At 38.7% G+C, this 72089-nt stretch overlaps 1 protein-coding gene across 2 annotated transcripts; it reads right to left on the reverse strand.

Moving 5' to 3' along the window:
• Positions 1–12987: 12987 nt before the first annotated feature.
• LOC131532305 (EMILIN-3) lies at positions 12988–30306 on the reverse strand. Of its 2 annotated transcripts, XM_058763832.1 has the most exons (5): positions 29786–30306; positions 19397–19519; positions 18598–18881; positions 15217–15749; positions 12988–14737 (listed from the first exon to the last, which is right to left on the reverse strand). In XM_058763832.1, exons 1-5 carry the CDS (start codon positions 29944–29946, stop codon positions 13454–13456), a joined length of 2385 nt encoding a protein of 794 aa, XP_058619815.1. In that variant the 5' UTR covers positions 29947–30306; the 3' UTR covers positions 12988–13453. The 2 variants fall into 2 exon arrangements, with proteins under 2 accessions (XP_058619815.1, XP_058619816.1); XM_058763833.1 differs by lacking the exons at positions 19397–19519; positions 29786–30306 and adding an exon at positions 19051–19111.
• Positions 30307–72089: the final 41783 nt, after the last annotated feature.

Consider the following 72089-nt stretch of genomic DNA (forward strand, 5'->3'; position numbering starts at 1 on the left):
AGCACATTTTGCAATTATCTTCTGTAAATTCCCCTTCTCCATTATCAAATACATCTGTTTGATGTTTGTAAGTGTGCAGTACATATGTTTGAGAGCGTCCTACTATACATTAAATATTTGCAACCAATGTCACAGGATATTCATTAAAAAAACAACGAGGTGTTTGAGGTTGGAAAGTATGAGGGCTTGGTTTTTGAAGCAGTGAGAATGCAGTTACATGTTTTTTTCCTTCTTCTTCTGAACAGCAGCTCACTGACTTGTGCCAGTGAAATGTGTTAAGAAGGGACTGTAAATAGCTAACATTTTAACTTGAAATTATGCTGAATTTTTCACACACAGTGTCATCATCCAGTCCCATCTGCCTTTTAATCAGATGCTACACTGAAACAGAGAAATCCTTTGAGTCATTCCCTAAAAATAACGCTCCCCATTTTAACAGCATCCAGTACTCATCTGCTTCTTTTCAACAGACAGCTGCAGAGACTCAAAGAGCTGCAGAAATACAAAGCTCATGATTGTGTCAAACAGTTTTCACTCAGCATGAATTAGTTTGAATGACAGCTCTGAATGGACCTCTTCAGTTGTGCATGAATAAGGAAATGAAACAGCGGTTATATAGCTTCATGGGATGTGGATGTGTGTACACATTTATTTATAATTACTATTTAAAAACACTGTCAGTCGATTAAAATTTCGGTAACACTTTATTCTGATGGTCCCTTTTGAACATTCTGTTGACACTAAGTAATGTTGCAACTACATGTCAACAAACTCTCATAAGAGTATTAGTAGACTGCCTGCTTCATATCTACTAACTCCTTATTGTGTTGGTCTCCCAACAGATATTCTACTGACTATAAGTAACTTTGGAAGAACGTGTCAACTTAATCAAACCCTAACCCTACCAGTCAACTAATACACTACTAACACTCTAATGAGAGTCAGTAGAAATGTAGGTGCAACATTACTTACAGTCAATAGAATGTGTTAAAGGGACCATCAAAATAAAGTGAAACCAAAATTTGTAATCTAATTAATTACATGTGTCGATTAATTAATGTAAATAATTAATAAATTATATATAATCAATAAATTTGACTGTGAAAATACACACACAAGATTATTTTAAGCTATTTTTGTGTTGAATGAGAAAGTATCAAATAGACATTACAAATTGTAGAGTTATAAAGAAATATTTTATTTGATTCAACATAAAATTTATTAAGCTAAACAAACATTTAGGCTACAACAGCCTAATGTAAACTATGGCACATAAAAGATAATTTGAGAAACATCGCAGAATTTTTTGTTCATGCATATAGACTCACAATTGCGAGTTATGAAGTCAGAATTACGATTTATAATAAAAACTAACTAAAGATAAAAACTCGCAATTGTGACTTTTTTTCTCAGAATTGTGAGATATAAACTCTCAATTGCGAGTTAAAGTCCAATTTTGAGGGGGACTGATATGTTCTCGCAATTCGAGTTTGTATCACGAAATTATGAGAAATAAAGTCAGAATTGTGAGACAAAAAGTCGCAATTATCTTTTTAATTTTTTTATTCAGTGGCGGAAATGGGCTTCCATACTTTTTTGTTTGTTTGTTTGTTTGTTTTGTTAGTTTGTTTTGTTTTTTATGAAATGATACTCTAAAGAAGAAACTAAAACTACCAGCAGGTGGCGGTAGATGTCTTCATTCGATTCATTCAAACGGCTAAAAACCTGTAAACGGCTCTCTTTATGAATGGTCCTTTGAATCGTTGATTCACACGATTCGTTCAAAACGTGGATTCATTCAGAAACTAAACACCTCTATGTTGCTCGGAAACACACAACAGTTCTGCTGTGGCTTTAAAGGTAATTTGTTCTCTGCAAAACAGAGCAAAAACATATTTAAAATATAACACAATATCAACTTATTATTTAATGAACTGCTGTATAAAATCACGTTTAAACTCGTGATATTCGGGACAAAACCAGCACTCGTGTAATTCTCACGCTGCTCGTGTGACATCGTATGATATAAACATGAGACAAAAACTCATACAGGGGCATTTTTTATCTTGAATTTTAGGGCATAACTGCATTTATGGAGTTGTTGCCCTGCATCATATTTGTCAGTAGTCAACTATATGAAATGTAAGATGATGTAAAGGCGTTAACTGAGTTCAAATATTTTAATCACGTTATTTTTCATAACTAATTAATCAAGTTAACGCGTTAAACGGACAGCCCTAATTTAAATATAATTGATATCAATTATAACCATTAAATATTAAAAATAAATAAATAATTGTTGCAATCAAAGTTATTCACCTGACCTGTAAGACATTCTGCTGCCATGATCAAAAACTGAAAACCATCAGCATCAATAAACTTTTATAAAAAGTTTATTACGTAATATAGCCTACATATTGATTCTGAGGACACAAGTTGCATCAGCAGAAAAATAAAATATTATTTGCTTGAAACATTAATGTAAAAAATTATTCAACCCCAAAAAGTTTAATTTTGTAGAGAACTTTTTATTTAATTTTTTATAACAGTCAGACCCCTGAATGAATCATCAGCCAATCAGTAGAGACATTGTCAGAAATTTGATAAAATGAAAATTAAAACTTCTTAAACTAATACAACAGATTTAAATATAAAAAATAACCAATAGACTAACCAAAACTGAATAAGAACATTTAAAATGTAATATTGTTAAACTTTTTTCTCGAAACACTTTAAATAAATTATGACCATATTTTAAAGCTTTATATTCAGCATCTACATTTTGTTCCTCTCATCGTTTTTCTCTCCAGATTCAGCTTTGTGTCTCGCCTTCCTTTCCAATGTATCTTTCCTTTTGTGAAGCATCAGGTGGCGAGTGAGGGTCTGAAACCATGTGCAGATTATTTATTTATTTGTTTTTATTTATTTATTTTATTTTTATTTTTTAAACAAAAATAATAATCCAGTAGTCCAAATCAGGCAATGGTGATACACTAGACAAGCAGTCAATGAGGCAAACAAAATACAGGGGCAGTCCGACATTGAAATTAGGCTGAGAGAACAATCACCTCAGATTTCAGGTGAGTGGGACCTCTGGTTGTAGAGTTGAGAAATGGCAGATGATGTGACAGAACACTCTTCTTTAGGAGTGTCTCCTGATGCTTCAGAGACTCACACGACTACTCGCTCTCGTTTTCTAAGTGCTGGTTTGAGAGTGTGTTTTTGATGAAAATCAGATATCGGAGAGGGGTTCAAAATGTCAGTTCCCTGACCAAGAATGCCTCTTCACCATCAAGTATGATGGGTTGAGTGGTGGATTGTTGGATGACTCCTCGCCTCTCCCCTGAGAGTCTGGTTTCAAAAGGAAATATGAAAAATGAGAGAGATATGATAATAAGCAGGCAGTTTGAGCTTGGAGGCTGATATCACAGCATGCAACAGAAAAGGGGTCATCCCAGTGGAAGAGTTGACTGTCCAGTTGACTGGGGATGGTAGCCCCTCAAGGTCAAGGTGTAAGGCACACCTTGATGGAGATACAAATTAGGTTCCTCAATCAGAAAAAATTTCCTCCAGGATGCCAAGTTCTCAGCAATTTCCATAGTAGTAGATAGTTTCAGGAGGGGAATAAAGTGACAAGGAACTCAGTTCTAGGAACTAGCCACCAGGGTCGTTCCTGCTGAACCAATTTCCCCCTTGGGGCGTTTCGCTGGTTGCATTCACACCGGCAGCAGGAACTCTGAAGCAGCCAATGGCGATGTCTTTATTAGCGGCATATACAAACATCAACAATCAGTGAATGGAGGACGCCATGATCGGAGCTGTGTTGTGTGTCCTGGGTTTTGTGATAACGGAGATGGAATGTAAACGCACAGTTTACGCGTTTGAACGATTGAAAGAGCATGAAAATCTAACTAAATCTCCTATGACAACTTGAAGTGTATCATCAAGGCTGAGAAAAGAACACAATGCTGCAGGCAGCAGGTAAATGCCGTTATATCTCTGTTTTCCATGTTCGTGGAGTAAATATTTTTACATGGCTTTTTAAAAATGTCGGGTAGCCAGTGTTTCATATCCGTTTGGCCAATCAGCGTACACTTACATCACTAGTAGTTGAGGTAGAACATCGAGGTAGAAGTCCAGCAGGAGGTAATCTTGAGCTGGGAGCAGACAAGAGCAGCACCTAACATAACTGAAGATGTCTGAGGACAAAGATGACCACCAAAATCAATTCCGTACCAGAGCTATGGTGCGAAAAATTCACGGGTGACCTGAACTGGGTGTGGAATGGATCCATTGAATCAGTTGACTCCGTAAGTCCAGGGGAATGTATACATTATTGGTGAGGCATCCCTCAGGTTCATAAATTCCCATGTTATGGGAGCTAGGATTATGGAAGGTGATATGATGGGTGGGCTGTCAGGCAGCTGGGACAGGGCATCAGCCTTGATGCTCTTGCAGCCAGGCCCGAAAGGAAGATTGAACTTGAAACATGAGAAGAGCAAGGCCCATCGTGCCTGATGTGAATTCAGTGCCTTGGGACTCAGGATATACCTAAGGTTTCTGTGATCAGGTAACACCAATAAAGAGTATTTAGAAAGGGTATTGCATTCAGAGAGGGTCAGTTTGTGAGAAAAGAACACACAAGGGGAAAAGTTTGTGAGCAGGTTCTTGGTGTTGGGCCAGAATGGCACTAATTTCACTCTCAATTTCAATCCTCGATGCTTGCCACACACCAACAACAACTAGACCGGCTTACTTCACTAACTGAAGAAATGGTAAGGGCCTTGCAAGGCCTCCATCTACAAGCACCCGAAGCTCAAGCTCCGCCTCTGAGCCCACCGTCTCAAGCTCTAGCTTCATCTACATTCACCGCCAGTCCTCGTTTGGCGTTTCCAGAGAAATTCGATGGCTCACCCATGAAGTGTAAGGGTTTTCTACTCCAATGTTCTATGTTTGTTAACCAACAACCCATGCTGTATCCCACAGACGATAGTCGCATCGCATTTGTCTGTTCGCTCCTCACTGGAAGAGCTTCTTCCTTCCTTCTCTGCCTTTATCCTGCGGTTTAAGGAGGTTTTCGAACATCCCGCTGGTGGAAAGGAGGCGGGTGAGCAGCTGTTATCTCTACACCAAGGAAGAGGATCGGCGGCTGATTATGCTCTCTCCTTCCGTACACTCGCAGCTCAAACAGGTTGGCCGGATGACCCCTCAGACTACACTTTCGCAGAGGTTTGAGTCCGGAGCTACAGTCTGAACTAGCCTGTCGGGATGAGGGGAGATCCCTGGATCAATTCATTGAGCTGGCCATTCGGATTGATAACCTTCTTCGCTCTCGTCGTCAGACTCGTTTCTCCTCGGCTCCAGTCGGCACCACATTACCACCACCTGACACCGAACCCATGCAGATTGGTTTCACTCATCTCAGCGGAGAGGAGAGAGGAAGACGCATTCGGTCCGAATCCTGCCGTCAGAATTGCCTCAACATTACTCCAGTCAGAAAGAAGGCGCACCCCCCTATCTCACAACTCCCTGCCGAATACCACGAATTCGCCGAAGCCTTCAGTAAGATCAAAGCTTCGCAGCTACCTCCGCACAGAACAGACGATTGTGTCATTGATCTCCAACCAGGCTCCCATCCTCCCAAAGGAAAAGTCTTCCCTTTATCACAACCAGAAGCAGAGGCTATGAAATTATATATAGAAGAGGAACTCTCTAAAGGTTTCATCAGACCATCCACATCACCTGCCTCTGCTGGGTTCTTCTTCATCAAGAAGGATGGAGGACTTCGTCCCTGCATCGATTAACGAGGTCTCAACGACATAACCATCAAATTTTGCTATCCCTTACCTCTAGTCCCTGCAGCTCTGGAACAGCTCCGAAAAGCAAGGTATTTCACCAAACTAGATCTGCGATGTGCTTACAATCTCATTTGTATCCGTGAGGGCGACTAGTGGAAAACTGCCTTCTCCACCACAACTGGGCACTACGAATATCTTGTTATGCCGTTCGGGCTTGCCAACAGTCCTTCAGTGTTCCAATCCTTCATCAACGATGTGTTCAGAGACATGTTAAATCACTGGGTAATCGTCTATATTGAGGACATCTTGATTTACTCGGAGTCATACAAAGATCATGTTAAACACGTTCGGGCAGTCTTACAACGTCTCATCAACCATCAGCTATACGCCAAAGCCGAAAAGTGTGAGTTTCACCAAGACTCAGTGTCCTTCCTGGGTTATGTGATTAGTTCTGGAGGGGTAGCCATGGACGACAAGAAGATTCGAGCAGTGGTCAACTGGCCTCAACCTGCCACTTTAAAGGAACTACAACGCTTTTTGGGGTTTGCCAACTTCTACCGGAGATTCATTCGCAACTTCAGCACCGTAGCGGCTCCCATGACTTTGATGACTAAGAAGGGTAGTCAGCGCCTCACTTGGTCTCCAGCAGCCCGTTTGGCCTTCCAAACCCTCAAAGACAGGTTTACAACTGCACCCATCTTGTACCATCCTGATCCTGAACAAGAATTCATAGTGGAGGTGGATGCATCCAGCACAGGCATTGGAGCGGTCCTTTCTCAACGTCAAGGTAATCCACCGAAACTACATCCCTGTGCCTTCTACTCTCGCAAGGTTACCCCCACCGAACAAAATTACGATGTGGGCAACCAGGAACTTCTCGCCATGAAGGCCGCTCTTGAGGAGTGGCGTCACTGGCTTGAGGGAGCCAAACACTCCTTTACTGTCCTCACTGATCACCGCAATCTGGAGTACCTGAAATCGGCCAAAAGACTCAATCACAGACAGGCAAGATGGTCACTTTTCTTCACCAGATTCAACTTCAGAATAACCTACCGTCCGGGCTCTCAAAATACTAAGGCAGACGCTCTCTCTCGACTCTACGAATCCTCCACATTGACTCCCAACCAAGAATTCATCATTCCGTCAACCATCATTCTCGCACCCATCCAATGGGATATCATGACCGAGATAACCAACGCTCACATCACTGAACCACCACCAGCTGAGACCCCACCTAATCTCACATATGTGCCTCAAGCTTTGCGACAAAGAGTCCTCCATCTAGTTCACTCAACTCCTAGCTCCCAGCCACACTGCAAGCGGAGACAATCGCCTACATAGGAGGCTGTTCTACGTGCTCCATGACCAAATCATCTCATCAACTGCCCGCTGGTCTACTCCAACCATTACCTATCCCACAACGCCCTTGGTCACACATAGCCATTGACTTTGTAACAGATTTACCAGCCTCGCAGGGTCACACTGCCATCCTCACGGTTATCGATCGCTTTTCCAAGGCCTGCCGCCTAATCCCTCTACCCAAACTACCCACAGCCTTCGAAACCGCCGAGGCGCTTTGTAACTACGTGTTCAGGTTTTACGGTCTTCCTGAGGATGTGATCTCTGATCGGGGTCCACAATTCACCTCTCGAGTCTGGACCGCATTCTGCCAAAAACTCAACATCAATGTCAGTCTTACCTCCGGACACCTCTTACCTCTCACATCCTCAAGCCAACGGCCAGGTGGAACGTCTCGATCAAGAGCTCATTCGATTCCTCCGATCATACTGCCATCAAAATCAGTCCAACTGGAGCCGTTATCTATTCTGGGACGAGTATGCTCAAAATTCACTCTGCAAACCTGCCACTGGTATCACCCCTTTCCAATGTGTCTTGGGTTTCCAACCCCCACTGTTCCCATGGTCTGGAGAACCCTCAGAACTCCCTGCCGTTGACTCATGGCTGCAAAGAAGCGAGGAGACATGGAATGAGGCTCATACTCACCTCCAAAGGGCAGTGCGTCGAACAAGGGAACAAGCCAATCGTCATCGGCGCACGAATCCCAACTATCAGCCGGGTCAGTGGGTCTGGTTATCCACTCGGGATCTTCGTCTCCGATTACCCTGCAAGAAGCTCAGTTCCAGGTACGTGGGTCCATTCAAAATTCTTAGACAAATAACTCCTGTTTCATTCTGTTTGGCTCTACCTGCCCATTATCGTATCTCACCCACTTTTCATGTTTCCTTGCTCAAGCCCGCTGGTGGTTCGAGAGGAGCGGAGGACCAGGAGGAGGCTGGTGACCAGAGGGTCCCTCCCATCACCATAGACGGCGAGGAGGCGTACCAAGTTCGGGAGCTTTTGGACTCTCGTCGCCGGGGAAGAATAATTCAGTACCTTGTGGACTGGGAGGGGTACGGCCCGGAGGAACGGTCCTGGGTCAATACAGAGGATATTCTGGATCCCTCTCTTACCACAGACTTTCATCGTGACCACCCGGATAGGCTGGCCCCGAGACCCCGTGGAAGACCCCAGCGTCGTTTGCCTCTTCGCGTCAGGAGCCGCTCACAGGGGAGGGGCTCTGTCACAAATTCAGCCTCTGTGGCTCCCTCCAGTCACCACCAGAGGGAACTATCACCAGAGTATTAACCGATTCATTAAGACTTCATTTCCCACGTACCCCGTGCCAGAGACTGATCACCTGCACAGGTGTTCCTCATTGCTTGGTCTATTTAAACTGTGCTTACTAAATTGGACCTTGCTCTCCTTGCGAAGTCTTGTTTTGCTATGCAGTCATTTCTGAGCATTTTCCCTGTGTGTGCTTACCTGTTGATGACCTGGATTGTTTACCCGTTTCCGAAGGATTGCTGCCTGCCTCTTCTGACTCTGCCTGCCTTGCTGAGTATCTCTATTGTCTGTTTGCCGCCTGCCCTGACCCTCAGCCCGAACTCTGTTTCTGATTCTGCCCTGCCTCTGCTATATCTGACACCAGTTACTGATTTATGCCTGTCTGACTTCTCTTGTGTTTCAATAAAACTGCACATGGATCCTAACGCCACTGCCTCCTCATTACAAGTACGGTACGGTACACAATTATGTCTGTTTCCACTGTCACAATTTGTGAATGGTACCAAAATAGTGAACCGTACCCTACCACTTTCAAAAGGGTGGAGCTAAACTCACTGCAGAACGTTGATTGGTTGCCTAGAATCATCACTTTTGCATCATACAAGGGGATAAAGCTTCTCCTTCACTCGTTCCACTCTACTGTCCATGAGTGTTTGGCTTATTTACATCAGAGTGCGCAAACACAAAAAAAATATAACAGTGTATTTTATATTTTCACACAGACAATAGCCATTTCTCAATATGCGTTCTGTTCTTGTGGACTTGTGAAACATCATTGCCCAAAAACCCGCGTAATTTTCAAAATATTACTGTTATTCTGTCATGAAATGTAGTTTTAAAAGTTTTTCAGGTGAGAATGTAGTTGTTTTAAAACTCAAATCTGTGGTTTATTTATAAAGAGAGCTCCTATCTGGAAAATTTGCTATGCCAATTTCAGAGCTCCATGCGATAACCAGGCGCTCAGTGCTCATGTATCCACCTAGAGCAGCATTAGCTCAGCTAGTCCTTCTGACATTTCTGGATCTGATGTCTCTGTAGCGATTAAACATGAGATATAATTCATTTTGGGTATATTCGTGGTCTCATGAATCTATCATTTGTTCCTGGTCATATAGTTTTGGCTGAGCACAAAGTTATGTTTAACTTTATATATTTATTTTGAACTTTACCGTAGTACAGCGCTGACTTTGTAGCATACGTTTGACTGATTTGTTTGCCTTCTGTCTTTATTTCTTCTTATATAAGCTTCTTATACTTTGTACTTATACTTTTATAATGGCTGTTATTGTTCATTAAAACTGACATAAAAAGAGGCAGAGTTGTGCTTATTGTTACGCTTTATCGTCGATCGCTACTTTCCAGCATACACCACGCCTATCAAGTGTAAGGGTACTGTTGGCGATGGAAACGCAAGCTGGATCAGGATGTTCGGTCCCGAACCGTACCGTACTGTACAGTACTGACCCGTACCGCTCAGTGGAAACGAGCCATATGTAAGGACAGCTTTATTCCTTTATGTCATATACACATAAAATTATACATCTACATGGCCTACGAGGACACAATTAACTCAAGGGAATTAAAAGGGAACAAATTAGGAAATCTATATTTCAATCAAATAAGATTAAGGATAATCTGCATTTAGGTATTATTAATATCTTTGTTGTAGTTTATATTCCACAACTGAACACACAATACTGTATATCCAGAGAGTCTGAATTAATGTTGGATTGTGTCTTCAGTACAAAAAAAGGACATAAATAACCAAATAGAAATGACTGGGAATTAGGTTATGATCACTGCTTGTACAATGGATAAATACAGATTTAAAGATGGATTTGGTGAATCAAAGCAACGAGATATGATGAGATCAATCATGCAAGTAGCTTTGGATGAGATCAGATTAATGTATATGAGTGTATGATCTCAATGAAATGAGAGCTTTTAATGTCAAAAGTGTGCTCGTATTTGTTCTATGTCCTCTTATCCCACACATACATGCACTCTCCTGTTGAGAGATATACATAAGCTCAAGCAAAAATGCACACAATTCTCAAACAAATATTTACACACTCATCTGTCACACACTTGTCCTGTTTGCTCTGCTGCTGTTATGTGGCCTTGTAATAATAGTGGTTTGTATTATGGAGCAGCTCAGGGACATCCTGTGTCTCTCTCTGAGGCCAAAGCACTACACACAATGCCCTCATCAAATATAAAAAGCCTGTTTGTCTACATTTGTGTTAGTACATACACAAAGCAGTGATGAAGATAAAAACCTGAAGATAAACATATGTTACAGGGTTACCACAAAGTGTAGGGGGAAAAGGGTCAAACAAATGCTTGTTTTTGGATTAGCATACAAAATTGTACTAAGAAAAAAAAAAAAAAAAAGGGTTGTGATATTGCCAGTCCTCTGTCGTGTGTGTCATGTGTTCCTGCCTCTTGTTTCCATATTTGGTCATGTTTCTGTCCTTGTTCAGTATGTCTTGTCCAGCTGTGTTTTAGTCATTATCAGTAATTATCATATGTATTTAGTTCATGCCTGTTCAGTTAGTTTTCGTCTGGTCTACTCGTTACTCGCCGGTGTTCCTGTCAATGTCAACCTTGCCCTGCCTTGTTTGGATTTATTAAAGACTGTATTTTGAGTTATCCTCGTCTCCTCGTTCCTCCCTGCTGTGTGCACCGTGACAGATATGGATCTAATACAAAAAATAGCCTTTAATGATAAAACATGTTAATACAACAAACAAAATATTTCTCTGGAATTCTCTGTGTTGACCACTTTTGACAACCAAACTGTCCTTGTCACCGTTTAGTTCTGCCCTAGGACTATTCTATTGCATTGTTTCTTTCTTCATTTCCTAAATTCAATTCCTGTATTTAGTTCCTGTTTCCTCTGTTACCTTACTTTGTCAAGTGGCTGCATCCAAAATCTGAAAAGTGTTGCCTGCGCAAGCAGCATAGGGAGGTAGGAAGGCAATGTCCAAATCCATTGATTTGTGAAGACAGGATGTATGTGTCAGTCCTCTGTCGTGTGTTCCTGCCTCTTATTTCCTTATTTGGTCATGTTCCTTTCCTGAAGTGTGATTATTAGTTAAGTCTTGTCCAGCTGTGTTTTAGTCATATTCAGTGATTGTTATGTGTATTTAGTTCCTGCCTGTTTAGTTAGTTTTCGTCTGGTCAACTCGTTATTCCCCGGTGTCCCTGTCTGTGTTAACCTTGCCTTGTCTTGCCCTGATGTCGTCATTAAAGACTATTATTTTGAAGTTTATCCTCGTCTCCGTGTTCCTCGTTCCTCCCCGTTGTGTGCACCGTGACAGTATGCTTAATATCCCACAATTCTGTGCATTCCATTCTGTATATTACTCATATTATTAACATATTGGCTGTTTATTAGTGCTTATAAAACACATATTCTTCATGAGCATATTCTACATCGCAAATCCTACCCAACACCTAAACTTAACTACCTTACTAACTATTAATAAGAAGCAAATTAGGAGTTTATTGAGGCAAAAGTCATAGCTAATAGTGAGAATTGGAATTTAAAAAGTGTGACCAAAAAATAAATAACGATGGCATCTGAAAATTACAACTGGCTGTCAATTTATGCATAAATATTTTGTTTGTTTGTTATTTTTACTAAATTTTTCCAGTTTTGATGTCATTTCTAATGAGAAATTGGTTCTGTAGTAATTAAATATTTGCTTAGCTCTCTCTATTTTGTCATAAATCATTAAAATATGCTGCCTAGAAGTCAGTACGAAATCAGGGTAACACTTTATTTTAAGGTCTCTTAACTAGTTGCTAATTAGCATGCATATTAATAGAATATTAGCCATTTATTAGTAGTAATTAAGCACATATTAATGCCTTATTCTACATGACCTTATTCTACATCCCTAATCCTACGCAATACCTGAACTTAACAACTACCTTACTAACTATTAATAAGCAGCAAATTAGGAATTTATTGAGGGAAAAGTCATAGTTAATAGTGAATAAGTGTTCCCTATTCTAAAGGGTTACCGAAATCAGTTTTGGGAACCTTCATACACAAACGCTGCCTGCAAAGACAGTGCCTGATAGGACAGCAGGAAAACAGCTCAGCTGCCAAAGCCTTCGAATGCAGCCAGTATGTTTTAATTTTTTTCTATGGTTACTGATTATGTTCCTCACCTGTCTCTTGTTTAGTTCCCCATTTACCGTTGTATATTACCCTGTATTTGTAGCTTGAGTTTGTCGGTTATTGTTGATGTTGTCATGTTTGTCTTAGTTTAGAAAGCTGTTGCTCTCTTTTGTTTCTCCTGTGCCTTTGTGGCTATTTTCGTTTTATTTTATTAAACTCCTGCTAAAATGATCCCTATCTCTGCTCTCCTTCATCGCCGCCGCACCATGATAGTGCTAGTGTCATGTTTCAAATGCACAGTGGTTTTCAAGCCTGTCCTGGAGCAGGTTATCGAAAAACACCATATATGGTACATTAATGGTACTTCCCTAAATGATGCAAAATCCTAACAGAATATAAAGGAAATACTTGACAAACTTTCACACAGCCCACTTTTATTAATGAAAAATTATAATCTTCTTAGAAAACATTTTAATAATGCGAAATATATATTTTTTTAAAGAAACTATTTCACACACATCGAAACTTTTATAAAAATGTGTAGCTTCATTCCTGTTATAAAACAATAATTAAAACAGTAATAAAATCAGGAGATGACTCGGATGCTGAGATGAGAAGGTAGTGAACAGTACTTGCCATTAGAAACCCGTAGCAGCTTAGTAGTGTCATAACATTCGCTTTCTTGTTTTTTTGCATGTTTGTTACTTCATTTAACAAATCGTCAAAAACGTTTAATAATGCAGTCACACTTTCTTCATATAAGTTAACAAAACTCAGTTAAAATCGATATAAAGGCTTAAAACGAGGAAATAGGAGACAAAATGCCCTGTTGAGGGAACAAAAATATTGCAAATTTGTACATCCTCAGGCCTATTGTGATTTCTCTGTATAGTTACCACTACTGACCGTCACCCTGCTGTCTCGCGGGGTCCGTTTTGCTCATGCAGTCTTTAAGACCGTCCTTCAGTTCAACCAGCTGCTCAGAATGGCTCACTAGTGTCCCGTTGACCTGCGCCAGGAAGCTGTCCGAATGTCTCTCCAGCTCACCGCGGATTCTCTCGAGGTCATCGGCTAGCTCCCCCAGGCCGCCACACTGTCCTTCGACCTGCGTGATTCGACTTTCCACCCCCATCACTTCTTGCTGCATTCCCTGCGTTGTGCTGCGACAGCCCTGCAGCTCCCCGGCTAACCTCCGCCGCAAGCTCTGGAGCTCCGCCTTCAACTGAATTAGCCTCCGCTCCCCGGATCCAAGCATAGTTGCCTGTCGCTCCACCAGATCCGAGATGCCCTGTACCTGCGTGACCAGCCGGTTTTCCCGCTCTTGCCAGGTGGAATTCACCTGGCCGACTTCTCGAGCGAACAGGCTGACCGAATCGCGCAGCCCTTTCAAGGTACGGTTGACAGAGTTGACGTTGATCTTCAGGAGTGTGATTTCACCCTGGATGGAGCCTTCTATGTCCTCCTGGGATAGCTGTGATAGGATACCCTGCAAGGTTCTGTTGAGACGGTCCAGTTTGTTTGAATGCACATTCAGGTGGTCCAGCATCTTCTTTTCTGTTTGCTTACAGTCCTCCACCTCAGTCTGGATGAGGGCCGTCTCTGGGCCAGAGGCGGGGGAGCAGGCAGAGGTGCAGAGGAGCTCAAGGACGGACATCTGCTTCTGCATCCCATCTAAGTCAGCCTCCACCCTCCTCCGGATGCTGTCGATCTCCGTCTCCAACGCCGGCACCACTTGCCCCTCTAGCAGCGCCGGTGCCGTGGCATTGCTCAACTCCTCAACTGCCACAAACAAACGTCGCTCCAGTGTCTTTAGCTTATCGTCTAACAAAGTGTTAAACCCATCCAGCGAGCCAAACTCGTCTCGGTGTTCAGAGGTGTTAATTTTACCCTCCATGTCCACCAGCCGGGTCTCCAGTAGGGTCTCGATGTGGAGCGTCTGGTCAGTCAGGTCCACTTGCAGCTGTCTTTGGAACGCGGTCAGGCCTGTGATCGAGTCCTCCAGCTGGAACATCCTCTGGGTCAGGCTGTTTATCTCGCCGCAGCAGCTCTCGGTCACCGTCAGACCCTGGATCTGTGCCTGAAGTTCACCCAGCTCTTTCCTCAAGCCCGTCTCACGGCCGTCCAGCGAGAGTTGGATCTGTTCTTGACCTGTTAGGTGCTCTTTGTGACACTGCTGCTGAACCTAGGGACAGAACACAGGAAACCTTATTTTAACAACTGGAAGGATTAGGTGAAGCAGTTTTGTATCATAGATAACGGTATACAGAACAAAGTAACAGAACACAGACATAACATCTCCATCTCCACATTTCCATAATGACCAGCGCAATCCACCAAGAGCAGCGCAAATTACCGCCTGCTTTAAGACATGCTTTTTTTGGGCGTTAAAAAGTGGCGCAAATACCAGTGAATTGACGAGCGCAAATCTTATTAAAAAAATCTTAATATTATTTTTTAAATAGCATTTATTAGAAATGACTTATCTGTGCCCTTGTAATCTTAAATCAAGAAGCTCTTCTTGAGCTTAGATAAATGTCAAAATAGGAAAGAAAAGTCAGTAGCCATTTCTGGTTCATGCTGACTTGAATTAGAACAAATACAATTGACATTACTCACAATGTTCCAACTAGTTCTTGACGTAAAATTCAGTGATCATCTCACCTGACCGATTCTCTCATCACAGTGGCTCTCCAGACCCGTCAGTCTCCTCTCAAAGCCATCGAGGACTTCCTCTCTCACCCCGGCCAATCTGGAGTCCAGAAATTCCTCTAGATGTCTCTGATCTGCAGGGACAGGTCTCCCTGTGGCCGTGTCTATCAGCTTCTTCAGCTGGCCATCGTGTCCAATCACCATCCCACGGATCTCGTCCAACATGTCGCTCTTGGTCCTCAGCTCATCTTTGACCTCCATCACCCTTCCCACCAGCTCTCCAAACCCAGGCAGGCTCTCCTCGCCGTCTAAGCCATTCGGCATGCCCTCTGGGATCACCCCGAAGCCTACAGAGGTGTCCAGCAGCCGAGGGACGCCACCGAGCAAAGTGGTCAGCATCTTCTTGGTGTCCTCACGAAGAGAGACTCGCAGACGTTCCTCCATGCCAGTCACCAAGCCATTCAGGGTGTCCAGATCTTGAGAGAGTTTGCGAAGGTTTTCTTCAATGCGGTCTAAACGTTCACCAGAGACTCCCGCCTTCGGACCTTAGAGGTAGAGGTGAGTAAAAGATAACTTTTACAACTACATTTAGGAAGTTAGAAAGGCATTCAGGGCTTCCCAAACAGGGTTTGTAAGGGACCTGCAGGGGAGTTGTAAAAATCTAATTATATCCAAATGTAAAACTAAAATAAATAAATTGTGCTGCATGATAATAACATAAATGTGGTAAACTACATCTCTGCATGTGCTGTGAGTTTAACATGCATTTAGGAACACAACATGCTCTAGGAATTATACCTTCACATAATTTCCAATATTTTTGTGCACAGATGTTTACAGAATTTCAGCTGTATCTTGCCTAAATAAATAAATAAATAAAGAGGATTTAAAATGTTTAAAGCTTGAGAGTTTGAATTTTGAAAGCAATGAATTTAAATTAGCGCTGTCAAAAGATTAATCGCATCCAAAATAAGCGTTTTTGTTTGCATAATATATGTGCTCTGTGTAATTTATTATGTATATATAAATACACATACATGCAGTATATACAGTATTTTGAAAATATTTACATGTATTTGCATGTCTATATATACAGTATTCATATAATTTATATTATAAATAAATATATTTAATATATAAACATAACATTTTTCTGAAATATATACATGCATGTGTGTGTATTTATATATACAAAAATAAATATACACAGTACACACACATACAGTATATTATGCAAACAGAATCTTTTATTTTGGATGTGATTAATTGCAATTAATCGTTTTACAGCACTAATTTAAAGACATAGATACTATTATTGTTACTTTTAGTGAAAAATAAAATTATTATAATTATTATCAAATATTCACGTTTATTATACAGTACAGTTGTAATATGTTTCTCTCTTAAATTTCATAATTAGAGTTAAAGCACAATGATAATTACATTATTATTATTTATTTATTTGTATGTGAATGTAATTTATTTATTTTGTGAATGTAATGTGGACTCAGCAACAAATGTATTATGTATGTATGTATTTATATACAGGTGCATCTCAATAAATTAGAATGTCGTGGAAAAGTTCATTTATTTCAGTAATTCAACTCAAATTGTGAAACTCGTGTATTAAATCAATTCAGTGCACACAGACTGAAGTAGTTTAAGTCTTTGGTTCTTTTAGTTGTGATGATTTTGGCTCACATTTAACAAAAACTAACCAATTCACTATCTCAACAAATTATAATACTTCAGAAGACCAATTAAAAAAAACATTTTTAGTGAATTGTTGGCCTTCTGGAAAGTATGTTCATTTACTGTATATGTACTCAATACTTGGTAGGGGCTCCTTTTGCTTTAATTACTGCCTCAATTCGGCGTGGCATGGAGGTGATCAGTTTGTGGCACTGCTGAGGTGGTATGGAAGCCCAGGTTTCTTCAGTGGCCTTCAGCTCATCTGCATTTTTTGGTCTCTTGTTTCTCATTTTCCTCTTGACTCAGATTCTCTATGGGGTTCAGGTCTGGTGAGTTTGCTGGCCAGTCAAGCACACCAACACCATATGGTGGTCATTTAACCAACTTTTGGTGCCAAATCCTGCTGGAAAATGAAATCAGCATCTTTAAAAAGCTGGTCAGCAGAAGGAAGCATGAAGTGCTCCAAAATTTCTTGGTAAACAGGTGCAGTGACTTTGGTTTTCAAAAAACACAATGGACCAACACCAGCAGATGACATTGCACCCCAAATCATCACAGACTGTGGAAACTTAACACTGGACTTCAAGCAACTTGGGCTATGAGCTTCTCCTCCCTTCCTAGGACCTTGGTTTCCAAATGAAATACAAAACTTGCTCTCATCTGAAAAGAGGACTTTGGACCACTGGGCAACAGTCCAGTTCTTCTTCTCCTTAGCCCAGGTAAGACGCCTCTGACGTTGTTTGTGGTTCAGGAGTGGCTTAACAAGAGGAATATGACAACTGTAGCCAAATTCCTCGACATGTCTGTGTGTGGTGGCTCTTGATGCCTTGACCCCAGCCTCAGTCCATTCCTTGTGAAGTTCACCCACATTCTTCAATCGATTTTGCTTGACAATCCTCATAAGGCTGCGGTTCTCTCGGTTGGTTGCGCATCTTTTTCTTCCACACTTTTTCCTTCCACTCAACTTTCTGTTAACATGCTTGGATACAGCACTCTGTGAACAGCCAGCTTCTTTGGCAATGAATGTTTGTGGCTTACCCTCCTTGTGAAGGGTGTCAATGATTGTCTTCTGGACAACTGTCAGATCAGCAGTCTTCCCCATGATTGTGTAGCCTAGTGAACCAAACTGAGAGACCATTTTGAAGGCTCAGGAAACCTTTGCAGGTGTTTTGAGTCGATTAGCTGATTGGCATGTCACCATATTCTAATTTGTTGAGATAGTGAATTGGTGGGTTTTTGTTAAATGTGAGCCAAAATCATCACAATTAAAAGAACCAAAGACTTAAACTACTTCAGTCTGTGTGCACTGAACTTATTTAATACACGGGTTTCACAATTTGAGTTGAATTACTGAAATAAACTAACTTTTCCACAACATTCTAATTTATTGAGATGCACCTGTATGTATGTATTTATTTTTTTACAAACCTGTTCACTAACAACAGAGAACCACGAATATGTGAATGTGTTACATTATTATAGATAATAATTTAAAATCATAGGGTATTTCAAGAAAATATTCTGCATTTAAGAGGTTTGGCTAACAAAAATGTTTGGGAAACCCCTGGAGTAGATTAAAAATAATAATAATGTACAATTTTAAACATCATTACTTTGTAATAATCTACATTTATTACAATTATACTTTACCCTACTGTTAATGACAGTGTTCACAGTCAAACTGCTAATGGTGGCACTCACCATAACTTGTTTTCGGAGTTTCTGGTGGCAGGAATCCACTAGGGATGGGTTTGTTGTCAGGGTGACCTCCAGGAAAGGGGAACGGGATATTGGGATGACCCCTGGGGTAACCCTTCACCCCGGGCCGAGGGAAAGAGCCTTTGAAGGGTGGTATCATGGCATCGGGGTCAGAGGTCGACCCATCGCCGCAACTCTCTCCAGAGAAACCCGGGCAACAGCGCCACTCCAATTCAGTGATGGTTTTATAACCGACTTTGTACTGTGGCTTGAAGAGTGTCCGATACCTGCGGGGAAAAACACGCCGAATGTCACTAACAGAAAGAACTTCACACTTCACCTGTGTACAACAGTCAGAATTAAATCAGTGAGGAGATGAGCTTCAGGAGCTTTATTCACTGACATTCAGGCATGACATTAATGATGCAGCCTATTATACAGTTTAAAAACACATACTTCCACATTTCAGATGGAAATGCAGTTTGAGTATCACCATATCACAAGCTTCTGCTCTCTGAATGTGGCATTTGACAATGAACAGTTTTCTGAGCTGCCACTAGAGGGCAACTCAAGGACACAAAAAATTGCTTGAGTGCTTCAAACACCAACTCTGCAAATGGTATAAATCAGTGTGTCAATAGCAAAATAGCTTCTAACATACATCATTTGCTGTTTTTGAATTATCCGAGGCCAACTTTCTCCTACTATTTTGAAAAATAAAAACCCATTTAGATCTAAATTTTGTTGTAACTCTAAAATCACCCCACGTTATTCCATTCAAGACCCATAGTGCTTGACTTACATGAGCACAGGACATTTCTGTCCCCATATGCACTTGGTAGTGTACTCTGGTTTGACATATGTGGCCACTCCATCTTGCATTACACAGGTGATGTTCTTCTGGACCACGTAGGCACAGAAGTTCCTGTTATGGGGAAAGAGACACGCAAAAATCAAAGTCTGATAAAAACAACAACAACAAAAAAAGAGACATTATTAGCAGGGTTACATGATGGAATCATGTATTTTTCACTTATGAATGTAAAACTACAATCACTTTTTCACCAGGCAAAGTAACATCTACCCAAAGATAGCAATAACGTTTAAATGATTCATGAAAGCATTAAATCATCTAAACAATAGGTATTAAAACAGTTCACCAGTTCACAGTCCACGCTGAACCTGCCACATGCACTCACATCCGTTCAAACTTTTTCATCTGAAGTGCAGCTATAGCAACTGCTTAGAGTCCACAGCAACAAGAAACAACAGAGAGAGAGAAAGAGAGAGAGAGACTGGCAAATAGTATGTGTAGCAGTATAGATTAAGCAGCGATAAACATTTTAAACAGTAGTATGCTTCATGATATCATTATTGAGTTTTTTTGAGTAAACCTATTTTGAGTAAAATTTCTTCATTTTTAACATTTTGATCAAATAATACTCAAGATAGAAATAAAAACCATGGTTGATATTGCTAATGGATCATTCATTAGACTGAAAATAGAAGATGTTGTATGTTTTGCATTTTTGGATACAGTGTTTCTATTCAATGTACTTTGTTATATAGTTATATTGTTTAATACTGTAAATCTGCTTTGACACAATCTGTATTGTAAAAAGAGCTGTATAAATATCGGTGACTTGACTATAGTGCACATTTAGCTGCACATTTAAATGTTGTAGGCAGAGCCGATCCTTCCTATACGCAGACTACGCAAGCTGCGTAGGGCCCCCAAAACACCCCTTGCTCTCAAAGATGTTTTAATTATAGTTTTGTTTTTGAATTTGGCCAGCAGTTATGAAAACATGAATGATCATTTCTTTTAATGCGGTGCGCTGTCAGGCTCTATACGTAAAAATCAGCCAAATCATGTAACGTGAATGTCGTACAGTCTCTTGCTCTTACTAAAAAAAAAAAAGCAATTGAAAGCGCACCGAGCGCTTTTCGTGAGCGGAAAAATATCATTAATAGACTGACCAGGTCAATATTTTACCATTTTAAAATTTATATTGCATTTTTTTTTTTTTTTATCATTAAAATATTTTATGTCACATGTATTACATAATGTGTAGGGCCTACTATATATCTAATTTATAGTGCCCTTCCTCTTAACAACCGAAAATCAGCTTACAAAAAATAAAATAAAATAAAATAAACTAAACTAAAAAAAAAAAATAGTATGGAATATATGCTTGTTTACTAACTTATACCAAGGGACTCAAATTCAGAGCCCCATTATACAGTAATTACACAGTTCAGCAGCTGTTGAGATCTGATTTATGGCTGTCTGATGCTATCAGATGCGAAACAAACACAGTTAAAGTGATACATACATAACACGCAAGGAAACCCAAATTTGGTCATAAATACGCACTGTACAGCCCACATGTACATGTTATGTGTCTTAACGCACAGAGTGCTCATAGTAAGAAGAGTATCTGACTGAAGAGCAGTCATGCGTTGCTGTACTGGAGTTGGCATTTTCCAGTGAGCCTGGAGCAAAACTCAAAGTCCTGCTGTTCAGCCGCGGTTCTGCTTGAGAGATCTGGACTGTTACAGAGCTTCAATCTGTTCAGAGTTCAGGTGTAGTGACCCCTGACATTAATGAATCTAATTACAAGTGTGGCCAGTGAACTAACCTGGTATCTTGAAGTCTAGTGTGTCTTCACATTACTGTCTTTAAAATATGTACACTGCTGTTCAAAGGCTTGGGATCAATAAGATTTTCAATGCTTTTTTTTTTTTTTTTTAAAGAAGTCTCATATGTTCATTAAAGCTGCATTTATTCAATCAAAAACACAGAAAAGAAAAAAAAAACAGTAATATTGTGAAATATTATTACAATTTAAAATAATGATTTTACTTTTTTAATACACTTGGAAAAGCTGAATTTTCAGCATCATTACTCCAGTCTTCAGTCTCACATGATCCTTCAGAAATCATTCCACTATGCTGATTTATTAACAGTGTTGAAAGAAACAGTTGTGTTGCTTATTAATTTTTTTAATTTTAATTGTTTTATTTATTTATTTTACTTTTTATTCATCAAAGAATCCTGAAAATAAGTATCACAGAGTCCAAAAATAATGATGATAATAAATAATAATAATAATAATAATCAACTGTTTTCAACATTGATAATAAATCAGCATATTAGAATGATATCTGAAGGATCATGTGACACTGAAGACTTGAGTAAAGACACTGAAAATTCAACTTTTATCACAGGATTTTTGGTATTTTAAATTACAATAATATTTCCCAATATTACATAAGAGGCCAAAGATTTTAACAAACTGTAATACTGTAATATTTACTCAGTTTTATGCATTTTGACTAAGCTTACCAGACATTTGTGTGGGGGATTATTACAAAAATGACTCATTATACAAAGAAAAAAGTGTGTCTAAAGTTGTGTTGTGTGAATAATACACAATTTCTCACTTATAGTTACAACAGAAATGATCCCTGTTACTTGCCTTCTTCATTAGGTGACACATTAAACAGTTCTCTGCAAACACTGAAAATGTAGGGAATGTAAATAACTACATGCAGAAGATCTAAAATCTCTGCCTGCGAGTAACGAAAAGCAGACTTCGGCATTCAGCATTTGTTTGTCAGGTAGGCACACACTTGGAAGAAAAAGGACAAGCTCTGTAGTCGAGCAAAATGAGTCCAGGTGTCCAAATGTTCTCAATGTATACATAACCCAGTTCAACCATATCTGCACAAGTTGATTCAATCAATGTGAAATTATGCCCACATGAAGAACAAGAGAGACATGACACATAAAGTGTGTGTTCGTGTTACACGTGTTGAAGTTGCAAGCATTGCTTAAGTTTCTGTCAGTGACTACAAAAAACAAATGTTCAACAACAAAAGCCCTTTACAAGTATTTCATGCATTTGCATTTGTTCGCATGGAACAAAGAATTTGCGATGCTCGAATTACAGTATCGTGATTTGTGAAAGGACAAATTAACACAATGTCAGGCATGTAAAGTGATCTAAGAGCCTCCTGTGATGTGTTAAACAGTGCCTGTGATCTGTGTGTTGCATATGAAAGATGAATATTAGCTGTGCAGGCTGATCTCCCAAACCACAAAGACCACACAGCATGAGGAAAACGTGTGTTCATCTGTCAGAGGAATGGTGTAAAGAGACATTTGAGGCTGTTGGAGACATCCTTCAGCTGCTGTGTCTTCTGTGTGTGCCGGATTGATCTCAAGAGATAAAATGGAGTGACGAATGTATAATAATGTGAGAGGGCTCAGTACATACACCTGAAGTACACCACTAGAAGATTGAGGTGCAAAACTAGTTTCAGCTGTCTGATGCATAAGGCAAAGAAAGCTGGACAGCACTAGTAAATATATCAAGCTCCAATCAGATTGCCTGACTGCAATGCAGTTTCTGGGAGTCTGGAAGGTTTTTATTAGCCTAATCATTGGAGTTTATGAGGTTTGTGGTTTCGATTTTCAATCAAGTCACTTAGTAGCTAGTAAATATTCATCTATTTCATATAACATATTGGTGGTGGACCACCAATGCACCACAAAATGGACCAGACTTGGACCAACTGGCTACATGTGACTAGTGTAAAAAACAGCCACATTACTACCAAGCCACACAAATTGTTTTATACCTTTATGTAGCTCAGGATTTGGCTGTGGATTTTCATAATCTAAATATAAATGGCCGGCATTGTTTAAAATGACCTCCAGTCACCCTTGAGTAATGCACAGGCATGTCAAAAGCTTTTAATGGCACTTAAAGCTTACAGTTGTGAGATGGAGTTGTGCCAGAATTTCCCCCTTGTTCTCCATATAAATATCTCCCTCCATTTTTTCATTGTTCTCTTTATCTCATCCACTCTCTCACTCACACTAATGGAAGCAATCTTTCATCAGTCACCGGGTTCAGTCATTGGTCATGTCTTAAAGAGTCGCTCTGGAATGGATGGGGCTTCTGACATTATAAATATGGAGATACGGTGCATGGAGGCTTTTTAGGATCCATTAACTGAAGAAAGAGGAGCTTCTACACGCTATCGAACAATGGGACACATTTAGTACTCAGATACTGTTTCTGTCCTCCAGAATAGCCAGAGTTCAGAGAAGTAATATAAATGGACCTTCACTCCTGCTAATTTGACCTGCTCTCATGCACAGCTTTCAAAGTCGCATGCAAAAATAGATGTCAAATGGATCAGTAATTTTCCACCTAATCACTATGGAATGCATCTGTGGCAAGGCGTCAATTACCATGGATCAATGAACAGGAACTATGTTTAAAGTACACTTTAAGCCAGTTGTCTATGGCACTTATAAGGATCCTAACGGCACATTTGTTTAAATTGTCATTTTGTTATAGGGCTGCTTTCCGGAATGGATAGTGATATCATGGTCTGAGAAGACACCATTCTGTTGCCAATAAGTATCTTCACATATATTAATTTATATCATAGTAGATGCTTGTATCAAATTAACTTTCGAATATTTGGATGTCAAAGCTCAGGATAGTCACTAGTGAAGGGCTTGAGGCTCTACATGCTCCAACAGCCAATCAACATTGCCATGACGTCACATGGCATGGTTACATGGCATTTATTGGCTCAAGCAGAACTGTCAAGTAATCACTACTTACTACACTGGACCTAATTCTAAACATTGAAGTCTATTAAAGTTTTCTAGTTTTTTGACACAGTCCAATGTGCTGGCATTGGGTGATAATAGAAACAGAGAGTAAGTTTACATGGACAACAATAATCCGATTTCAACACGATTAAGACAATACTCTTCTACCATCTACAATGTAAACATAGATTTTTGATTACCGTAATCCGGCTAAAGTCACATTCGAAGTAAACAGAAATCGAAATAAGAAATGTGGAGTATTCCTATTTTAGTCGCATTATCGAAGTGCAGTATAGACATGTACACACCTTAATTACAATATTACCGTCGTGTAGGAATTTTTCCACATTTTGCGACAGGATACACACGGCAGTGGTCAACCGTTGGACAGTAAACAAAAGAGCATGGCTTTAACAACGCCGTCATCTGTTTGCATGTATAGCATGACAAATAATTAACTGCACTTGAAGCTTTTGTAAAATTAAAAATAAAACACCCAAAACTGTATATGGCATCATAACGAAGACAAACTATATGTTTATACGTGAAATTCTGGAGGGGACGTCGGATTGCGTTGCGTGGGGATATAATGACGTGTGCCAATAATCGATCTATGTACTATGACATGTAAAACGGGAACATGAAAGGAATATTCTAAAAGCAACTCATGTAAACACCTCAATCATAACATTGTCTTGTTTAGAATTAGGTAAATAATTAAATTACCATTGTCCATGTAAATATAGTCATTATTTAAATGAACACACTCTTTCATCATCACCAGCAAAGCACTTATGTGAATGGGATGTTGGTAAGTGAATCACATCAGTATCGTGCTAAGAAGATGTGTCATTTTTTAAGTTTTAAATAAACTTCAAAAGCATTTCAAGAGTTGTATATTGTAAACATTTACTTGTGGGTATGTCTGCTTGCATGCTAAGCTTCTACTATAATTATATAACTATAAACATTTCTCATTCTTTTAAGCAGTTTGTATGTGTTATGTGTACACATACACAATGAATCAGAATTATTGTTTGTGTCAACAGATGTGTCACAGATGCTGTCCATAGACATTATAAAGCAGAATCACACTTTCATTCGCCTACTTTCATGAACATTACAGTCTTTCACTGACCACTTAATGTAACTGGGCACAAAACTGACAAGAGCTTTCTCAAACTGAAAAGGTCCAATCTGATTTCAGTTACTACTAACAGGTGTTACAGATGATGTTTAGACACTGGGTTGCTGCCCGTATAGAGCTTTCCAGACAGTCCTATGAGGCTTTGTTTCAGTTTGAATGTTGTCTTATAAACTTACTTTGTTTGGAATTGGAATCATAGTGCCTGACTTTTTGGGCAGTGCATTTAATACAGATTTACTGTACTTAATGTGTGTTCCTGTGGAGGTAACAAGCCTCAGTACTCAAGGGGGCGATATAGTTACCAACAAATGTCTATGCTGTTAAACCAGATGTTTATTGGCTAAAATAGCTAGCCAGCTATAAGCATGACAAGAGGACTTTTTTAGGAACTGAGAAATGCAGGTGTCTAATTTACGAATTTGTGGTGCAAAAATACAGTTATTTAAATACAGAACATAATTTAGGTCTAAATGTATGAGTATTATTATGATTAAGCAATTGCATATTACCGTAGTACAACAAGAGTTTAGATTTAATTGGTCAAATGTAAAATGTTGCTGTGCTAAATTAAAAATCTCAAATTAGCTTTAATTGTATATCAACATCGAGCAGCTGCTGTCTGCAGAAACTGATCCTTCAGTTGCACTGAAGAGAAAAATGTGAAGCATGTGAGAAAAATTTTGAACTAAAATTACATGAAGATCATGCTGGCAAAAATGTTAGTTAGCTAGACATAATGGCTTTCTGTAAATCTTGGACGCTTTATTCTCATATGTTCTTACTTAAATGAGCTGTTGTGAGGTGCTACACGTGGCATTTTCATGGACACGTTTGTTTGTGGGATGCTCATTCATGTTTTCCATGTATAATATACAGTAATTAAGGGTACACATCATAGTTTATGATGGAAATACACCATGCTGGAAAAAATGTATGTAAACACATAACTCTCCTACAGGAATTCATGTATACTACATATACTGCATGCATACACAAATCACAAACAAAATAACATTCACTGTCTGCCCAGAGAAAATTTCTACAACACACTCTCAGAAAAACAGTACTAAGGTGGTGCCCTTTCAAAAGGTATTAATATGAACATGTTGGGTACTAATATTGTACTTTTTAAGAACTAATATGTGCCCAAATGTCGCCACAAGTACACACCAGTAAACTTTGACCTTGTGGGACATGGTTTAGGTCCCCATCAGGACAACAGCTCCAAAAAAATGCAGTGTGTTTTGTGTGAGGGGTAGGTTTAGGATTAGGGTAAGGGGATAAAAAATACAATTTGGACAGTAGAAAAACCATTACACCTATGCAATGTCCCCTTAATTATAGGAATACCAGTGTGTGTGTGTGTGTGTTCAATAATGAGTCAACATGCAATTCATAATGCAATTCACATGCACCTGTCTTTGGTAGTACACGTTAGCACAAAATCTTTTCAGTCAGCCCAAACATTCAGTTGTGAAAAATAAGTGTGCATAACTGTATTGAATGTGCACTTATAGCGCACTTAAAAGTATAGAAAAAAATCGGTAACACTTTATTTTAAGGTGTCCTTGATACACGTTTCATGTACTTTCTATTGTAATAACAATAAATCTATGCTTAATTACATGCATGTAACCCAAAGACAAACCCTAATCCTAACCATATAGTAAGTACATGTAGTTAATTAATATTACTCAATACTTAAATGTATAACTACACTGTAACAAGGTCACCTTAAAATAAAGTGTAACCAAAAAAAATCATATAATAATAATTACCTGAAAGGCCACTTAAGTGAACTTAAACCGATAACTTCCATGACTGTTTTAACACACTTAAGTATGCTTTTAAAAAGTTAAAATACATTTTAAATCAAAATGTTTTAATCTGTCATCCTTAAAGAAGAACTCTAATTTGTTGACTAACATACTACATTATTGCATTTACAGTTAACGCAGTATATTTAAAATGTACTAAATTGCAACTTCATCATTATATGTAATTACAAATATATTTAAATACACAACATACACACTTCAATTGAAATGACAAATTATTTTGAAATAGTATATTTTAGTTTAACACAAATGCATGTTGATACATTTAGCAGCACACTTTAATTATATTTCAAAGACAATAGAAGAATTATGAAATTACATAGAAAGTAATATAGGTAATCATAGGTCTTGCTTAAGTGGATTTTAAAAATCTAAAAACACTTTAAAAAATATCAAAACATATTTTAAAAAACTTGTAGAAATTTCAACTATAATAAATTTGGGTAACACTTGTTTGGGTAACAGGTGTCCTTGTTACATGTTGCATGTACTTACTATTATAATTACAATAAATTATGCATAATTACATGCAAGTAATCCTAAAACAAACCCTAATCCAAACCCTAACCATATAGTAAGTACCTGTAGTTAATTAATATTACTCAATAGTTAAATGTATAATTACACTGTAACAAGGACACCTTCAAATAAATTTTCATTCGGTTGTAAATAACATGTAATTAAGTGTTCAAAGACATTACATTCATTTTCCACTGAAGTGTATTATTTTAGTATATTACTTTTGTCATAAGTACACTTAATATACACATAAGTGTACTTCTTTTTCACAAGGGTTGTCCAAGCAGAGAACATTTCCCTTTGTTTGTCCAATATTGGATGCATGAAATATCTTCACTGAGCTCATCGTAATGCATTCTCCTTGAAGGACAGATGCTGCCTTAGATTGTGTTTGAAGTAAGTTATCTTAGAAGACAGTATAATCAAGGCAGTCTACGGTTTGGAGCAGCCTTCGCTTCGGGAGCATGCCAAAGATGCCTTAAAATGCTGTCTACGTAGGCAGCTCACTAGAAACAGAGTTAGAAGAGAAAGATGCAGGCTGCTGTGATTTACCCGACCCATCAACATGAACATGTCCAGAACCGGTGTGTGTGGCAGCAGAAACTGCTCAGAACATGGGTCACTGAGGACAGATGAGGCAGATACAACATCACTGCCAACAACTGCAAACTACATTTGATAGCACTGGCATTTCAGGATTCCTGGATGCCAACAGGTCTTTGATGTGGATTTTCTCAACATGCCAGCTATTTATCTTTGAGCCGGATTCAAATTGCTCCGGGATGACTTTTGGAACAAAACTTCTGTGCTGATTTTAGGACTTATACTGACTTTGTGATTTTTGGACATTTATATTGACTTAAGACAAACAGAATACTGTATACATTAAGAGTGCGTTCCAAATAACTGTAATGGTGGCAAAACAGACTCACAGTCTCATCAAAGTTGAGAGACACTGAGATGAGATAGAGTCTTAATTGTAATATTTAAATACAAAAATTGACAAATTACATATATTCTTTGGCCATATTTTACAGTTTTTAGGTGGCCTTAACTACTATGTAATTAACCATTTAAAGCAATTTACTTATTATGCCCATACATGTTGGTGCACTGTAAGCACATTTCAAGAACTTGTATACTTGCCCTAACCTCAAAAACTAACTCTAACCCTTATAAGCTTAACCCTAATCTTACTCCTAAACATAACCATACCTCAAACTCATTGCAAATAAATGAAGGAATTTGTAGTGACACAGTAAATCTATAGTCTTGTAGGTATTTTAAGGGATAGTTCGCCCAAATATGCATGCATATTACTAGCATATTGGCTGTTTATTAGTACTTATAAAGCACATATTAATGCATGATCATATTCTAGATCCCTTAGTCCTATCCAATACCTAAACATAACTACTACAACAACTACCTTAACAGTCAACAAGCAGCAAATTAGAAGTTTATTGAGAGAAAACTCTTAATAGTGTTAATAGTGAATATGTGTTCCCTAATCTAATGTGTTACCAAATCTTCTTTACTCTTCATCTGAAGAAAATGTCACCTGCATCTTAGATGGCAGCAATTTTTTTTATTTATTTTTTTTTTTTTGTAAACTATCCTTTTAATGTTATTACATACAGTAGTAGTTTATTAAAATGTATATGAACATAAAGGAAAATGTTAATCTGTTTATCGGAAAGTGTTTAAATGTTTAGTTTTATTCATTAAAGAAAAAAGTTTGTATCCCCTTTTTTAGTTCACTAATAAATAATCCTGAGTTGAATGAATTTCTGCAAGTACAAACATTACATGTAGTCTCTCAATGAATCTGAACTCCAAAAAAGCTGCATGTGTAATTATAAATAAATCAGAAAATGTTGTTTAAAACCACTGCAGATGAAGCATGTGAAACTGCAGGACACTGCTGTCAATTTTTGATCTTTCATTCCTTGTGCAGTGTGCACATTAATGCTTGATAAATCAGGCTTCTGTGCCGTAAGTACACACATACAGTACAAACATACAAATACAGCTTTACTGGTGACTTACTTATGGTGACCCGTTGGTTTTCCAGGGTTGTACTGCGGGACGCTCCCAGACTTGTGTAGATTGTATCTGTATGGGCTTCCATAGAGAGTTCCTCTGGCATCCACTGAAGTCAGTAGCAACATGACTAACAGAAGACCCCCACACGCGAATATCCCACTCATCTTTAAGTAGCAGAGCAAAGGTTGACAAAAACACTTGCAGAAAGAGCCATAAAGTGGAAAAGCACAGAGAAAGTGTATAGAAAGCAAAAGCTGTGGAGAGAGGGGGAAGTAAAGTCAGCTGGGCTTTAGAGTCCGGAGGTTGTGAAGTGTTGCTTGTTTTCCTTGCTGAGTCCCACAAGGTTTCTCTGGAGCACTGACTTCAGTTGTTGGCGGGCAAGCAGCGCTGCAATCGAAACATCTGCTGTTCTGGCACTATCCTGCCCACTTTACCACTCACACGAGAGAGAGAGACAGGCAGAGGAGAAAGCAAAGAGGACAGACAGGGCAACAGGGCAGCGGTAGCAGAATACCGAAGCAGGAGAGTGCTCAGATCCCTCTGTCAACAGTCCAGCGCGAGTCGACCCTGCAGCTGCAGCTCTGAGGGGGACGCACGCATTTGCATATCCCTCCCCAAACTCCGGCCTGAAATGAGACCCAGCAGGCGACAGCAGGGGTGAACCCATTCACTTTATGTTTCTCCCAAAACAGAACCCCCTGGAACCCCTCAAAGACGAGAGCGCATTTAGAAAGATTAACCAACGCAATCGTCTCCCTGCTCGTTCGTTTGGACGCAGCTTTAATCAGTGGCTCATGTGTAAAAGCATACTGGGATTATGAATATTTTCTTTGGGTTGCTCTGTGCCAAAATCTCCACCCCCCCTTCATTGACCTCAGCCCATAACCTTCTCACGTGCCTGCAGCTATAAATCTCCAAACATTTCTTTTGCTCCGTGATTTTCCTTCATTTCTGCAGAAATGTGAGCAGGCTCCATCTCAGCATTACTTCTACACTTGTAAAAACCAAATGCAAGTTGTTGCATTAAACAGAATTTTCTAAATATTTTCCATTGATTTTCATGCCTAATCTTTATTCATTATTCTGCATCTCACCACATCTGATATGCACATATGTTAACACTTTAGTTTAGGTACCAATTCTCTCTATTAATTAGTTGCTTATTATTATGCCTTCGATCCCTATTATATCCCTTAATCCAACCCAATACCTAAACTTAACAACTACCATACTAACTATTAATCAACAGCAAATTAGGAGTTTACTGAGGCAAAGTTGTAGTTAATAGTTAATTAATAATGAGAATTGGTCCCCAAACAAAAGTGTGACTGTGCATATTAAAGGGGTCATATAATGCGATTTCATGTTTTCCTTTGTCTTTGGAGTGTTACAAGCTGTTTGTGCATAGATAAGATCAGTAAAGTTGCAAAGATTAAAGTCTTAAACCCAAAGAGATATTCTTCATAAAAGTTAAGACTCTGCCACGCCTTCCTAAAACGGCTCATTCAAACATGCCCCCACATGTCTACGTCACTGTGTGGGAAGATTTGCATAACACCACCCAAACGTATACGCAATGAAAGAAGGTGTAACTTTTATTCTCGCTGTAGTATTGTTGCTGCCGCCGCCATGTCGTGGAGACGCTGTGTGTTTCGTTGTGAAAGTAAAAGTACTTTGTTTGGCCTTCCAAATGAGTGCACAACTAGAAATCAGTGGTTAGGTTACATTTACAACACTGTTCCAGAACAGTACAACGCAAATATTCAAGTGTGTGCAGCGCATTTTATGTTGGACTGTTTTCTGAACCTGGGAGAGAGTATGTGAACACTATGAATGGCTGTGAACACTATAAAGTGGGGCAATTCCAATGTCGCAAGGACAGTCTGACGCTTCTGACTCATAGCCTGTAAGTACGTTTCAATATTTAAAGAATTTGCTACTGACTATTCAAACGCGAGTTTTGAACTGTGCAGAGTAGTGTTTGTTTGGCGCTTCTCCGATCACAAATGCAGACATGGTGTTATGTTTACGCAGTTTACGCGCAACACGTTAAAAAACCGTATGAGTCATTATAATCAGTAATTATGTCCTCACTGAATGCAACAAATACCTCGTTTATAATGGGTTTTATTGTTTTAGTCTCGTCGCACCGGGACACGGCATCACAATACGGTAAGAAGCGTAACATTTTCGTCACATGCTTGAGGTATTCGGCCAATCACAACGCACTGGATAGCTGGCCAATCAGAGCATGCCTCGCTTCTCAGAACGATGAGCTTTGTAAAAATCTACGCGTTTCAGACAGGCGGAGCATTGAGGAGCAACAATAATGTACAGTATGTGGAAAATAATGTGTTTTTTGAACCTCGAACTGCGTAAACACATTGCATTACACCAAATACACAAAATATTGTTCTTTTTAGCAACATTATATGACCCCTTTAAATTTATTCTACGTGTTGTATTATACTTTTAATATATAGGATGTGCCTGTTATGGCCACTGTAAGTGCATTTATTACCAATCATACATTTCTTGAGCGTTACAAATAACATGTGAGGCACGTTTTATAATGGATGGATGCGCTTTATTTGATTACTTTTGGACTGTTGATCAAAAACACCCACCTACTGCCATTCTAACGCTTGGAAGAGCAAGGATAATTTTTAATATAACTCCGATTGGATTCGTCTGAAAGAAGAAAACATGGGCTAATTTTCATTTTTGGGTGAACTAAAACTGCTTATCTCAAACTCTTTTAACTTCCTTTTTCACAGCTTCCTCTTTTTCAGCAAACATTAAAAGTACAACTGCCTGACTGTGATTTGTCATTCTCTTTTTCTTTACCTCTAGCGCATGCTGATGACGTTTTATTCTTCAATAGTAAAGTGTGTCGAAGTCTAAGAGTCAAGGTGTCATCATCGTACCATCTTGCATACATGTCCGGTGATCCATTTGTATTAGATTCATTATTAGATCCACAGTCTGATTTGTAATGATCTTATAGGATTGCTAAAATCGTGCAGTGAAGGCTCAAGACCAGAATCAGACAGGAAATAATGTTCATTTTATTGTGTGTTCTCTTGAAACAACAAAAAGACCAACCTAAATTCACGTTTAAAATCACAGCTTGTGTGATAAACAGCACCAATGTATAACTAAACAAATTCATGGGGACAAGATCTGAACCTGATCTCTGACCAATCAGTGACCAGTGAAATACAGTTTTAGGTCATTGTGGGGCATGACAGACAATTGAAGACAGTATGTTACGGGATCAGGAGTATTTCCTCATCCAATAACAGTTCCTCAAAGTTTACTGAGCCCACAAGGAAAAGCACTTCTCTCGTAGGTGTCAGGAAATCACATTTACAATGTCATGTTTGCTTTTCATTCACACATAATTATCTAAAGCAAAGAGCGCCAAGCAGTCTTGAATGCACCAATGCAAAGAGACCAAATGCACTCAGTTTTACTCACACATACTGATGACAAACTTCATGTGCAATTAAGTGTCAGAAATTATTACATTTAGTTCACACTTAAGTATTATTTTAAGGTATTTCTGTATTAAGTACTATTTTTAAAAAAGTATGTGAAAGTGTACTTCTTTTTCACATGGGTAGACCCAGCATTAAAAAGCAACTAAGATTACTTAGGAATAGTTTACTAAAAAATGAAACTTTGGTGGTTACACTCATGCCTCTTTACATTCTAAACTTGTATGCTGTTATTTTTGTTTACACTGAATTCAAATGGAAAGGTTTTGAATTAGCTTCATGCAGCTCTTTTCAGTTCATAGTGACATCTGTCAAGTTATAAAAAATTATGATTATAAAATTGGTCGATAATGTTGTTTGACATATACCAAATCTCCTGCAGTCCTGTGATATAGAGATTTCAGTTCTCTCTTCACTGATAATCTTCCCCTTCAGTGAAGCTCATAGCAAATAATAGAGTAGTTTATATATATATAATAATATAGTATTTAATAAAATAGTGCATAAGTTGAATTGACTGTTTAATGATATTTGTGGGCTTAACAGACAGGGTCATTATGAACTATGTTTAAAACATGCATGCTACATTTCTAGATTGATACAACTGATCATTTTAAACTAAAATCTATTCTTCTTCCTGAATCTCTCTGTGATATGAAGATGAATAGCAAACACATAATCTATAAACTTAAATCATTTAATTTAGTCATTTTATTACTTATTTCTCTGTGCTCCTCACCACCCATGAAACATCTGTGAACGGTTTCAGATAAGCACACTTATCTCGACTGCCAAATCGCTTCCATGCATAGAAGAGAAATGTACTTTCATTAACATATTTGCACTGTATTGTTCACCACATGAAAATGTTAATACATTGCAGACTTAGAAAACCCATGTGCTCACTGTTTTCTGACTGCAGCAGGGGATTTAATTTAATGCAATAACGTCCAAACTGCAGTGTAATTTTTAAACCGAGCGTCTCTGCGGATTCTTGAAATGTGTCCCTAACTGACAAGTTGTTAAAAGTACCCCGGATTTATAGAGAAAGTGTAAAACATGAGCTATTGTAACACAATCCGCACACATCTACACACAATACGCATGAGCACAGCACTGTAGTGAGAAACTGAAGAGTGATATATATTATAATGAAAGTGATACTGATACCTTTCTCTACAGAAATGAGGCCCATATCTCCCCAACAGACTTCTTTACTCTCACTTGTTACTGAAACAACCTTTGGAAGGACACCAGAGAAATGACAAAAGCTATTTAACAGAACAGACGCTGGCCAAATTTTTCTAATGGTGACCTGCTCCCCATCAAATGAAATAAAAGCTGAGAAGATTTGACAACTATATTGGTTTAATAATGTGGGCATGTTGACAGATCCAGTCATAACATGTTAAATCATGAAAAAAAAATGCCTGTGTACACATAATAGAGGAGCTAGCAAACAGATCTGCAATAGATGGAGAGAGTTAGCCGTTAGCTTTGTTGTGTGTTTTTGTCATTTTTATATGGTATAAAATATTGTTTTTATATAATTTCTAGAGAGTTTTATGTATTTTTATACTCTATTAGTTTATTAGTCTATTTAGTTTTAGTTATTTTAGTACTTCAACATAAATTGAATGAAAATGAGAAATGTTGCCTAGCTGTTTAAGGTTTTTTATATTGTATTTTATTTAAGTTAATGTTTATTTTATATTAGTGCTGTCAAGTGATTAATCGCGATTAATCGCAGCCATAATAAAAGTTTTTGTTTACATAATATATGTGTGTCTACTCTGTATATTTATTATGCATATATAAATACACACACATGCATGTATATATTTAAGAAACATATGTTACGTTTATATATTTAATATATTTATATATGATATAATTTATATGAATATACTGTAAGTATATTCACGTAAATACATGTAAATATTTTCTAAATATATGCTGTATGTGTATGTATTTATGTATATATTATATATATACTCAGTACACACACATATATTATGTAAGCAAAAACTTTTATTTTGGACGCGATTAATCGTTTGACAGCACTATTTTATATTTTATTTCACGTAATGGTTTATATATATGCTTTCAGTTTTGGTCAATGATAATAACCCTGATGTGGACAAAAACATTCTTCAAATATCCTCCATCATGTTCTACAGAATAAAAACGTCACACGAGTTTAAAACAATATGAATAAATGATGACAGAATTTTCATCGTCGGGTGGATATATAGTGTTAGTTTCCCAGTTTGGAGGAAACTTGGATCTGAAAGTGAGAATGCTAAAAAGGACACTGACGTGAGCGAGATTATCAGTTTGTACCCATAAATTCCTCAGAGTTTACAGTATGTGTGCACAAACAGACAATACAGCAAAGGACAGGCGGTTTGTGACTTCCTCACACAGATCAGGAATGTTTCGAAGGTTTGGGAAGAACACAGATTCCCCAGTGCTCTAGACAAGTGGGAGAGAATAGCTTTTCTCACACATGGACTCAATGACTGTATTTCTCCACTGATGAACATCTGGACAGCTTTACCTTGGTTAATTTGACACCTTGATCTTTAGCAGACACTGGCCTAAACCTAACCTGGTGTGCATTTCTTTTACCCGATAACAAAAAAAAGACCTGTAGCCTACTTAAAGATAATACAATTAATTTAAAAAAAGACCAAGTTTCAATAGAAAAGACATTAAAGTATATTTACCATAAATGCTTGTCAGTACATTCAACAGTACACGGTAACTATGTTTCAAAGACAATAGGAGCAATTAGGAAATTACATATAAAGATGTTTTTTTAATACTTAAGTGAGTCAAAAAAGCACTGGTTCAGCCGACAGCATATTCATTTATAATATAATACATCTTCTTTTAATTGCAATTAAGTGTTTAAAAACATATTTAGTTCACTAAACTAGTCTTTTTCACAAGGGATTTAGTGAAATAGTAGAGTTTTAGATAACACTTCATTTTGACAGTCCACTTTAGACATTCTACTAACTATCAGTCATTAGAGAATTAATAGACTTTTTCAAGTGATGAACGCAGGAAAGAATATGATTCTTTCAGTATGTTATTGAGAGACTTTCATAGACTTTGGGTTAAGTGGCTGTTATGGGAAGCCAGCTCATTGCAAACCGAATGCCTGGAAACACTATAGGAAGAAATGATTGGCACATCAGCTTTCCATGACTAAGAAAAAGTTTTTTAAAAACACATTTGATCCCAAAACACATTAAGTAAAGGATGTTAATTTATTTGAGTTCAAAACAGTGAGACTAACAGATGAATTCTGGAAATATTTACAGTCTAATAAGAACATTTTTTGTGACACCTGGCAACTTGGATTTTCCCGGGTAAAGTGGGACATGTTGTCACCCTAAGAGCACAGAATGTCAACAATGTCTCAAACTGTGCTCACATTTGCCAAAATGCCAAGTCTGCAGCTAAAAGTCAGAGATCTCAATAGGAACTCGTCTCAAATTCTTCCAAATGATCTGAGCTGTTTTCTTATCAGCTAGAGGATACAAAAGGATTTAGTGTTTTACGCTGTTCTTTTAGAATAGCGTATCTTTATAGTGTAGAGGATGTTGTAGAACAGCCAGACAAACTAAACAAGAGAGGCAATAAGAGACTGTGTGCCAAAATCTCACAGTCAGGAAGGATTTAGCATTTGAGTAGATCTCATATGACTGTAATGCAGAGCCTAAACCTCAGAAGGGCGAATTAAATGTGAATCAGACTGTTCAGCTTGTATGTATGATGTTTCTCTATCAGAGCTTGTTGTCAGAAACGATTCTTTGAGATATATAGGCTGAGATCATGCTTTCAGTGTAATTTCTCGGTTAAGCCACTATGGTTTATGCTGGATGAACTTGTATCGGATTGTTCATCAGTTATCTATCCTCTGTTTCACACACACACACACACGCTCATGGGTAAAGTACCCTGTGTAAACTAAGCATCTGGACTTAATTACCTTCCTAACTCACACACACACACATCTCTACAGCTACTGAAACTTCAGCAGTGATGGGCATGCATTGCAAACTCAACACAATGTCGCTCTTTATTTAAAGCACAAGCCTTTCTCACTGTTCAAACTCACTACAGAACCCATCCAGCGATTATGTCTCCTGTTTATAGAGCAGCTGTGTGTGTATATCCATCCATCTATCCATCAGCATGTGTACCAACACAAACGCGATGGTCAACATTATTGTTTGTGCAGCCCCATGCACAGCTGAGGCCTCGAGCTCTGCCATTGGAAGGCTGAGTCGTGTGATAAAAGCTACATCCGCTGTCTAGAAAAAGGCATTTAATTATGCTTTTGGCCACTTTTTTCTGTCTTAAAATCTCTCATGATTGCTAAAACAATTCAACCGACATCCCATAGCTCAAACAGAAGAGCATGTAAGTGGATTTAGATAATTGTTAAAGTAAAAAGTAAAGACTGATGCAACAGTGTCTTGATTAGAGTTTGAAAATCATGGCAATGTCAGTAGCTATGACTTTTGCACAGGCAAAAATGAAAGCACATTTACTTTTGTACAATGAATTCCACAGGTGAAAAATGTAGGAGCAGATTTAAAGCTTTGATAACTCTTTAGTACAGACCAATTCTCACTATTAACTAGTTGCTTATTAGCATGCCTTTTAATATCATATCGGCTGTTTATTAGTATAAAGTACATATTCTGCAAGATCATATTCTACAACCCTAATCCTACCCAATACCTAAACTTAACAACTGCCTTACTAACTATTAATAAGCAGCAAATTAGAAGTTTATTGAGGCAAAAGTTGCAGTTAATGGTTTGTTAATAGTGAGAATTGGACCTTAAAAAAGTTTTTTATGCAGCACTTTATATTCTTGAATATATTCTTCTTACAAAGAAGTGGTTGAGTAGACACTGCCTCGTTCATTGTGGATGTTTAGTGTAGCTTTGATAAATCACCGTCCACAGAGAGGTCACTGCCAAATCAAGTAATGTCTATTTAGTGAGTCAAAGTTTGCAAACTTAAACCTGACATCAAATTCCAATTGAGATTACTGTGATTTGACTGTAACTTTTCACCAAGGTAAATGTTACAATGCTTTTATGTTCATTTTCTTAAAGAAAAGTCAAATTCTAGACATTTTACAAATTTACAAATGTACTTGTTGTAATTGTAATCTCTTGCAGTCATTAATACAAAAAGCAGTGTTGTTATTTTGTTTTAATTTATTTTGTGGTTTAGTACTCCAGCCTTAATTTAAATTGTTTTAACAATAAGAGCCTACCACAAAAACTCTTCAGAGTCAGTCTGAGAGTCAGTCTTAGTATATAATGCAACCTAAATGGTGACTCCTAAAGTAGTGAGGACAACCCTCTACCAAGTCCTGCCAAGTCTGAACAGGAGAGGGTATCCGAGCTGCCAAGCACGACTCAGTTTTCTGCCTGCATGTTTAGTATGGAAAGTACTGTGTAACTGCAAAAGAAAAACAACAACAACAAAAACCCTATAGATGGCCAACTCACTAACAATTTCAAATGAGAGCTCTGTTATAACTTTTATAGTTAGTGGACTAATCCATCACCCAAACCCCATACAACCTCCATCAACCAGTCCCGTTTGCCCACATTCACCCCCTTTCCAGGATAACAGTCCTTAAGCCTACCCAGAGCAGACCTATAACAGCAAAGCATCCGGCTCAGACTGTGAAATCCCATACTCCCTCAAGCACCGCGATCACAGACATTTTCAGCCGGTCTCTGGAGCTCTGCGCTGATTTAGAGTGCTTTAAAAGCTCATTCATTGTTCCAGCCCATGATAATGACCTCAAACAACCACAGGCCCCTCAACTCGACTTCAGTGACCATGAAGACGCCCTCAAAACCAATACTATAATAATAGAGCTTTATATGACACGCATTCAATCGCTGTGATCAGTGAAGCCCTACTAGAGTACATGAGATCCTGAGACTTTAGAAAAGAGGGCCCACCATGGCCAGAGGAGAACTGGCCCCCCGACTGAGCCTGGTTTCTCCCAAGGTTTTTTTCTCCATTCTGTCACAGAGGGAGTTTTGGCTTGCTTAGTTGGGGACACTTCATTTCCAGCGATATCGTCGTCTTGATTGCACAGATACTATTTAAACTGAACTGAGCTGGACGATAACATCACTGAATTAAAATATGAAATGCCTTTAACTGAAAATTGAGTGCTTAATCTTGTCATTTTACATTATTGACACACTATTTTCCTATTTTGATATTGGAAAGTTGCTTTGACACAATCTGTATTGTTAAAAGCGCTATATAAATAAAGGTGACTTGACTTGACCCTTAAAAATTTTGTCTTGACCCCATGTATTTTAGGGAAAGCTGTGATTGAAGGTAAATATGCATGTCATTCTCTAAATTTCAGCTCATGGGATCAGCCAGGACTCGAACTGGGGACCTTCTTGCTGCGAGACAACAGTGCTACTGAGTGAGCCCCATATAAGCAACCTCCTACATGCCAAATTAAGCAATGCGTTATATTTTTTCTCAGCCGCTTGGCTACTGAATTTACATGATTTAAAAATTTCAGTTTTTATTTTTAAAAAGTACTATTGATTTCTTTAGGGGCAAAACGTGTAATCTTACTCCCCATTGAAAGTGTAACAAATGAAGCAGATGCTCACTGTATGTTCAGCGATTTAGGATAAAACTGAATTATGACCAATAAACATTTAAGATTAGATTTAGATAAGATTAGATTAGATTAGATAAAATAATGTGGGATGCACACGAGGCTAATATGATTTCAATATGTCACATGACTATCCTTTAATCAGTGTCCAGTAACTTTTAAGTAAGTTTTAGAGCAAAAACCATCTAATGTACCACAGAAAACAAGGCTTATTTTGTATCTGAAATCCAATTCTTGTAAAAGGTATCATGGCACTGGGATTCTCCTTTCATATTATCTTGTCCAGAAAAGCACACATGCATGTACAGTAGACCCATTCCAGAAAAATGTGCATTTCACTGTAAGGCATTCTTTAATAAATCATATTAATATTGACAGTGGACTCTGATTAAGGATTTCCTTTGATTTCTCTTCTTTTCATTGTCTCATCTGTCAACACCTTGTCACTTTTAAAAAAATATCTTGTTTGTCTTCTTTCTGTCTACTTGAAAAGCCATAAGCTGCTCAGATAAGCATCAGGGAAATTTATGGGGGCAGATTGGAAAAACAGAGCCGTCAAGAAAAGAGCACTGGGCTTTCAACATTTCCCCAAAGACCCATAGACTGCAGCTCCCATGATGCATCAGTATGGAGGTGTCAGGGAAGCAGATCAAATCCTCAGACAGTTGCTTCTTATTTTAATATATGATGTGTTTGTTCAAGCAGGATCAGACATCAAACTACGAGAGGATGTACGCAGTATTCACATTAGATTACAACTGCATTTACATGTACGCTTCCATACTAAAGCAGGAGATTTTAATGGATCCATTGCCAAAGTTTTCATAAAATGTTACTATAGAATGGTGCCATAAACTTATAGAGAGCAGTAGTGCTGCCTACTTTTTCAGGGATTTAAAAAAAAAAAGTCTTGGTTGAAGCGTTATAAGTCATGAACCAAACCAACCAACTAAAAGGTGAATCACAACATTACAAACTTTGATTTGAAGCAAAAAAGTATTTGAAAATCAGACAAAAAAAAAAAAAAATTGTTGCGCGCTAATGCAGGGAAAACCTCCTGAAGCAAACTGGGAGTTAAGCGCCTTGTGTTAAGTGTCCAGCAACCATCCGGTTACAAGTCCTGAGCTTTAGCTGTCACAACACTTTGTTAAATCACATTCATTATTACTGAGAAAACAGAGTGCTTACTTAGCTAGGCAACTGTACTTACATTAAGCTTACAATAATATTTCAGCTACTGTATGTATAAGCAACACCAAAACAGTATGCTGGAGCTTGCCAATGAGATGAAAGGTAGATATCGGGTTTAGACTGTTGAGAGGCTTGAAAAGATCCTTACAAAAAGCCTGTTATACAGTTAAATATCATCTGCATAGCAGTGGTTAGAGAAATTGGTTTGGCAGTGTGGAATATTGTAAACAGTTCCAGAAAAATTTATGTGAATTTAAGAAAAGATTCCACCCAAAAACTCTGTCATCATTTACTTGTCCTCATCTCGTTCCAAACCCATGAATATTTGAGGAATTGTGCTGGTCAATCTGTACTGGTTACAATGAATGGGACACTGAGGCTTTCAACAAACAGAATGTAAAATCATTATAAATGTAGGTAACACTTAACACTAAGGTGTCCTTGTTACACGTTCTTTGTACTTACTATTATAATAGCAATAAATGATGCATAATTGCATGCAAGTAAACCTAAACCAAACCCTAATCCTAACCATATAGTAAGTACATGTAGTTAATTAATATTACTCAGTACTTAAATGTATAATTACACTGTAATGAGGGCACCTTAAAATAAAGTGTAACCTAAATGTATGATAAAAGTATTTCATATGAATTTTGTTTTATATTCCAAGTCTTCTGAAGTCATATGACCCATATGTAAGTTATTGACTGAAAATCTTTCCTCTCAGTGAGCTGCAGCTGGATCAATGAGTCAGTGAGTTGAACTCAGTTCAGCATGATATGATAACAGTTTTATTTGATCAACCAATTCATTGAAAACATCAGACTATATATTGTTATGCTTGTTCACCGATTGGACTCTACAAGAAGTGCACAAAGAGATCTTACAAAGCTACAATACGTATGGCCTCAGAAGACAGAAGTGTACAGTGCATGAGTCACATGCTTTCGGTGCTTTTGCTTTGCTGAAGGACTACAGAAGATCAGTCGGTAACACTTTAGTATAGAGACCAATTCTCACGATTAACTAGTTGCTTACTAGCATGCCTATTTTGATATTCTACATCCCTAATCCTGCAAACTACCTAAACTTAACAAATACCTAAGCAGCAAATTAGGAGTTTATTGAGGCAAAAGTTGTAGTTAATGATTTGTTAGCAGCGAGTTAAAGAATTGTGCTATAATAACAAACAAATACAAATACAACTCATTATATACACTATAAACGCTTTAAAAGAGACAGACATGTAGATGTTTGTGAAAGATATTTTCTCTGTTTTGGAGGGATGATCATTTTTAAATCATACCCTATTTATTGCATCAAAATTTGTTAATACTGTACTATAGTTAGGGGTGGATAATTGTATCAGTTGTTTATTATTCATGCTACAATATATTACTGTTATAGTTTTATTAATAACCATTGATATATAGCTGATTACTTTGTCTAGTGCTCTTATGAATGTTTATAACATGATTTGTGAAAATTTAACTACTATACTGAATGACATAGCATAGACTTCTTCATGGCTAGTGTTTGCATATTTCATTTCATTTCATTATGTAACCTACTTGTTCTACAGATCTGTGTACTAGTGTTAAATACTGTTAATGTTTCTGAGAGATAATATCATGATATTTTTGCGTTTCCCTTACCGAATGCCGTATCCTGCCAGCAATAACCCGTCCAAGGGCTTTTTTGATTACTGTCAGTTTGCAACCCAAAGCAGTGTTGCCAGACATTGCTATTAAAAACGAAAAATAAATTAAAATAAACTGAAATTATTTAAAATCTTTTGCAAATAAGATAAGATAAAGATATCGCTGACCCTAAACTACAACTTCCTACTTTATTAACTAACGTGACAAATTAAGTGGAAAAGACTAAAAACACTTATAATAGTTGGATCTGGCAACATGGAAGCTGCGCCTGCGTTTTATACATCATCTGAAAGCTGAATAAATAAGCTTTCCATTGATGTATGGTTTGTTACGATCGGACAATAAATTGGCTGAGATACAACTATTTGAAAATCTGGAATCTGAGGGTGCAAAAAAATCAAAATATTGAAAAATAGAGGGTTGGAGCACGGCTTTGAGGGTGCAGGACAGTGTTGATGGTGGAGTTTAGCAGGCAGGCCGTTATGTCTGTATTGGTGTGAAAAAGAAGAGAGAAGATTGGATGAGAAATGCATGCGGAGGAATGAAGTGCCTCGTGAAATTTATAAAAACAGTCGGGTCAAAGCTGGGTTTGCCTCAATTTCCTCTCCATGGAAGGTTTCAGAGGGAGCTCATATGGCTCGCATACAGGCATGAGCTCTTCCTGGAATGCCAGGCAGCACAGACAGGAAGTCAGAGTAAAGATAAAATGGTGCATAAAAATTCATGCATAAAAATGGTGAATGCATAAAGCAGCAGTTGTGGTTGGCAGAAATAAGCCTGAGCTCCACTAATATAGGCTAGCAATCAAATCCACTAAAACACAATTATAGACCACCACAGGAAATATGGTTCTAACCAAAAACCTGTCATCATTTACTCATCCTGGTGTTGTGCCAAACGTGAATGGTTTTCCTTTTTCTGTGGAACAAAAACTGCAGGAAGATGTTTAGCAGAATGTTCACGCTGCTCTTTTCCATTGCAAGAGCATGTGATAAAACATGATTCAAGAACCTGCTCAAAAAAACGTGTGTTATTAAAGAGGTCATATCAAGATAAATCAGAATCTTATTTGATATTCTGACATAGAGGGTTTAGTGTATATGTTATACAAAACTATACTGTAACTGCATGATCTCAAAACTTCCTCCCCAGTCCAAAAACAGCATTTTTGAAGCTAAATTGCAAAATGCACTGAAATCCTAGGATTTGCAAATCAACAGCGCCTATTCAGTGTTCAGCAGCTTGGCTCGTGAGTCCATGACTAAGTACTGCTGCTCATTTCCGATGCGAGGAGGGTCTTAAAGAAACAGCAGCAAAAGCAGCACAGAGAGAGAGAGAGAGAGAGAGGAACGGTAATTAGACTGTTTTTGGAGCAAAGTTAAAAGTAGGGGGAGACTGGGTATGGTTGTAACATGGGGAGAGTTGTAACAACACCATTTCCACCTATTAGGGATAAGCTAGGAGTCCTATGATAATTTCATTATTTACCCACTTCCGCACCAATCTTATATGAATGGTTGTAAAAGCTGTGAATAGATATATGAAGATTTTATAAAGAAAAAAAACTGATTTTGGTGTAAGGATCCATTTTAAAACTATACTTTGCTTTGTACTTAAATAGGCAGATTAAATCATATAATTTACATTAGAATAAATTGTAGATTCTCTGGCAAAATGTGTTGCATTTTTAAACTGCTAATTTAAAACCATTATGCTAATACAGCTAACTAAACACTGGATGATAGGGGTGGGATAAGTTGTAAACATCCACTTACATACAACTGAGAACTTTCATGTTGTCTGTATGGTGTTTTTTTGGCAGCTCAAAGCCAAAGGAATGTGAGTAAAATGTGCCCTATGCAGTTTCTGGACCCACCAAGCCTGCACTCTAGAGTTATAAACATTGGTTTGACACCACTGTGAATCTGTTTGAGAAAATTCATACATAAACACAGTCTCACACACAAATTTACATAGTTTTTTTGTTAGATCTACATATTCTTTATCCCGGTACACTGGAGTTGAGTGTTCAGTAAGCATGAATACTGTTAAGGAGGTTTGTTCTAGTAGTATAATTTACACACACACACACACACACACATTTGTTTTTGTGAAAAGTGGGGATATAGGCGTAATGGTTCTTATACTGTACAAACTGTATGTGCTATTGCCCTACACCAAACCCTACCCCTTATGGGAAACTTTCTGCTATTTCAGATTTTCAATACACTCCATTCTGTGTGATTTATAAGCGTTTTGAAAAGTGGGGACATGGGTCAATGTCCTGAAAAGTCACCTTCTCCTTGTAATACCTGTCATACCCTTGTCATTATACAAATGTATGTCCTCATTTGTCACAAAATGAGGAGCACACTCCTGCATCGAACAGAAAGTGGATTTGAGCTGTGGTCATTTGTAGAAATTGCGATACTGTTTTGTAACGTTCTTTTAGATTGTTTCAATAAACCTGTTTTTGAAGCATACTTTATGAGGTGGCTGCTGTTTTTGCTTCTTTTGTCCGACTGTTACAACTGTTACAACAACCCCAGTATGTGTTACAACCTACCCTGGTAGTGGGGAAGATTGTAACAAAGGCACCCCATGTATTTAACATCAACTTATAAGGGTAGTCTTGCAGAGTTTTGAATTGTTGCCTTTTGTAGTGAACAAATGTGGGTGCTTTGTATAAAAGTTGTTGAAACAAAAAGTGTTACAACCATACCCGGTCTCCCCTTATATATAATCTCTCACTTTTAGATTTTATGTAATGTTGTTTATGTGTTTTGGATGCTGTGGGGTGCTGCTGTGCTGGAGTTTCTGGTGCGTGTCCTTAAAGGAAAAGAACATTGGTAGCTCTTAACAATACATTTTTATTACTTAACATGACCTAACTAGTGCTGATATTGTTATTTAAAAGTAAAATTCATTAAAAAAAATGGGTAACAATTAACAATAAGGCTCAATTTGGTTTACCTGAATTTTTTTATATGAAATAAAATTAAAAATATTCTAAAGCATTTATAAGTCTTAGTTCAAATTAATTTTAGCATTTACTACTGCATTATTAAAATCTAAACTTGTTTCTGTTAATATTATTTATTCAGCCCTGAGCCAACATGAACTAACAAAGAACAGTGGTATTTTTTATTAACTAACATTTACAAAGATTAATAAATAATGTAATAAATGTATTGCTTATTGTTAGTTAAGTGAGGGATAATCAACAGCTAGCCGTGCGTTAAAGGATTTTAATGCACGACGTGGAGGCCAAGAACCACCCAACACGAAGTGCATTTAAAATCCTTTAATGCACAGCTAGCCTTTGATTATCCCTCTTATTCCATGGTCATTTGCCAAGTTATAGATAAGTTAAAAGTAGTATTGTTCTTTGCAGCGCAATATTTGACCGAATGGGTAAAAATGACAGTTATTTTTGTCAGTTACGGCACGTTAGCGCTAGCATTCTGCCCGCTTCAAATCAGACACAGAGATTAAATAGTGCGGTAAGACCACATTTATTTTAATTAATTATAGCATGTATTTCAATTAATTATCTATAGATCGATCAAGAGAGAGAGAGAGAGATGTGTGTACCTGCTTGCTGCATCTGCGCTTCTTTCTCTACAAACAATTACTTCAGAAACAGCTATTTTACCACCAATATAATGTAGTGATCTAGTATCTAGGCTATTTTATTTTTAAAAATCACGGGGAAGCGTTGACAACAAGTTTAGATATCACACTATAGAGACTGTGTCTGTTCCCCGAACTAGAAAATACAAAAAAACAATTTAAGAGTAACAATTTGATTGACGTTCAACAAATAAAAAATGTATATAATACAGAGAAACAAATGATAAAGCTTGACTTACTGAATATCAGGTCCCTTTCTACGAAAGCGCTTTTTGTAAATAATGTGATCACTGATCATAACCTAGATGTGCTCTGTTTGACAGAAACCTGGATAAAACCAGATGAATACATTATTTTAAACGAGTCTACCCCCCAAGATTACTGTTATAAACATGAACCGCGTCCAAAAGGCAAAGGGGAGGTGTTGCTACAATTTATAGCAATATTCTCAGTATTTCTCAGAGGGCAGGCTTTAAGTATAACTCCTTTGAAGTAATGGTGCTTCATATAACATATAACAGTTTAGATGCGGTTGCTCCTTTACGCTTAAGGAAGATTAAGGAAAAGAGTCCAACACCGTGGTATAATGAGCACACTCACACCCTAAAGAGAGCAGCCCGGAAAATGGAGCGCAGCTGGAGGAAAACTAAATTAGAGGTATTTCGTTTAGCTTGGCGGGAAAGTACCCTATCCTACAGAAAAGCATTAAAAACTGCTAGATCTGATTACTTTTCGTCTCTTCTAGAAGAAAACAAACATAACCCCCGGTATTTATTCAATACAGTGACTAAATTAACGAAAAATAAAGCATCAACAGGTGTTGGCATTTCCCAAGAGCATAGCAGTAATGACTTTATGAACTACTTCACTTCCAAGATCGATACTATCAGAGATAAAATTGTATCCTTGCAGCCGTCAGCTACAGTATCACATCAGATAGCGCACTATAGATCCCCTGAGGAACAATTCCACTCATTCTCTACTGTAGGAGAGGAAGAATTGTATAAACTTGTTAAATCATCTAAACCAAGATGATAGACCCGATTCCATCTAAACTACTAAAAGAGCTGCTTCCAGAAGTCATAGATCCTCTGTAACACAGTTCGTAGATCGGGAAGAAGGAGACGGAAACCGGCGAACATTCAAACAAGGTTTTAATAAAATAACCAAACATAAAAGTAAAGCGGCAGCCCCTCATGGACGACTGCCACACACAAAACACAAATCAAAGTCCAGGCCTGGTCCTCTCTCGTCTTGCACTGTCGTTGCTCCTCTTTTTATCCTTCCGGAGCTCCTCCGTGGGACTCGAGACCGGCGAGTGGCGCAGGTGCCGCTCATTATCATTAACTCGACCGGCCTCGCTCCGTTCCCACGGCTCTCGGGCCCCGCCCCACTCGTTACATCCTCTTTTGGCTATTATTAATTCATTATTGTCATTAGGATATGTTGTTAGGATTGTTATTAAGCCTCTCATTAAAAAACCACAACTTGACCCCAAAGATCTAGTTAATTACAGACAGATCTCGAATCCCCCTTTTCTGTCAAAGATACTAGAAAAGGTAGTATTCTCACAGTTATATTCCTTCTTAGAGAAAAATGGTATCTGTGAGCATTTGAACCTTCTGTAATAATTGCATATGAGTCCCTCAGTTGTCCTCAGTGTGAAGTGTGTAGGTTTTCAACCTACAGCAACCGGAGGTATATATATCGCCAGCCAACCTGGGCATGGATGTTATTTTCCACACCATTTTCCCAGTAAAAATGTTTTCTTTTTCAATTAAATATATAAAACTGGGCAGCCACTGAAATACAGTCACTAATTGCAGACTCACATATTTTAATATAAAGTAGCTGTCAAAGTTAATCACAAGTCTCAAACTAAATCAAAGGCACTGCACTATTATTCTCTGCACAATAGTAAAACAGCATGCTTTCTGACCACTGGTTCAGGCTCCAGCCTTATTCACACACATGAACACACATTGGTCACTTTACCTTCTTCTGGCACTGCTTCCAGTTACCCGCTGACATAAATAGGGTGCCACTATTTTGTTAAAGCTTGTAAATTTTAGGTGCCTGGTTTTTCTCTTTCCTCACTGCATGAAGTACCATTTTCATTTCTGTGGTTAGAGAATAAATGAGTATAAAATGAGTATGATCCATGCCTGCAGCTATCAGAAAGCTAACCATTACCACAAAACCCCAAATGTATCAAAATTAATCTTTGATCAAGATTAAACATGCTTGCAAACTTTTAGTAAACACAAGTTTTTGCCACCCTCATCATTCATCAGTGCAAAAGCAAAGCCCTAAACAAAGTAACTTTATACAAGGTTTGCTTGCATGTGGTATTACCATCAGTGATGGTCTTCATAAGCTTCCATCCTTAGATGTTTCCATCAAAGATGCAAGTGTGTTTTGTACAAAATTCAAATAACACAATATACTGTAGTTATTGCCTCATGTCAATCATGGTTGTTTTGTGTAGATGAAAGGTTATCTTGTTCTGCACACTCTTTTAAACCTGTTTCATTTGAATGGTGCTCATTTCACACTAGTTAAAGCCCATATAACATTCAACATCACACAGTCATACAGCCCATCAAATCCCCCCTGCTGTCCACAGCAATGGACAATTAGCCTCTCTCTCCATAGGTGACACAACCAATACCATCAAAGAGTGTTTCCACATCTGTAGTGAGGTTTAATAGATGCACCTGTGTGCACACACACACACACACATCCAAACTAAACCATGCATACCACCTGAACACTTTGGTTTGTACTAAACCAAATAGGTTTACACTGATTCTTGAGACATGCATGGGACAAAACATATCCAGCATTTTTAACTGCTATTAGGTTTAAAATTGAAAACATTTTCAATTGTAAATGTTATAAGGGATTAATAATAGAATGTATTTAACACAATTATCCCCTTCAGTTTAATTTCATCATTATTATAAAATTAAAATATGTCTTCTCACTACATCTAAAACAGTGTGTTCACAGAGAAGGGTCCAATCATTCATATGCTATAAAATTAATAAAAATGCTAATGAAAAATTGCTTGTTTTATCAAAAGCAATGCTTAATAATATCTAATATCAAAGCAAGGTTGTTTTCAGTGTCACATGCATGTTTCATAAGGTTTCAAAATCGTGTCGCCACTTTTTGTCAACACCATCAGACATTCATTAAAATGCAAAAAAAATAATAATAATAATAATTGGAATATCAGGGGCAGCTGTCACTCTAAACGACCCCCTTGCTTCATTCCTCCTCTGCAGATTACATCACTGGCTCTGATAAGTTTTATAGTTTTAGAATATTTCAAATCCTAATGTTTATATTTCCTGTGTCACAAACATGATATGTCAACACCATCTTCCAATTTCTGAGGAAATTATTTGAAATATTTAGATATTTTTTTCTCCTGAAGCTCCAGCATCAACAGAAAAAACTAAATGGCTACTACATGAACTGAATTTGTTTTGTGAAAGAAATGCCAAATTTGTCAACACCGTCAGATGTCCACAACTACAACTAATTGTTTTATTTGTCTATTTAACTGTTTTGTAAAAGTTACCTTAGCAGATACACAGCAGACATACTGTTCTGAGATGAGAGAAAATAGATATTTGGGTCCCACTTTATATTAGGTGGCCTTAACCACTATGTACTTACATTTAAATGAATAATTTGGTACAATGCACTTATTGTGTACATACATGTTTTTACATTGTACTTATATTTTTAAAACTACCTATATGTAATTACATCTGTATTTGATTTCTGTAATTACATTTATAATTACACTGTTGACCCATCCCTCACACCTTAACTCACCCTTAAACCTACCTACACCACCAAACCTGTCCCTAACCTTACCCCTATCCCACCTCAATAGCAGCAATAGTGTTTTGCTATACAGTATGAACACAATAATTACATTGTACTTATTTTTTTATGTAAGTACATAGTAGTTAAGGCCACCTAATATAAAGTATGACCGATATTTGTTTTCCAAAGATATATAAATGTGCTTAAATGTGAATCTTGAAAAAAGCTTTATAAACAATAACATACTCACTCTTTATTGTTTTTGTTTTAATACAGTAATTGATTGATTCAATTAATCAAATTCAGGTTTTCTTCACCACCGTCAGATGAATATTTTGAAAATATTTCATTATGATATTTTATATTTGTTGTGGAATTGTTGGTCACATGTGAAAATGTAATCTGTCTGCTAACATGAGAATATGTTTTGAAATGTTAAAAACATCTTGATTGCTTGATTGCAAAATAAGGGATGGCCAGGTAAAAAAACACATTTTGATAAAAATGATGATTTTTCCAAAAGCCAATGGAAAATCCTATTCCTTTTTTTTTTTTTCTTCTTCTTTTTTTTCAAGGAAACCAGGATGACATGAACTGGGTTGTTGTTGTTTTAAATGTAAATGATTACCTCGTATTTTTATTATTATTATTATTATTATTAATTTCACATTGTGCCAATCTACCTGTTCTACATCTGTGGTGGCTTTTTCTGGGTCTCTCTCAGCGTGAGGTCCTGCTGGCTTTGTCTGTAGTCTGTCCTAAATTAAACCTTTCATTAATGTCTTTATATAATGCTTAAAAGATCAGTAAAGTTCCATGACATTACAACAATGTAATATAAAGGAATCCATTATATGATCTAATGATGTTTATTAATAATGAGTGTTAGTATGAAACCATTGTTTTCTTTAATAGGCTTCCATGGTGAGAGTTTTTTGTGAATGCACACAGAGAAACACGTCAGGCACTGAGCACACCCAGAACCAGAGAGCCAAAAATGAGCCCAATGCAAAGCAGAAATGAGACACAACACAATACAGCTCCTGTTGTTAAGACCCCCCGCCCCACCTTCCCCCAACATCTGCACAATCATTAACAGATGTCTGAGCTCTCTGAACACACACACACACACACACAAACCTGCACATGCAATATTCTGAATGGCACAGTTATGACCATAAATCTAAACCTTACAGAATCTGTAAGATGCTTAACATTTTTTTTATATATCTTAACTCACACTATATTGTTGCCTTCTCAAGCATCAGCACGTAATATTAACACTCTAGTAATTACTATTAATTAACAAGAAACTCGGATTAACAAATTAGTAAGTAATAGTACTAGCAGAATGAAGTAATTCACTATTAGTTGATCAGTAATAATCAGGGTTTTGTTTTTTTTTGTTAGTTTCAGAGCACTACTAAGAGCTACTACATATAGGTTGATATGAATAATGCATAATGTATCATTAATTCATAATATATCATTAATATCATTAATACTCAAGTATTACCAAATCCTTCAGAAGGAATTACTAATTATTTGGATCAGTATTCTATAACATGGTAACTCTCTAGTAATGACTGAAATCACTGTAAGCTTTTGAGGGTTTTGTAAGGTTTTTGGATAGTAATGTCTCAAGTCTTACTACATCCTTCTAAGCGAATTACTAATTATTTGGAATAATATTCTAAAGTGAGGATGGTCACACATGGGGTGTATTAAGGGATCTAAAATATGCTCATGCAGAATAATATGGGCTTTATAATTGTTAATAAACCACCAACATGCAAGTAATATGCAAGCTAATAAGCAACTAGTTAATAATGAGAATTGTTCCCTAAACTAGGCTGTTGCTAAATCAATCAGAAGGAATTACTATCCAAAACCTTACAAAACCCTCAAAAGCTTTTGATGACTTCAGTCATTATAGTGAATTGCCATGATCTTCACTATCTGTTATTACAGTATTATTACTAATTCATTAATCAGATTTTTTTAGTAAGTTAATAGTAGTTGCTAGAATGTTAATATTGTGTTACTCATTTGTGCCTGTGTAGATATTCATTAATGACAGAACAGATCTCCAAAGAGTTTACGGTTATTTGTACAAGATACGATCAAGTTAGTCCACTTTAGACATTCTACTAACAGTAAGTAACTTTGCATCTACATGTCAACTAGCAGTCATTAGAGCAGTGTTGGGCAAGCTACTTGGAAAATGTAGTGAGCTAAGCTAACAGTTACTCCTCATTAAATGAAGCTCCACTACACTAAAGCTACAGCCCTGGGAAATGTAGCAAGCTACGCTACAGCAACATGACAAAAGTAGTTTACTACACCTAAGCTATTTAAAAAAATTAAATTAAAAACATAATTTTTATATTGAACAAGCATCATACCAATCAATGCTCTTCTCAGTATCAATAAAACTGCCAGTCAAGCAGATAGACAGGCATAATAGTTCAGTTTAATTGTTTATTCAACAACTGTTCCAAACCAATTTGGCAACAAAAATCAGTATGATGTACAGGGCCAGATTTACCTTATATTGTGACATAGGCAAAATAATTTTTTGCTGTCGGCCGAAAACCTCGTATTGGTAGTTGGTATTGTGGCTTTATTGTATACAGATACATTTATATAAATGGTAACACTTCACAATAAGGTTCATTAGTTAACATTAGTTAACTAGTGTAGTTAACATAACTAAGAATGAACAATACTTCTGCAGCATTTATTAATGTTAATTTCAACATTTATTAATGTAATGTATTATTACAGTTTATCTCAGTCGCTTTGGTGCATTTCTCAGATCAGAAATGAAATTCCCAAAACTACTTGTTCAACCTCCACATAATCTAGTCACTTGTGCACATGATAAAAGCAGTTTCTCATTCTTTTGAACAAGTTGCAATTGCTTTGGTACATTCATGCTATTGGTTATGTACATTTGTCTGCGTTTTCCTCTTATCAGTTGTTAATATCATGTTGCTCAAAATGTATTATACAGTTCTCTGTGCAATAGTCTTACCCCTCAAAACATCCAGTCATTGGTTCATCATATAAGTCATTAAATGCAAAATGGTTGATCTAGTTGTCATAAACTGTCAAGCATATTTTCTACACATTTCTATTAGTCTTTTTGTAAATTTGCCATGGATTGTGCAGGTGAATCTTGACTTTCACTAATGAAGACAATGAAGATCAACCAATGACAAATCAGTCATACAGTGCTGCATGCAACAGCTCTGCCTGTGTTTGCCTTTCTAATTTTGTATTTTCGTCTTTGTGATTTCTATATCACAATGCCGTTGTAAGGTTTTTTTTTTTTTTTGTCAGATCACTAGTAAAAGTGTAACTGTGAAATTCTGAGGTAAATTCAACTGAAGCGACGACACTGAGTCGTGCAGCGTCATGGCACGGCAATGTACGCAGTAGTCGTTCCCGTATCTCAGGGAACCGAGGTTACGTAAGTAACCAAGTACGTTCCCTTCCAATACTCCATTTGTACTGTGTCACTAGACGCTAATGGGGAACCAATTCAATCCCGCCGTGCCATGTAAGAGGAACGACTGATATAAACTGACCTTGAGCGATAAGGACTCAGAGGGACCAATTATATGCAGGGTGAGCACTGCGGGAAGCAAGAGGGATGAACTCATATAGGTCAGCCCAGCTTTGGATAATTGTTCCAAGGGTCTAATGTATAGCCTCAGCACTATTATTAGGACCAAGAGCGTACTTGAAGAAACAGGCAAAGCCTTAGAGTCAGACCACCTAGATAGGCGTGTGCACTTTAAGCAGATAAAATCCGGGCCTGTCCAAGCTATAGAAACTGGCAAGGGTGGACGGCGAGGCCCAGCTCAGCCGCACAGATGTCTGCTATGGACACACCACTAGACCACGCCCAAGAAGAGGCGACGCCTCGAGTGGAATGGGCTCTCACTCCCACAGGGCTCTGAAGACCCAGGGAGGAGTAGGCTAGTGCGATAGCGTCTACCAACCATCGAGAGATACTCTGCTTTGTGACCGGAGACCCCTTGGTGTGGCCACCAAAGCATACGAAGGGTTGTTCCGACTGCCTGAAAGGGGCGGAATGCTCGATGTAAATTCTCAGTGCCCTGACTGGGCAGAGAAGGTTAAACTCCTGGTCCTCCACAAAAGGAGGGAGTGCAGAGAGAGTAATAAACTGAGCTCTAAATGGGGTGAAGAGCACCTCAGGGACATACCCTTGTCTTGGCTTTAGGACGACCTTGGAGTCGTTAGGCCCAAACTCAAGACATGCAGGGTTTATCGAAAGAGCCTGCAAGTCGCCCACTCGCTTAACCCATGCTAGTGCTAGTAGCAGCGTGGTCTTCAGCGAAAGAGCTTTTAAGGTTGCAGACTGAAGTGGCTCAAAGGGGGAGCCCTTGAGGGCTCTCAGGACTGTGGGCAGATCCCATGTAGGGACCGTGAGAGGTCGGGGCGAATGTAGCCTCCTGGATCCTCTCAGGAAATGTTCAACTAGGTTGTTTCGGCTCACCGACTGTCCAGCTATAGGAGCATGAAAAGCTGCTATAGCTGCCACATACACCTTGACCGTGGAGGGGGAACGGCCCTTATCCGACAGCTCCTGCAAGTAGGACAATATCACCGATATGTCACATGATACAGGGTCCTCGCCATGGGTTGTACACCAGGTGGAAAAGACCGACCACTTAAGAGCGTAGAGGAGTCTCGTGGACGAAGCTCTAGCCTGTGAGATCGTATTTAGGACATTCTCGGGGAGATCTACTGATTCCCGTCGAGAGCCCACTCATGTAGAGCCCACAGTTCGGGCTGAGGGTGCCAAATCGTTTTGTTCGCCTGAGAGAAGAGATCCTCAGGGGAACGGGCCATGGGGCTGCTATAAGCAGCTGAGACAGCTCTGAGATCCAGTGATGGTTTCTAGAGCGGGGCCACTAATAGCAATCTGTGTCTGTGTTCCCTGGCTCGCCTGATTACCTGGGGGATCAGAGCGATCAGAGGAAAGCTGAATTCGTAACGAGCGTGTCAGTCAGCGCGGGCTTTGCTGTTTACAGTCGCTGGACTCGCTGCTCGGGATGGAGATGAAGATCGCTGAATAAAGGCTTGGATTTGGGTCTGTTCCTCGCAGTTGTATGGATTCTGAAGATCTGGATTACAGCGCACATATAAAATTGTTTCATTTCGTAATTATGTAGCGTTTTTGGTGTTTTTTTTATAGTTCTATTGTCAGTCACAGCATGTCGGAGAAAACGCCTTTTGTGGCCCATGGCAAACAAAGTAAACATTACATGACAAGTAAAAGTTAAATGATTGCAAATGTTATTTATTTTAAGGTTTAAAGTGAAGTCTTGTTTAACATTATGTAGGCCTATTCTTGGAAACCAGCTGGTAGCAGAAATCACACAACAAAACAAAATGTTATCATTTCATATTAAGTAAACGAGTAAACAATTGAATAATGCAATTGAAAACAAGGTAATTGATATGACAACTAAAAGCAACTAATAAAATTAATGCCACGACTTCAATATTCATAAGGATTCATTTTTAGATGTCGTCATACATCAGTTTTGTACATTTAAATGCTGAAAATACATAAGTATTTGTACGTTTAGATGCTGAAAATACGTCAGTATTGTACATTTTAGTGCCTGTAAAAACGTAAGTAAATGTACGTGTTATATTTACATTTTACGTAAAATACATACAAATTATCAAGAGATCATGTTGTATATTATTAACATATCACCAAAATCAAGTTCAAGCTTTTGACCAGCGGATGTTTTTTTCCCCGTCATTATCAGTAAATCAAGTATGTCAACTTATTCTACTAACCCTAAACCTAACCTAACAGTCTACTCTGAGAGTTAGTTGACATGTAGTTGCAAATTAATGAGAATTATTTGACATGTAGTTGGAAAGTTACTTATAGTTAGTAGAATGTCTAAAGTGGACTATCAAAATAAAGTGTCACACAATGCATTGTTCTTGACAACCAAAGGTAAGGCAGACAAGTGCAAATTCAATGCACAACAAGACCAAGCAGTTGGGTGAACATCCAACACGAAAACAAACACTCTACTGCCTAATGTCATAACGGTAACTGAATGTTAAAAATGGAAATGATGTGGTAGGACACATAGAGTAAATATGCCTCAGAGAGCGCAGAAACTACAGCGCAGTGTTTGATTTGGGTTTAAATGCACGGACCAGATTTCACATCTCAGCACAAAATAAATATGAGTGCAGAAAGACTGCAGAGATGAAGGTGGAAATGATGCCAGCCCTGTGAAACGGGACACACATCTCAGATATAAAGGCATGTTTTTCTCTTGAGTGGTTTTGGACGTTAACTAATATATCGGAAGCTGTGCCAAACATTGGGGTTTATGCTTGAGAGATTCAATAAATTGAAATATAAACTTTAATGTGATTTGGCCCCATTTGATATTAAAGCTTAAGGAGAGGAATGAAAGAACATGTTTATTAAATCAGATAACCAAATAAATAATTAACACCTAGCTAAAGCTATGGACAGATCTTCAGATGTCTTTTGGTCACAGCATTTGATATCAACTGAAGGTCAGACCATTATGTATAATGGCATGGCATCTCAAGTAAAGTAAAGTAAATAAAGGATGTTTTTCTTCCTGTTTTAAGAGTTTTATTGATTTCTCTCTGGGCTTGACAGTCACAGTGCTGCAGAAATGAATCCTGGAAAAAATAAGCATTTTTGCACTTATCCCACTCATTATTTTTAAAGCTTTCATGTGTCTTGAAAAATGTGGTTGCTAACAAGGGTCTAAATGGGGCTAACAGAGGTTGTTGGGGACATTAAACACCATCACATTAAACAGCATGAAAACACTTTAGATTAGGGAACTATATTGACTATTAACTAGTTGCTTATTAACGTGCATATTACTAGCACATTGGCAGTTTATTAGACTTATAAAGTACATATTAATGCATGATCATATTCTACATTCCTAATCCTACCCAATACCTAAACATAACTAATTCAACAAAAACTTACTATCAAGCAGAAAATTAGGTGTTTACGGAGGGAATGTGTGTTTCCTAATCTGAAGTGTTACCTAAACTCATCCCCTCACTAGTACACTTTTATAGCCTCATTGTTTTTATAATCATGCTTGCAAACTATACTAATTAAAACTTTTCAACTTGAAAATTGGGTTTCACTTTATTTTGATGGTCCCTTTTGAACATTCTGCCGACTACAGTATATGTAATGCTGCAGCTATGTTATGGGTCCTGGGCGCAGAACACGCAAGCAGATTAAAAGTATCTGAATTATCAGGAGAAACAAAAGCACAGGCAAACTTCAGTATCTTTCTGCAGGCGCAGCTTGGTAGAGTCTGAGGTAAACACAACCTGCATCACCACAGTGTGTGGTTTCTCTGGTGGCTAGAACTATATTGATTCAAACTCAGTCTTTAGTGGTGATAATTGATAGATGACTGTGTGCAGAATAAACTTCATATAAATCTTCACATAAATAAATAAATACATTAGTAAATAAATAAATAAATATTAATAACAAAACAAACATTGCAATTGTGAATACACAATGGTGCATCACACACTCCCCAACAAAGAAAAGATGGCTACCGCCAACATATTTTTTCATCATAACACCTCTTTTATCTTTACTCTTCTAGTACCCGATTGTCATAGGAGGTAACCAAAATGGAAATGTGACTAGTGGTGTAAGGATAGAATAAGGTGTACTAACGTAAGGTGTAATGTGGTAAGATGATAACACCCAATATGGTGTCTGATTTACAGGAAGTCTCTAAACCGTTTACTGTCAGATATGACTGAATTGCTGGCTGACCTAGTGTTTCATAAGTTAACCTAGGTGTGGGTCTTCTGTCACGTGTGAATCTTCGGACTTGGCTTGTTTGGTCAATTTCATCCGAACTCAAGGTAGGTATTTTGAGAACTTCTTGCTAAGGTATATGACCTTCATCTATCTGACTACATTCTCCCTCAACCTGTTCCTCATCTTCTTCAGATCTTGCCCATGTCACTTTTCTTTCACAGGTAAGTTCATTCTCATCAGGAAGATTACAGGTAATTCTCTAATTTTCAGTAGGTTGTTGTCTCCAAATCTGTTTTCTTGGTCTTTCTCTTTCAGGTTGTTCACAGGATTGTCGTCGCAGAGTATCACAAGTAGGTTTCTTGTTCTCTCTAGGTTGTGCTCCCTGTGGAGAGGATCCTAAAACATCATATTATCAGAGCAACGGGCTTCCTGATAGATCCAGTTCAGTTCGCATATCGTGCGGGAAGAGGTGTTGATGACGCAAAAACATTTATCATAGATGGTATTCACAAACATCTGGAGCACCCTAACACTTCAGTCAGACTTCTGTTTGCTGATTTTTCTTCAGCATTCAATACCTTGCAGCCTCACATCTTGGCCACTAAACTCTCCTCTCGCTTTCACCTGGACAACCAGCTAATAATGTGGATACTGGACTTTTTGACCAACAGGTCACAGAGAGTTCTGGTCAATAATACTTTTTCTGATGTTTGTTTCACTTCAACTGGCTCCCCACAGGGCTGTGTGGTTTCACCCCTGCTTTTCATCCTGTATACCGACGATTGCAGATCTACTATGCCTAACTGTTATCTGGTCAAATAAGTAGACGACACAGTTCTTCTGTCTCTGTTGTCGGGCCCCTCACAGAACCACGGACCAGCTTTACAGGAGTTTGTGGAGTGGTGTGACAGCTCACACCTGGAATTGAATGTAAGCAAAACCAAAGAGATGGTTGTGACCTTTTCCAACAAGCAGAGGAATCTGGCAGCAGTAGTCACGACCTTCATCCATGGGAAGCCAGTGGAGCTAGTTGAGGAATACAAATATTTGGGTACTATTTTCGACCATCTGCTGAAATTCTCCTCCAACACAGAGGAGATTCTTAGGAGGTGTCAGCAGCGGCAATATCTCCTTAGGAAACTTAGTTCTTTTGGAGTTTGCAAAGACATTCTGTTGGCCTTTTATTACTCTTTCATAGAGAGTATTGTCACATTCTCTATAACTTGTTGGTTTCAGTCTATTAGTCTTCAGAGCAGGAACCGGCTGCAGAGTGTTGTTACAGTGTGCTCTAAGATTATAGGTTTGTCTGTTAGATCTCTTATACATATATATGATCAACAGACACTCAGGTTAGCAAGTAAGATTATTAAAGACCCTTCATATGTTCTTCACTCTGCATTTGAGTGGCTCCCCTCCGGAAGACGGCTGCACTGCCCTGTTTGTAGAACTCAGAGAAGGAGGGCCACCTTTGTTCCTAAAGCTGTTCTGCTCTTAAATTCTCAAACTTAATATTAATTTTTTATTCATTCTTTACAGACTTGCTGCTATTTTTTATTGTTGCTTATTGTTATTTATTGTCATTATTATTGTTTACTATTATTATCGCAATAATTTTTTGTATCTGTCTGAAATAGTGTTGTTTTGTTTTTGTTTTTTGAAGTGCTGCTCAATATGCTTTTGAATTGCCCCTCGGGGACAAATAAAGTTTTTTTTAATTGAATTGAATTGAATTGAATCGCTATCAGAGTCACAGGGTGATCCCATCTCATCTTGTGGTCTTGTTTGGTTTCTCTTGGCCCTCTGTTTTGATGCTCCATCTGGCATCTCTACAGGTAAATTATTAACCTGGTGCAGCAGATTCCTGTGTAGAACTCTTGATTTTGAGGTGTCCGTCTCTGCAACCACTCGGTAAACTGGTCCATCATTTATCCACTCCTTAACAACGTACACAGTTTGCTCCCAATATGATCTCAGTTTTCCCGGTCCACTACTCTCACTTAGGTTTTTCACGAGTATTCTGTCACTAGGCTGAAGAACAACTCCTCTGGACTTCCTGTCATAGTACAGTTTTCCCCAGGCACTTGAGTTCTTACTGTTCTCTGAGGCAATTCGGTAAGCTTCTGCCATTCGCTCTGCCCACTGTTTGGCATATCCTCTTGGATCGTTACTTTCCTTTCCGTTGGTCACTTTGAACACAAGATCAATGGGTAATCTTGGGTGTCGTCCATAGAGTAGGTAGAACGGTGAGTATCCTGTCGCTTCATGACGTGTGCAGTTGTACGCATGCACAATCTGTGGTAGATGTTCCTTTCATTTTTCCTTTTCCTTCTCTGCCAGTGTTCTCATCACCTGGAGCAGTGTTCTCCAGAATCCGAACCGGGAAATGAAGTCATTGAAGATTCTTTCTGCTTCTGTTCTTCCAGACTTGTTTTTAGTCGCATATGCCTAAGCAAATCTTGTAAAATGATCCACCAGAACTAGTATATATTCATAACCTCCCCTGCTGCGCTCCAGATGCAGGTAGCCTTCGGATACTAATTCAAATGGGGAGCTAGTACTTATACTACCCATTGGAGCTCTCTCGTTTGATGCAAGAACATTTTCATGTAACATATGTCTCGATGTCTTTCTTCATGAATGGCCAATAGAATCGGTCCCTGGCAAGGTGTACTACTCTCTCCACTCCCACATGGCCCATGTCATCATGTGAGTGCTGGAATACTATCGGCTTGTATTGAGCTGGTAGGACGAATTGATGTCATTGCTCAGCTCTTCTGTACAATAATCCTCCCTCCAGGTGTAGTCTTGACCATTTGTACATTAGTTTCTTTACAGGTCCACTGGCTCTGTGCCTCATGTCATTAGTGATGCTTGCATTGGACTCTTTCATCCTAATAATCTCACCAATAGCTGGGTCCAGTCTCTGTGCCTTCTGCAGTTCATCACGACTTAGCTTTTCTAAGACTTCACCAGCATCACTCTCCAGTTGATCTTCCTGGGCCTGGTTAAGAGTAGCAATCCAAGCAACATCCTTTTGTTCTCCAGCCCTAGTGCCCTCCCATGTGGTTTTGACGATCTCTCTAGACAACTCTTCTGTGCACTCTGTGATGTATTGGTTGACAGAGTGGGCACCGGGAAAGAATGTCCGCATCCACATTCACCTTTCCAGGTCTGTACTTGATATAAAACCTGAAGTCTGAGAGTTCTCCAACCCATCTATACCCCACAGTATTGAGTTTGGCAGTACTCATTATGTAGATCAGAGGGTTATTGTCTGTATAAACTGTAAAGTGCTGGGCATAAAGTCCCGAAAATTTTCACAGATTGCCCAATTCAATGCAAGGAATTCAAGCTTCCCTGAATGGAGTCTGTAATTCCGCTCTGCCGGTGTCAGTGTTCTTTACCCATATCCGATGACTCTCATTTTCCCAGCCTGCCGTTGATAAAGTACAGCTCCAAGTCCTTGTTCTGAGGCATCTGTATGAAGTGTGAAAGGCAAATCGAAATCAGGATACACAAGGACAGGTGGAGTAGTCAAAGCTTCAACTAATCTGCACAGTATCCTTTGATGTTCTTCCTTCCACTCAATGGGTGTTTGTGACTGTAGCTGAACATTCTTCTTTCCAACTGCCCTAGGCTTTGTTTGGACAGACCCTGTCCCTTGTTTCAATTTCAAGAGATCATATATCGGCTTGGCAATGCGAGGGAAATCCTGGACATATGATCGATAGTAACCAAGAAATCCAAGCATCCTCCAGACTTCTCCAACTGTGGTAGATTTCTTTGCTTTCCAGGCTCTTACAGCATCTAGATCTTTAGGGTCTATCCTGACTCCTTCGGCACTGACCAGTCGCCCAACGTATCGCACTTCTTTCTTGAACATCTCGCACTTGGTTGGTCTTAGCTTGACTCCATGTCACTGTAAAGCTTGCAACACCTTCCGTAGTACTTCCACATGTTCTTCAAAAGTTTTTGCATAACACAAGATATCATCAAGGTAAGGGATACAGCATTCATCCCACAGGGAGTCCAGCATCTCTTCCATACTTCGTTGAAAGGCAGCAGGTGCATTAGTTAACCCAAATGGAATTCGTACCCACTCATAAAGGCCCAAGGAGTAATGAAAGCAGTCCAATGCCTTGATCCATCTGCAATAAAGCCTTGGTGATAAGCTTTCCCCGAGAACCAGCTATACCCTCCCAACATGTCAGTGGGGTCTTGAATCCGAGGCAGGGGATGCCTATCAGGGACGGTTTTCTTGTTAAGTAGTCTGTAGTCAACACAGAGTCAAAGTGTTCCATCCTTCTTTCTGACGCATACCATTGGTTCAGAGTAAGGAGACTTTGACTTCACGATCCAACCTCTGGCCAAGAGGTCTTGTATGTACTCTCACTTCTTTATGTAATGGCTTGGGGACTGAGGAGTATGCTCTCTGAACAGGAATGTTGTCAATCAAGTTAATGGACATCTGCAAACTTGGGACACAACCCACGTCTTCATCGTTGCATGCAAATGCCCTAGACTCTTCGTACAGCATTCTTTTTGCTATCCTTTGTTGCTCCTCAGTCAAGTGACTTAGATCCACAGGCGGGTCCCAATGCTTTGTCACTATAATCCTGTTGCTGTTGGCTCCTTCTTGTGTCTCTGCACTGTTAACTTCCACAGGAACTGGTTCTGTTATTTGGTCTGTCTCCACAATTTTCTTAATGGGCTGTATGCCCCCGATTGTTGTTCGTCGTGGTAAGGTAATGTCATCGCTGGTATGGTATGGTAATGTCATGGTTCTGACAAGTCAAAATCTACAGGTATTGAACATTTGATGTGTGCCAGTTGACCCGAAGGAATAACAACATCCTGACATCCAACTTTGACTATGGTATCAGTGTCACACGATGGCTTTTGTGTCTGTATAAAGTTTACTATCACTTCAGCCTGATCATCTCCAATTTCCATGGCTCCCATTAGTGTAGTGATTGTTGCAAGAACACTTGCACTACTCGTCTGTCCTTTGACCAACTGTTCAATGACATTAAATCCCAAGAGGGGTCGCTCAAGGGTCATTTTACCCACCAGGAAAGGAACTTGAATGGCTAGCTGTGGATCACTGTTGCCAAGGAGGTTCACTGTCGCTTCAACCCACTTGTCAAATGGTAAGACATCTCCATTAACAGCCAAGACATGAAGAGGTTTGGACCCCATCAATTCACTCAGAGGTCGAAAGTGCTGATCAGGTAAATATGTTCTTTTCCAGGCTTGATCAATGACACTGACCTGAGCACCTGTATCAAGTAGGGCAGTATTACCATTGATGTTACACTTCAACAAGCATTTACTTCCAATTAGCTCTGCTACTCTGTTCTGTGTTGAGTTTGTCTTTCTAGACATGGAAGAGCAGGCTGCACTGTTTGCATTGGCTTCACGCGCACTGTTTTCCAGAGAACTTCCTCCAGTAGATGCTCTCAGCTCAGCAGTGTGGTGAGTATTCCTTGTACCCCTTGTTCTTTTACCACATCCAATGGCCCTGTGTCCTTCTTCTCCACAGATAAAGCAATGGTTGCATGAGCTGTTATTCTCCTCTATGCACTTTGGACACCCATATGGCCCTCCTCTTCTCACTGACGTTGGTCTACGTACAACATGTGAACCAGCTCCCATGTAGAGCAGTGACATGGCTCTTTAGCTTGTTTCAAAGTGTCAATTGTACTTTTAAAATTTCTACTTGAGCGCTTAGTTCTTGTATAGTCTTTGTCTTGCTCTTTTTCTGCATTTTGAAGTTTTGATTCACTCTCGTCGAACCCTGAGTCAGTTTGTGCACTGAGCTTGAGTCTGTCTTCGCTGTATGGCATGACCTAAAAAGTGGCGTTCACTTTCCTCACTTGAGATCTTTGTTACTTGTTTCAGCAGTGCTTCATCAGTTACTCTGTGATCTGTGAGCAAAGATTTCAGTTCACTTCTGATGTCGCTGTACTTCGGAAGGAAACCTTGGTAAATGGTACGCAGGAACACATTCTGAACTGTTCGTGGCTCATATTCAATGTTAGCATTGCTCTGCTTGGAAATGAAAATTACTTTCTGTTTCAGTCCAATCACACGATGTAGAAACTGTTGTGGAGTTTCGTGTTTCCGTTGTCTTGTACTCATTAATTCCTGGAAAAGCTCACTACTGCCTCTCTCACTTAAATGTAACTGTAGGAAACTTTTGAGCTCTGGCACAGTCAGATCATCGTTATTGTTGAGCAATTCCTTGAACTGTCCTGGTTTAACTATAAGCTGGACAGCCTGAATGATCACACTCTCTGAGTAATTCTTCTTGATGCCTTCATCAATTTGTCTGCATAGGTTATTATAGCCGATGTCTGAAGCATTATCGCCTATCTGGCCACCATGTACTAACTCTTTATGCGGTAGGTATGGAAAGTCTCTTGGACATATCAAGCTTTCTCTCTGCTGTCGTGGTAAGTATTCAGGGTAAGAAGACTGTCTTGTAGTTGGTATCGTTTTATCATCTGCCTGTGTGATCTTGTACTCTGACAGCTTTTTCCCTAACTCCTCATAACTAGTAATCAGTTTCTGATACTCATTTAACTGTGTGTGTGTGAGAGTGTGGCAGTAGAGTCTGTGTGTCTGTGTATAGGGGATTCCTATGTGTATGTATGTGCATCAAATTCATTTTCAATAGAGACATATGGATCACTCACAGTATTGTTTACATGACTCTCAATCAATTCATTAATCATGTCCCTTAAAGTTAGTAATTGTGCGAATCCTTCATACTCTTCATATAAGAAATTATGAAATTCAAACAGCTTTCCTCATCATCCTTGGAGATAGTGGTTGGAATCAAACCTGCAACTGGAGTGATGCTGTCAGCAATATGCCCCAGTTTGTGCACAGTCAACATGTGTAGTCTCTTCTTTATGTTCCAGACGAGTCTTTTCCTCTCATCTGCCATCTTGTCCAGCTTCAGACTCTCTCACGACACTTTAGCGATGCGTTGCCTTCCTCTGCTCTGTCCCTTTTGGCTCTCTGGACGTCAGCAGGTGTCACAAGTCGCACGCAACCCTCCTTGTCGTCGTCTCGCCGCTGTGAAGTCTGGATCCCAGCACTAGCCTCACACTCTGGATGTTTATCTCGGTGGAACCTCCATGAATCTGTTATCTGTTCCCAGACGCAGAAAACGCAAGCAGATTAAAAGTACCTGAATTATCAGGAGAAACAAATGCACTCGCAAACTTCAGTGTCTTTCCGCAGGCACAGCTTGGTAGCGTCTGAGGTAAACACAGTCACCTTGGTAACCCACAGCGTGTGCTTTCTCTGGTGGCTAGAACTGTATTGATTCAAACTCAGTCTTTAGTGGTGATAATTGATAGATGACTGTGTGCAGAATAAACTCTTCTTCACATAAATAAATAAATAAATACATTAATAAATAAATAAATATTAATAACAAAAAAACATTGCAATTGTGAATACACAATGTTGTATCACACCTACATGTCAACTAACTCACATTAGAGCGTTAATAGAGTATTAGCAGACTGGTAGGGTTAGAGTTAGAATAAGCTGACATGTACTTGCAAAGTAAAAAAAACTGTCTTAAGTTCAAATAATTGCACTTGATATAAATGTATACTATAATACTGTACCATCTTATTAATGTGTCCAAAAACATTACTTTCAGTTCACACTTAGGTATATTCTTTTAAAGCATATTATTTCTGTAATAAGTATTATTTTTAAAAGTATGCAAAAGTGTACGTCAGCCTGTACTCTATAAAAAGAGATTTCCAATGCTGATGACTAAAGAATTACATTTTCATTATATTTTATGCCTCTGTGGCTCAAACAAACATTGAAAGTGTTATCAATAGAGCAGATTGTGTTTTTATGCTATTAAATCTATTGTAACAGGCCATAATACAGGATAAATGGTTAATACATTGTGACTAAGCTTATCTCCAGGGAGAAGCTGAGTGAAACTGCGCCAAAACATGCTGTTTAAACATACTCACTTCATCCCAGAATCATAAAAGAAGATCCCTCTACGACTTTTCTAGGGTGATTGTGGTTTTCCTGGAACCTGAATCCAGTCAAACTGGTGTGTGATCAGACTAATCAGACCGGGACTAATCTGACGTGGGAAAACGGTATTTAGGCGGATCACATTTCACTGGGGTTGGCATCAGAACGGTACAAATGTCAGCAAGACCCCGTGTTTGCCAAAAAGTCGACAGCTGGGCTTGACACAAGTAAAATACTGGCATTAATATACTGCACAAATGATTGACAAAATATGTCATAGTTTGGTGTAATTATAGCATGCATATGCTCTAATGTTAAGCCATTGATGTGAACTGTGCTGATGTGAACACAGATTTTTTTTCTCTCTTGTGTTGACAGATTTCTTATTGAACCATGAAGTTGGGACAGGACGTATCAAAGCCCTTGCCCCCTTTTTCAAAACTAGCCAATCAGCTTTAGATATTTACATTGACATTCATGCATTTAGCATTAATTCTGAACCTGTATATAATAGTTGTATATATGTGACCCTGGACAACAAAACCAGTCATAAGGGTCAATTTTTTGAAATTGAGATTTATACATCAACTGAAAGCTGAATGAATAAGCTTTCCATTGATGTATGGTTTGTTAGGACGATATTTGGCTGAGATACAACTATTTGAAGATCTGGAATCTGAGAGTGCAAAAAAAAAAAAAAAAAACTTATTGAGAAAATATAAAAGAAAGTATAAAAGTAGCAAACCGCAGACTTGGCAACACTGCTTATGTTTCTCTGTTTTGATGTAAAACATTATAAGTGCACTGATTACATTATCAGTGCATGTCAAGAAACTTAATATTTTAATATTTTTAAAATTTTGGGTAACAGATCAAGGAACACAGAAAATTCTCCTAAGTAATTATTGCTTATTGATAGTAAGTGCAACATGATCTCACAGAATTCCGCGTAATGTTCACGGACTTAATTAACCTCCGAATCTGTGGTGGCATCACGGAATCGCCGAAAATTCCGTGATGGGCTCACAGAAAAAATTCCGTGATGGGTTCACAGAAGTGATAGCAATGTAAGTCAGTGACAGCATCAGCCGTGCTCCACGCACGGAAACCCTTAGCATCAATATGCCGAAGCGATACTGGGAAATTTATCGTCATCATTATTGTTCAGAACTGGGTAGGTTTAGGGTAGGGGTGGGGTCAGGTACTCCAGTGAAAGTATAACTGCATCGGAGTCACTCTTTTTACGTGGTCCGATGCAGCGCTGGTGTTGAACCAGTGAATCCGTGCGTGGACCACGACTGATGCCTTCTGTGAGCCCATCACGGAATTTTCGGCGATTCCGTGATGCCACCACAGATTCGGATGTTAATTAAGTCCGTGAACATTACACGGAATTCTGTGAGATCAGGTTGCAAGGTAGTTGTTGTGATACTGTAGGTCATGCAGAAAGGCATTAACATGTGCTTTAGAAGTACTAATAAATATCTAATATGCTAGTAAAATGCATGCTAATATGCATGCATTCAGTATAGCTTCAAAGGTGATGACAAATTAAAAAAATAAAATAAATCCACACTCTCCTATAATATCTCTGAGAAACTTAAATTAATGTAATTGTTTAATTAAATGGCAGTTTGGTTTAATAGTGACTAACTAAACTGTGTGTCTGCAGTAAAGCAGCATGCTGTACATGTTTTAAAGTCATAAAGCTCTAGAGCAGGAGGAACTGTACCTCATTTAATACGGCATGTACTTCAGAAAGCATGTGTGTCAGTATGATTAACTGTATTTGAGTGTGTGAATCTCTTTATTAGTGCGAGCGCAGTCAGAGCATCAACTGCGGACCACATAAGCACTGCCTGTCCGTACATATGTCATCGCTACACTCTTCACCCTTTGCAATTAACATTTCTGTGAGCACATTGGGACATGCAGAGGTTACAGCAGGAGTGGAGGACTTATGAAGGAGTTTCATTCTTAGTGGAAAGCAGAATGCCATCAGAGAGGCCCAATGGAATAAGCCCAGGCCCAGAGACGCCAACTCCATTCACTGGGATTCTGGATCGGCTTCTGCCGCGCTCATTAAAACCATCTGGTGGGAATGAGACGCATTTTCCAGATTAAAGACCCTCATATCTCTCCCCCCTCTCTAAAGAGTGAGCCAATTAGTTGGAGATCTGCGCCAGAGGGCAGCACACAATGCGAAAACAGCAAAGCAAAGACACTGCCATGACTGTCGGTTGGTTTAAATGGTTCATACAAGTTCAGCGCAGTCTATAGATTTACTTAGAGAAGTTAGAGAAAATAATAGTTCCATCTGACGTTTGTTTACCTGTACACAATCCAAAAGGCAAAATGAAGTTACAGTATAGTACAAATATAGGAATGTTATTTTCATTTATGGTCACGATACAAGAAGTGGAAGATTATGTGGTCAAGTTGAAGTAATTCCTGAAAATGACTAAATATTTGGATAGGAAACTAAACAGCTGGTTCTTCAGTAACTCTAAGGATGCTTTCAGCCTTGAGCTTTTGCTGTAGTCTGAGTCATTTAACACAGTTTGTTCGATAATGCTAGAGTGATTTTATATTTTCAGGTGCGCATGGTATTGGGTAGGATTATGGATCATGCAGAATATGTGCTTTATAAGTACTAATAAACAAGCAATATGTGATTGTGATTGAAGTGTTAGTTCACACCAAAGTTGTTAAAACATTATGTCATAATTTACTCGCTTACTTTCTTTATGCAGTACAAAAAAAAAAAGCGGTATTTAGAAAGATTTGGTAACCAAACAGTTTTCATTACCATTGACTTCTTTAGTATGGACAACATTTGAGATATTTCTCAAGATATATTTTGTTTATGTTCTATGCAAGAAAGTAAGTCATACAGGTTTGGAATGATATGAAGGTGATTAAATTATGACAGAATTTTCATTTTTGGGTAAACTGTCCCTTTAAAGTATAAGTGCTATGTATTTACAATGACATACTATAAATAACACAAAACAATTCACGCAGTAGGTATAAGAATTAATAAATCTCGCTGAAAATGAATATACAAAACAATGATGATAAAACACATTTTCAGCACTGTGACAATATACGCTGCTACTGGGGAGTCTTACTGAACAGTGTAACATTTCTGCCAAAAGTTCCTGTTTTTATATAAAGAACATTGTTGCCATAAAGCATTTTTATCTTCAGAGAGATTTCTCAGTGTCTGTTCGTGTGAACTCTGAAGCAGTTCAAAATTGTTATGAAAGCAATCTGTCCTAACTTGTAGAAGTCAACAGATATTTATGACATATAATTTTACTTTTGCATGCTCCCGGTCACACAGCTGCTTGTCTCATAAACAGGCAAGTGCAAGTGCTGTTGTGTACATATAAATTGTTAGTGGTAAATACAAAGGGGAAAATACTTCAATCAAACAGTGAAACTGGTGTCATCCCCATCTTTATTACCAAGTTACAATGGTAAACAGCTGTCACTAGTAATTACCGCATACTCGATGATGCAAACATCTCCGCCATTCGGACCCAAAAAGTACATGGTTTGAAAGTGACTTCTGTATGAGCTGTGCTTTATATTTTACTACAATATTGACAATAGACAATGGCCTTTTTTCCTGATATTGATTCATAAATTTATTTGAACCTGAATTAAATTCCTCCTCACTCTGCTCCACAGTTCTTTTTCGTATTGTACTTTTGGGTTCTAACAGCAGTGATGTTTGCGTCATCAATCTTCTTTTCTTAGCAGTTCTCCTGCACTGTTGCAGAGTCTACCATTCAGCACATCTCTTTCCACTTCTTCCAGTTTTGTAAATCTTCGCCTTGAAATGCCTCATCAATTGCATAGGGCTCACGTGACTTGGTGACATTTTGACCAGGCAGCGTTGACATGCACATGCATCTAAGAGGCTGTCGCCGTCAGTTTGAAGCGGTCCACTTTCTTCAGGTCTTGACCATCAATGATGATAATATGGTTTGTGGGCCGCATTCCACATACTCTGTCTTCCTGAGGTTGAGCTTCAGACCATTCTCATTCAGCCCATCTTTCCACTGTTGCACTTGATCATTGAGGATCTGGTGCTCTTCGTTGTCAGCGTACAGGAGTTTCCACAGCTGTGGTGATTGAATGTCTGCCGTTACTGTGTCCATGGATGAATAGAAAGGGTGAGAGGACCAATCCTTAGTGAACTCCAACACTAATGCTGAAAGCTGGCCAGATTCCCGCAGGGCAGAGGACTACTCTGGAAGCATCCTGGTAGAAATGCTGGGTCCATCAGACATAGGCCTCAGGAACGTAGTGCAGACAAAGGGCACTTCAGATCAGTTCATGGGGGAACTGGTCCAACGCCTTCTTCAATTCCAGGAACGCCATACGGACTTTTGATTGCATCATCAGTAGGTGCATTTACATGGAGCAATGTACTCCAATTACAATCGGTTTAAAAGATCAATCTGAATGAAAATATTCCATTTAAACACCTTGTAACAAGGTTCAAAATAAGATGGAGGACGAGGAAGGCAGGGGTGGTGAGAAAACCAGTTTATTGGTCAAAATAATATTTTAACAGAACACAAATGCCGACGGACTCTCTGCCTCGACCGACTGTTCAGCACATCCGACACAGAGCTCCAGCTCTTTCTCAACGGTGCTGTATCTGGTCTCCCTCTTCGAGAGCTTCCGACTCAGATACAGCACCGGCCGCTCCTCTCCAACGACCACCTGGGATAGGACCGCACCCAGCCCCCTGTCCGACGCGTCCGTCTGCAACAAGAAGGGGAGAGCAAAGTTAGGAGAGTGTAAGAGCGGCCCGCCACACAGGACAGCCTTTACCTTGGTTAGGGCCTGTTGGCACAGCTCCGTCCACTGGACCGGATCTGGGGCTTCCTTTTTAGTGGGATCAGTCAGCGGGCTGGTGAGCTCCGAATAATTAGGAATAAACCTTCTATAATATCCCGCCAGCCCCAGGAACTGTCTCACCTCCTTTTTGGTCCTGGGACTCGGGCAGGCCGCAATCGCCGCCGACTTATCAATTTGGGGACGCACCTGCCCATGTCCCAAGTGGAAGCCCAGATACCGTACCTCCACCCGCCCAATTGCACACTACCACAGGTTCGCCGTGAGTCCAGCCACCCTCAGCGATCTCAGGACAGCGCGCAGATGTTCCATATGCCGCTGCCAATCATTACTGTGTATAATGATGTCATCGAGATAGGCAGCGGCGTAGGTGCTATGTGGCCGGAGGATTCTGTCCATGAGTCGCTGAAAGGTGGCGGGAGCCCCGAACAAGCCGAAAGGAAGCGTAATAAATTGGTGTAACCCGAACGGCGTGGTGAAGGCTGTTTTTTCCTTGGATAAGGGCGATAAGGGGATCTGCCAATGCCCTTTTGTTAAATCCAGTGTCGAATAAAAGCGAGCCAAACCTAACCGATCAAGCAGCTCGTCAATTCGGGGCATTGGATAAGCGTCGAATTTCGACACTGCATTCACCTTTCTATAATCGACACAGAACCGGACTGAGCCGTCCGTTTTAGGTACTAAAACTATCGGGCTTGCCCAATCGCTGTGCGACTCTTATATCACCCCCAAGTCTAGCATGGCCTTTAATTCCTCCTGAACCACTTTTTTTTTGTGTTCAGGTAAACGATAGGGGCGGCTGCGGGCCACTTCCCTGGGGAGCGTTTCGATATGGTGCTGTATGAGGTCTGTTCAACCGGGCAGGGGTGAAAACACATCAGCAAAATCTGCTTGTAACCTGGCTACATCCTTGAGTTGCAGTGGCGAGAGGTGATCTCCCGGGAACTAGAGCAACTGGATTGATTTTGACTGTTGCTTCTGGCCCGAGATCTTCCTCTGCCGAAACAGCCGCTGCCAACTC

Source organism: Onychostoma macrolepis, chromosome 23 (genome assembly GCF_012432095.1).
Source record: "Onychostoma macrolepis isolate SWU-2019 chromosome 23, ASM1243209v1, whole genome shotgun sequence".
Lineage (NCBI taxonomy): Eukaryota > Metazoa > Chordata > Actinopteri > Cypriniformes > Cyprinidae > Onychostoma > Onychostoma macrolepis.

Excerpts from the sequence above, each read along its gene's own strand:
- LOC131532305 (XM_058763832.1), bottom strand. The coding sequence starts at position 29,946 with ATGAGTGGGATATTCGCGTGTGGGGGTCTTCTGTTAGTCATGTTGCTA. Across the intron at positions 19,520-29,785 it reads AAACCAACGGGTCACCATAA|GAACTTCTGTGCCTACGTGG; the intron begins GTAAGTCACCAG and ends TCCCCATAACAG. Across the intron at positions 18,882-19,396 it reads CAGAAATGTCCTGTGCTCAT|GTATCGGACACTCTTCAAGC; the intron begins GTAAGTCAAGCA and ends TTTTCCCCGCAG.